Raw genomic sequence first — 72,089 nt, forward strand, 5'->3', positions numbered from 1 at the left:
AGCAGAAAGTGTGAACTTAACCACTGAGCCACCAGACTGGCCCTGACTATCCCTTTTAATAACCAAAATAGCCTTTGGAAGTTTCTATTTCTTTTCCAGCTTTATTGAGATATAATTGAAATACACATATAACAATGTGTATATTTAAGAAGTACGAAGTGATGATTTAATATATGCATATATTGTGAAATGATTTCCACATAAGGTTAGGTAACATATCCATCTCCTCATGTAGTTACAATTTTTTTTGAAGTGAGAATGTTTAAGATTTACTCTTTTGGAACTTTCAAATATACAATACAGTATTGTTAACTATAATCACCATGCTGTACGTTATACACATAGATCTCACGCATCTTATAACTCAAAATTTCCACCTTTTGACCACCTTCACCCATTCTAACCATCTACCTCCCCTGGACAACACCAATCTACTCCGTGTTTCTATGAGTTATTATTATTATTATTATTATTCCAAATATAAGTGAGATCATACAGCATTTGTCTTTCTCTGTCTGACTTAAGTTCCTTAGCGTAACGCCATCAAGTTTCATTCATGTTGTTGCATATGGCAGAATTTCCTTTTGTTATGGCTCAATACTATTACATTGCATATGTATACCACATCGCCTTTATCCATCCGTTCATCCGTGGATACTTAGGTTGTTTCCACGTCTTGGCTATTGTAAATAATGCTTCAGTGAACCTGGGTGTGCAGATATCTCTGTGAGATAGCAGTTTCATTTCCTTGAGATATATGCCCAGAAGTGGCATGCTGGATCACATGGTAGTTCTATTTTAAATTTCTTGAGGAACTTTCATACTGTTCTCCATAGTGGCTGTGCCAGTTTACATTCCCACCAGCTGTGCACAAGGGCTCCTTTGTCTCCACATCCTCCCCAACACTTATTTCTTGTCTTTTTGATTATAGCCATTCTAACAGGTGTGAGGTAATATCTCATTGTGGTTTTGATTTTCATTTCCCTGATGATTAGTGATGTTGAGCACCTTTTCCTGTCCCTGTTGGCCATCTGTATGTCTTCTTTGGAAAAATGTCTCTTCAGATCCTCTGACTATTCTTTAATCAGATTTTTGTTCTTGTTGTTGTTGTTGTTGTTGAGTTGTATGGGCTTGTTGTTGAGTTGTATGAGTTGTATATATGTATATAAGATATTAGGGGCTTATATGTGTGTGTGTGTATATATATATATATACAGGATGTTGACCCCAAATTGGACAAGTGGCCTGCAAATATTTTCTCCCATTCTGTAGGTTGTCTATTTATTTTGTTGATGTTTTCTTTTGCTGCGCAGAAACTTTTCAGTTTGATATTGTCCCACTTGTTTACTTTCACTTTTATTGCCTGTGATTTTGGTGTCATATTAAAAAAAATTACTATCAAGACCGTATCAAGGAGAATTTACCCTGCTTTCACTTAGGAGTTTTATGATTTCAGGTCTTACATTTAAGTTGTTAATCCACTTTGAGTTAATTTTCTGAGTGGTATAAGATAGAGATCTAGTTTCCTTCTTGTGCATGTGACTACCCAGTCTTCCTAGCAACGTTTATTGAAGAGTATATACTTTTCCCATTAAGTATTCTTGGCTCCTTGTCAAATATCAGTTGACAGTATATACTAGGGTTTATTTCTGAATTCTCAATTCTCTTCCATTGGTCTATGTGTCCATTTTTATGCCAGTGCCATACTGTTTTGATTACTACAGCGTTGCAGTATAGTTTGCAATAAGGAAGCGTCATGCCCCCTGTATTATCCTTTCTCAAGATTGCTTTGGCTATTCACAGTCTTTTGAAGTTCCATACATATTTTAGTATTGTTTTTTCTATTTATGTGAAAAATGGCATTGCAATTTTGATAGGGATTGCATTGTATCTGCAGATTGCTTTAAGTAGTATGGATATTTTAGCAATATTAATTCTCACAATTCATAGACATGGAATATCTTTCCATTTATTTGTGTCTGCTTCAATTTCTTTCATCAGTGTCTAATAGTTTCATTGTACAGATATTTACCTTCATGGTTAAATTTATTCCTAAGTATTTTATTGGTTTTGATGCTATTGTGAATGGGACTAATTTTCTTATTTCTTTTTCAGATAGTTCTTTGTAAGCGTATAGAAATCCAACTGACTTTTGTATGTTGATTTTGTATCCTGCAACTTTATAGAATTCTTTGGTTAGTTCTTAGTTTTTTGGTGAAATCTTTAGGATTTTCTAAATATGAGGTCATGTTATCTGCAAAACAGAGACAATTTTACTTCTTTCTTTCTGATTTGCATGCCTTTAAAGAACATTTTTCTTGCCTCATTGCTCTCGCTAGGACTTTCAGTACTATGTTGAATAGGAGTGGTGAGAGTAATTACCCTTGTCTTATTCCTGATCTTAGAGGAAAAGCTTTCAATTTTTCACCACTGAATACGATGTTAACTATGGGCTTATCATATATGGCCTTCATTATGTTGAAGTATGTTCATTTTATACCTAATTTGTTGAGAGTTTGATCATGTTAGATCTTAAAAGATGTTAAATTTTGTCAAATGATTTTTCTGCATCTTTTGAGATGATCATATGACTTTTGCCCTTCATTCTATTAATGTGATTTATTTCATTTATTGATTCGTGGATGTTGAACTATCCTAGCATCCCAGGAATGAATCCCACTTGATCATGGCTCCTGATCTTTTTAGTGTGCTGTTGAATTCAGTTTGCTAGTGTTTAGTTCAGAATTTTTGAGTCTATATTCATCAGAGATATTGGTGTGTGATTTAATGTGAAAAAACTTACAAAGCAATCTGGGTGCAATGTTTCCAGGTTTTACGATTAATTTTTCCTATCTTTTTGAAATTTTACACAATTTTTCACACACACTTTATTTGAACACAATCTTTAAAGCAATTCTCTATTACAGAGCCCTCTCAAAGCTGTAAACTTAATTTTAATGGAAACAAATCACCATCTTTCCTTTTGCATTAATATCTAATAGGTTTACATAATAATTATATAATTGCAATAATATATAAAACTGGATCTATAGTTTTCATAAGAAATGCCACCATATATAAAGCATAGACATTAACTTGTAAGTGCAAAAAATGCTTACAAACAAGCAAGTAGACAACTAGAAGTGAGCCATAAAGATCCTTTTACAGAGGGAATTGGAAGTATTGGTTAATCTGGTGACTTCATTAAGGGGACGTGGGATAAAGAGGTTTTATTGTAATTTGTCACTTGACTTCTTTTCCTAATAGTTATTATGAAGCACAAATCTACTTGCATATATGATGCCTTTTGGGATTTCACATCATAAAACAAATCACTTAAATTATCTAAATCACATATTCTTATTTATTTCAAAACACAATACTTTGTAATATTTATGAACATTAAAAGCATAATGTAAAATAAAAGCAAAAGTATAAATAAAATCTCTTAATAGATATTTTATACATACCGCATTTAAATTTAGAAGTTTAATTTCTAAATTTCTCTCTCTGCTAATTTATATAAATGTAATGATCATTTGATTCAATATTGCATCCAATTTGTATTCGTTTGCTAAAGCTGCATTTAAAACTACCACAGACTGCTAAACAACAAAAATTTATTTTCTCACAGTTCTGGAGGCTGAGAGTCAAAGATCAGGGCTCTGCCAGGGTTGGTTTACTCTGAGGCCTCTGTCCTTGGCTTGCAGATGACAGTCCTCTTGCTGTCTATTCCCAGGGTCATCCCTCTGTGCACATGGGTCCCTAGTGTCTCTCAATGTGTCATAATCCCCCCTGCTTATAAAGACACCAGCCAGATTCTATTAGGGCTCACCCTAATGACCTCATTTTGACTTAATTATCTCTTTAAAGGCCCTATCTCCCAACACAGTCACATTCTGAGAGACTAGAGTGTTAGGGCTTCAAGATACGGGTTTGGGAGGACGCAGTCTAACCTGTAACACTATTTAGCAGAGAAAGAATGAATTGTAGTTACATCTGTGTTCTTGTTTCCAATAAATTTGTATCACAATGGTTTCAAATTTTCAGTAGACTTAAAAACAGTTTAACACGGAAAGGATCAGCTTAAACTCTAAAAACAGCTCTGTTAGAAGGGGATTGACTTTCATCATATAAATGCAAGCTTTATTTTATTGATCTTATCTCTGAAAGCTCTTTCAGTCATATTCCGGTGCATTGTTCTATGTTCCTGACAGAAAGATAAGACTTAGGTAATGGTTTCTCTAAGAGGTGACATAGCTATATTCTAACCCCATCTACTGACATTTGCCTGACTGTCTCTCATTTAGAGGACAAAGTAGAAAAAGACAATGGCAGTAGCTCTAGGGGTACACTTATTGGGGACAAAAATACAAATATTTTGACCTGAGTAATGCTAAATGTTCTTATGATGCTGCCTTTGACACAGAAACTCACAGAAACAAGAACCTGAGCCACAAATCATTTTTCATTTAAGCATGTCTAAAATGAAAATAAAAGAAGTATAATATTGGATACCATAATTTACATTTCAAGTTCTTCTTTCTTATCTGCTTTTCTCTGTTAGCCTCCTCAGGCAAGAAGAGGGGGTAAACATTGCTTTATATAGCAACAAGAAGATTAAGGAAAACAAACTTTTTTCACACATTCATAGCTTAAAACGTAACCATAATGATTTCTACCCTCATATACTTTTCTTTTCACATCTTACGCTGACCTTCCATCTGAAGATGGATCAATACTGCTTTACAGAAGCTTATAAGACTATATGAAATACTAAGTCAATATTCCATTTTCATCATGTTGGTAATTTAGTGTAATGCATTGTTGTATCGCATCAAATAGCCCTGAAAAGTCAGGTGTCCAGACCTATTGCATAGAAACCTTAGCAGAAGTAGATCTAAATGTACAGTCTAATCCCAGCTGAAGACAAAGCAGTGATACCAAAAGCCAACACTTACATAGGGCTCATTAAGTTCCAGGCACACTTTAAATGATTTACGTCCAATAACTCATTTAATCCTCACAATGCTATGAATAAGGCACTAATATCACACACATTTCATAGGGGAGAAAATCAGCCCAAAATACCACAGCTTGAATTCCAGGATTCAAACTCTTTTAATCTGACTTGAGAGTTGCCACTCAATCGTAACACAGTAATGCCTGATACTAAGGAATCAGTCTCTAGAATTAGACTGAATTCAGCTTCACCACCTAATTCTGCCACTTCCTCAGGCAGCTTTTCTATCATTTGTTGTGCTTCAGTTTCCTCACCTATAAACTCAGTAAATACTGGCATATCTAGAAAGAGATCTGTTGGGAAAGAGAGAGAGAATAAAAGAGAGAGAAGCAAAGCAAAGCGCTCTTTAAGAAACCATACAAAGCAAGGAGTTTGGCTTGGTGATTTTGGTTTTTACATTCTACCTCTGGATACAACTGAATTTTGTCAAGGATTGAAGAAATACGGAAGTGTGTGATGTGGTTTTCTAGACTAGAGCGGTAGCTCTGGCAAGTGACTCAAGTTCTCTAGTCCAGTTCTTCAACTACAGATCCCTAATTGACTCTGAGACTAATCACATCTTTCAAGAGGTTATTTCAGCTATGATTGACTCAGTCCTGAGTTAGCATCTTCATACTATTTGTGACCTATAGCTTCCTGAAACAGGATTCACATTAAGGGTAAGTTCACATAGTATACATTTGGAAATTTAGTAAGATAGAAACTTCATATTTTTCGATGTAGCAATTCTTCCACACGTGTATAAAGTCTATGATTTGAGCGACCATCACTGAATATATTGAATGATGATATGCACATGGCAATTTCAATATTACTTTCAAAAATTTAAATCAACTAAAATTTTAAATACTATGCAGTTGCCAAGATATTTTCGCTTTCATTTGTCCACCAAGAAAAATGCGGGTAGGAATGCATGATAAAAGCTATCACAGGGCCAGCTTGGTGGCATAGTGGTTAAGTTCACATGCTGGGCTTCAGGGGCCCAGGGTTTGCAGGTTCAGATCCCAGGCACAAATCTACACAGTGCTCATCAAGTCATGCTGTGGCAGCATCCCACATACAAAAACAGAGGAAGACTAGTGCAGATGTTAGCTCAGGGCCAATCTTCCTCATCAAAAATAGATAAATAAATAAATAAAACAAAAAATAAAAGCTATCACAAAATCTAATTCTTATTTTTATTTATGCCTATGTTTGTGTTTACTCTTTATCTTTTCTTAATAAAATAAAAACAACCAGCTTTAACTTTTAAAAATTATTCGTTGTGATATTAAAAACTTCAATGACCTAAATGCATGCAATGCCGTGAACAGGAAGACAGAGAGAAAGAAAGAAACAGCAAGAGAGAGAGGGAGGAAGAGAAAACGAAAGAAGAGAAAAGAAAAGAAAAAAACTAACGCTAAGTATTTATTTTAACCATGTTGAGTATTCTTAGAGTAAGATTCTCTCGTAATGGATCAGCAGGCTTTATATCCAGAATACTTTTTTAAGGTTTATGTCTTTCCTCTTTGTGCTAATAGTTTTCTTTGTGAACTAGCACCACTCACTAACAGCATCTCATTTTGATAGGATAAAACCAGCTTATTTCATAAGTATCACAGATGACACATATCTCTTCTGAGATAAATTTCCTTTCATTTATGGATTTGCCTAGTGGGTGCTGAAAAGCTTCTATACAGAATTGAACATTTTTATAATCAGGATTTTCTCAATTTTGTTATTCTTGGCATCTGGCCTCCTGATTTGGAATTTATTCACATACTCTGCTTGGGGAAGAGATTCAGATTTGAATTATTTAACTTAGTCTTAATTTAAATGTATTTTTCTTATATTCAAAGAATTTATTTCATCATATCATCCATTAACCATCTTGTTTTATTATATAAGCATGGACATGTATACACACTGGGGATTTCAGATGTCCTGTATATTTCAAGGGCAGAGTGCCTTTATTGCCCTCAGCATGAGGAATCTGTATACATGAGATGAATGTGGCCCATGTAAACAAAACCTTCACACACACTCTCTAAAGACAGAAGTATTTCTTGCATTCAAATAAAGCTGCAAGGCAATCTCCAAACAGGCATTCTGTTGGATCAATAGCTGGAAATTGAATAGAACAATGTCTCATGCTGTTTTATAGAATTTTCAAAAGGTTTGCACCATACAAACCCAATTTTTCAAGCTCCACACTGGGATTTATTGTTTTGTTTTATTCGTCTAAAAAATCATTATTCACAAAGTAATAATAATAATAATACATTAAATTCAAGGAGATTTTCCTTAAAAGAAGAGAAGCAGAATTGTGCTTATTTAGGGTTTATATTGCCATTTTCTGAGAGAAGCCAACATGCTATCCCAAGTCTATTCAAGGATTGAGAGGATTATATATGATACTTCTCTTTTTATTTTGGCTTCTCTGAAGTTAAAAATACGTGTAACAGTGTTCAATTCTGTTCCTTCAATATTGTATCCTTATGTTAAAATGATTACCTATGTTCAACATAAACAACCTGATATTAGAAAAAGATATAGATAATGCATAAAAAGATAAATACAAATATTCATAATAATTATTCAATATAAAAATCCTGATATTTTTTAAGTTCTCTAAGGTACTAATTATATTTTTAGCCTTTGTTAACTTGTTTCTCATATTTATATTGAAAGCAGTATATATTTTTCTATGTGATTTAAAAATATTCTGAAGAAAAATTTCTCATTAAAAAAGCCCTGCTTCTTCTAATATTGCTCTATTTTAAAGTCTTGCTTTTAAAAAACATTCTCACTTTAGCATAGGGTTACATCATGCTATCTTTTCTTCAGTAAGGATTTGGCAAAATGAGCTAAATGTTATTCAAGATTCCAGATATAAGTATAAACATTTTATGAATTGGAATTCTGTGAAAATCTGCAAGAGGAATCAAAGTAATTTTCACTGGAGCTGTTTAGATCTTCCTTTAACACAGTCCAAAATTAAGCATTATTAGGAAACATCCAGATTTGACAGATAGAAGTAAGAGTTAAAACAGTTTGAATCTGTGACCAACCCTTTCTACATTTAACGTTGATACCTCTAATTATAGTGTCAGTATCCTGAAATGAATAGACTCATTTCCTCTAGGATCAGATCAATCTCCTTCATCTTTTAATCACACATTATTATGAATGCTTAACCACAGGGATATCATAGCCCCCTCCTGTGAAATGGATAAGCTATATTAGTATGCACCACCACCAATAAGTGAAGCCAAAAGGGAAAAAATGAAATAACACTAAAATAGCAGGTTATGTAGATTTCCATCTTGGATACAAACCTGAGGCTACATACATTATATATATAACCTGTTGGGAGGAGGTCCCAGAGCAAATTACTCAATTTAGTTCCATACACCCAGAATAAAAGGAATCATTTTCAATATGAAAGATAATGATATATAATTTTTTATATTTGTTTAGCCTTGCTATCAATATTCTTAACTTAAAATGCTTTACTTGTAATCATTACATGCAATTTTAGATACACAAACATATTAGTTTCTTGGCATCTTTTTTATGTCTTTAATATCTCATGTGTAATTATGCATTTTATGGAAGTTGTGTACAAATAAGTCAAAAGGAAACATACCAAACTTGCAAGTTTCATGACTTATACAGCTTAATAGGAAATTTGATTGCTCCGTAATATAACTGGAAAGCAAGAACAAAGGTAAATGTATGAAATAATAAAAATATGTAGGAATGAATAATAGTAAAGGGCAATACTTGGTGGAGTTAAATATCCAGTATCCTTCTGGCAGGGTTCACTTCTCAGGCAAGGTTGTGAAGTGGACACATTTTTTATCTACAAATTTCCAAGTCTCAACGTATATCTTTCCCCAAATTCATATAAGGACTCTCACTCTGAGTGCCACATCAAAATCTGCTTCCAAGAAAATACCTGCTGTCTTTTACCTAATAATTCTTACACTCTAATTTTCATTGTAAATTTCGAAAGAAAAAGTCTTACCCACAGTTAATGAAATTTCCAACATTAGTGAATAAGTCTGGATGCTCTGCAAACGTAATTATACCAATACTAATGACATGATAATAATAGGATTCCTTTAGCTTATTGGACAGTAAGTAAACAATTGCCTCATCTAGTTTTAATAAATGTTAAAATCTATTACCATTTTTAAGAGGTAGTTTGTGATTTTCTTTACATAAATTTGATCTTTTACTCTATTAGATTATCCTCTCCTTACAGGTCAGGGTTATGTCTTTATACTCACCACCATATCCCCATTAAGTAGTCTAACATTGAAAAAATAATCGTTGTACAAATATTGAATCAAAACTGGTTATGTAAGGGAGGAAGACAAATCCTCCTCCCTCTGGGTCCTTCTGTCTGGGCTATGAATTAAATTGACATGAGCCAGAACAACAGGAGAAAGTCAAACAAAGCTTTGTAACATGTGCACATGGGAGGCACTGGGGAAAACTGAGCAACTCACTAAAATAGGGGAGACTCTCATCTTAAATACCATCTTCAGTTAAAGACAAAGGAGGATGTTGGGGTATGGGTAGTCAGTTGTGGGAGATTACCAGAAAAGCACAGTAAACAAGAGGATGGTTATTATACAGAACTAAGTCTTTACCTTCCTCACTGATAAGAGTTTCTAGAGACAAGGTCATCCCCCTCTTCTGCCTGGTACAGAGAGGGAGATACCTTTACAGATGGAGATTTTCCTTATAAATGTAAATTCTCTGACAAAAGGTAAATTCTACTTTTCAAAGCTTCTCTTACATCTGCGTCTGCAGTTTTTAAAAGTAACCAGCCCAAAATAATCCTCATGCCATTTCTGATCCCCCGTGGTTAATTACTTGTTACTTTCTGAGATCAGCTAAGAACTGATTAGAATTGTGTCTATTTTGCAATTGACTAATAATTCAATTTTATGAAGATAGTGTTAAGAAACTCCTATAAAATTTTCCTCATTTCAATTTATACTAGGGAGACAAAAAAGAAGTATGCATTCTCTCCAATTCAATGCATTTGGTCACCCTAAGCATGTCTCCCTGATCATATTCTAACTCCAATTATCTTTTTCTAAAGCTTCTTGTCTCTATTTTGGTACTAGATATACATGAGGACATGGTAAGCTTCATCCTTCTGAGGACAGCTAGATTTTATTAACCTTTATTGAAAGATATTTATTTTAAAAATGACATCAGAAAATATGACTGATCTTTTGATTATTTTCTAACAATTTACTGAAGTTCGAGTGATGAGTCATGTTTTTTGTATGCTAGCTTGCTATAATTAAACTTAAAATGTAGATGACATTTTGATATTAAAAATAAAGCCACAGTGGCATTAAAATATTAATTAACATATATTCTTATGAGAAAATGCTAGTGCTTCACCAAACTATTTCAATTGCGCCCAACTTCTATGAGCTATTTTATTTTAAAATAAAACAGACATCTACTGACTGATACAAATCTGCAATAAATATCAAACACTTGAAATAATGATGCTGAAATTTTATCATTGTTTTGATTTATTGTATTATAATTACTATTACTGCAGTTATTGATATTTTCTGCACAGGATTCAAAAGAATAGACTAAATGAAACAATAAGATTCTACTCTCTATCAATCTATCATAATTATTTGTGGGCAAGAGGCTACTTACTGTTGGAGTCTACCAAATTAATTAAATATGATTAAAATCAGAGAATGCTCAGGTAATGCATTTTTTCATGGCATTCTTTTTCATAGAAAAGGAAATAGTGACATGTAGCAATCATGATGCTATGGTTATCTCCGAGATTAATAAAGAATAAAGTGTTTGATAATAAAATGCTCACTTTGATAACATACACCATTGGTGGGAGTACATATATCCGGGGAGGGACATTTGGCCACGGTGATACAGGCTCAACACAAGGTTGACATAAGGGAAGCCATATTGTAGAAAAGAAACCATCTTGTAACTTTGAGTGACCTCTCATTAACTAACCCAGACATTCTCTGTAGATCTTTCGGCCCCTCCAAGCTGCTGTAAGTTGATAACTTTGTTCTTTTGAGTTCCTTGGGAATGTGATGACCCCGGGCCAGAGAGTCTATGCTGATAGCCATCATCAATGACAACTGAAAGATCAGGGTATAGGGCATTGCTCCCATCCAGTAAAACAAAAGACTATCAGGAACAAGACCAGATGCCTCCCCCACCCGGAGACCAGCCCCCTATACAACTGGCCTGTAGTCTTTGTTCTGTAAGATGGTTCTTTCGGACATTAGTAGGCCATCTTCCCCCTTGTTAGCAAGCTGTAATAAAAAACACTTTCTTTCCTACCACATTGCCTCTTGACTATTGGCATGTCTTGCAGTAGGCAGATGATCCCCCTTGGGTGGTAACAATGGCAATAATCATTACTAATACACATACTTTAACCCTAACAATTCCATTAGAGATTCATCATACCAATATTCTCATGTAAGAGAGCCAAGGAGATAGATACACACACATAAAAAATGCACACATACACAAGGTGTGTGAATTTTGTGTGTGTGTGTGTGCTCATTTTTATGTGTATGCTTGCTCACACACAGAAAATATCTGGATGTATAAACAAAGATAAGAAATGGAATGTGGAGGAGACTTTATCTCCCTTTCTGTATAGTTAAGCATAAAGTTTTAAACCATGACTCTATATTAATTCTTCAATTAAATTTAGTGAAAATAAAAAACAACTTTCAACAAGTATTTTTGCTTTTTAAATTTTGTTTTTATTTTTTTGTGTGTTCCAATAACTTTATTTACAAAAACAGCAGGCAGGCCAGATTTGGCCCAGACCGTGGTTTGCCAATCCCTGCTCTAGAGAATCATACTAGTCTTTCCATCTTTGGAGAACTACTCAATTTCTCTTCAGAAATGACGGCTATAAAATGCTTTATACATAAAGAAGACAATTAAGCAAGTAAAAATGGGAAGAGGAGTCTTGAAAAAGGAATACTGGACATTTAAAAAGAGTCATATATAATTTTATCCACTATTAGCAGCAGATGAGTCTCAAGGACAGCACTTCTGATAACTTGCAAACACTGTTTCATCTGATGAACTCACATCTGTTTCCCCTCAAAGCCGTGATTTTGGCTTGCAGTCCATGAAGCTGTTTCTTTAAATCAGCAGTCTGTGGATCCTGCTTCATTTGAGCAACCAGTTTCTGGTGAACCTGAGTTTCTACTTTAAGAGGCTCCTGTACTGTCTGCAACTCTATCTTCTACCTTCTCCACTTTCTCTTAAGTCTGCTAATTCTATAGTTTCTACAGCCTCCTTTTAAAACAACAAACTCCTCGCTGTAGCTCATGAGGTAGTGAGCTCGCTGTCATTAGAAGTGTTCAAGAATGCTGCAAAGCATATGCCCCTCTTGGAGATTCACAATTCACATTAGCATATTAAAGGTTCTGCTAAGACAGGTGTGGGGAAACTAGCTCTCCATGGGCACTCTTGCTCCCCTCCTGCTGCTGGCTGGCTGTCTTCCATGGCAGATGGAGGCGGGAGGAGGAGGAGGGAACTCTTTTTCATGGGGAAGGAGGGAAGAAGCTGGAGCTAGTGGTGCTGCTGCTGCTGCTGTGGCTGCTCTGGGCCTCTCGCTGTCTCTTTCTCTCTCTCTGGGCTCAACAAGTATTTTTAGAAAAAATATTTAATGTGGGTAAATGAAACATTTTAAGTCCAATAAATCCTCAGGAAAATGATAAAAAAAAAAAGACCCCAATGTAAACAGCATGTCATATTTCTCTTTAAGAATATTTTTATTTACCAACTTATATGTGTGCCTACTTTAGCAAAACTGAAAATATGCTTTCAGCACTGAAATTTGTTTATAATGAATATGTATCTTTAGAAGTATGATTAAATAATTTTTAATTTGTAATATCTCTAATGAATCACCTGCCTGCTTTTTATGTTAATTCAACGTTAGTTCAAGAGATATCTATTTTAGAAACTTGAAATTCTTTATTTGTTATCTTTTTCATTGTGGCCACTGAAACATTGTTTTCACATACTTGCTAACATTTTTGTGAGCTATATCCTTATTTCATTCTGACTTGTGGCTATTTACTTTCACAAATCTTCAAGCAATTGATGTTCATCATTTTACCAAATGACAATGATTTTTCATGAAAACTGTCAAGCAGTATGTACTACATCTACGACTGTCAAAAATAAACCCCACGGTCTAAAATTCTCAAGTCACATTTCTCATCACCATAGTTATGGCAGTAAATTAAAACTTCAGAAATGAGGGAGCAGGTAAGAAATTGCCAATGCTATCTGAGTAAAGGACAATGTCTTCTTCATAAAGGGATCAGGCTGATTCTTTAATTCACCAATTCTATAGCCTAAGATTTATTTATTTGGTTCGGGAGGAGTCAGCTGTTAAACCTGAACATATTTTACAGAAAGAAAATTTGTGTGTGTACTTCCCTAGTCTGAAGAAACATTATTATCCTTTCGTAATGAAAAATAATATAAAATAACTTAAAAACTGAGAGAGTAAACAGCAGGATGGATTAGCAATGCCAGTACTATAAATTTTGAATATTCATGTGCCATCTCAGATTGAGAATGTAAAGGTCCTTACAGGGTTAAAGCCCCATCATTCAATCCATAGCTAAGGAAAGAGGGGGAAGGGAATTGCCTCTCACACTCAAGTAAGGTCAGCCAGAGCAGCGAAATAAAAAAGTAGAGTCAGTTAAAAGAGAGAATCGTTCTAATCACTCCTTCAACAAATATTAGAATGCGTGGATTCTCTCTCTCAGTCTCTTAGCTGAGTTTTTCCCAGAGAGAGAGAAAAGAGCTGTGACCAAGGCCAGCCAGTTGCTAGGATTTGGTGACAAAGGGAAGCTTGTTGGGGTGGGGTGAAGCAACATTCTCCAACCCAGTCCTTCCCTTTGCAGCAAGCATACTCTAGTCTGGGCAGGTACCAAAATGCAGAAGGCTGTCATCATTCTCTTGATTATTCAGTAGTCTCCTCCATTTTTCCTTTCATCTTACTTTTTCAAATGTTTTCTTGGGATGATAAGAACTGTCCCTTTGTAATCACTTTCCCTATCCAGAAAACTGCTGTTTAAAAACCCAGCTCTTAGAAACCAACGTGTGCACAGCCCCTGAAAAAGTCAGCAATGGGCACGCATGGGCGTGTGTGCGTGCATGCATACATACACACACAGGAAAAGAGGGATAAAGAGAAAGACGGAAATGGATCCTATGGTACAGAGAATATTCAGCTATAGCACGGAAATAAATGCTGTGAGGAAAGTACGAAAATATCAACTTTTAAGGTGGCAAAATGTCTCTAGAGAATTCTCAGAGCTTCTCTCCCTCTTTTGTTTTCTTTTTGCTGTTGTTGTTGTTAGGAAGATTGGCCCTGAGCTAACATCTGTTGCCAATCTTCCTCTTTTTGCTTGAGGAAGATTGTCACTGAGCTAACACCTGTGCAATCTTCCTCTATTTTATATGTGGGACGCCGCCACAGCATGGCTCGATGAGGGGTGTGTAGGTCTGCATCCAGGATCCACTATGCCACCGGACTGGCCCCTCTCCTGCTTTTTAATTCTGCAACAAAAGAGTGAAATGCTTTCCTCCTGGTGCATTCCAATTCAGATGGCAATGAGACATAATCTCCCTGCCATCCTGTGCAGTTATTCTGCATGATTGAGTTCTAAAATTTTATCAGAGGCAAGGGTACAGGTAGTGAACCAAACATTGCAGATTATAGGGAGACTTTTTCTCACAAGACACTGACAAGCATGCCAGGGGAGGCGTAAAGTCATTTTGTAAAATCATTTACACAATGCCAATATGACTGAGACAGTCTCCACATCCTCTGACTGCGCAGCATCACTCAGAAGAAAAAGGAAGCAAAGAGTTAACAGTGTTGGGAGCTGCTTTCTGACTCTTCTATGAAACTTGAGCCAGGTTCTTTGGCAGTGCTGAGGTTTATGTCCTTTTTCTCCTTTTACGATGATTGCTCTTAACCTTTTTTAGCGTTTTCCCCTGAGTCTCACCTCTCCCTTTGTCATTATCGCTGTTTTGCAGCCTTCCCCCACCACCTGCCCAGCAAAGGTCAGTCTAACAGATTTCGTAGTTAGATTAGGAGCTCGCTGGTTTAGTATTTAGAGTTTTGAGGCTATTTGGGAACTAAAATCATTGGTCTTAGGAATCCTCCAACACTGTAATTGTCACTTTCAAGACCCACTTTGTTGAGACATTTTATTTTCTTCCTAGAAAACATTTTTCACTGTCTTCAAATGTTTCATAATGCAAACATTCGGAATGCTTTCTTTCAAAGGCATTCTATCTATGTGTCAAACATTAGTCATTGCCTGCATTTCATTTTAAGGCTCAACCTTAATAATGAGAATTTTTCCTATAAAATGTAAGCTACAATACTCAGAAGGCATGGACTCCATTTACAAAAAAATCATCGTGCATGACTTATTTAAAATTACATGCACATCAAATATTTCTGACTCCAATTCAATCTATCTTTCATTTAAGCCGTTTGAAAAAAGCAGATATAAACTGATTCAAGGTGAATTCAGGGCCCTGAAAGCTGTCGGCAGATGGAGCTATTCTGCAACATATGCTTAAAATTTTTTCAATGAGGAAAGCAACTAAAATTGTTTAATATTTTAACTACATACTTGTTTCATGAGAAGATGATTAAAATTCATCTAGGAAAAAAAATCTGCTTTTCCATAATTTAGCATACTGATTCCTACATGTTTTCTTCCAAACTGTTTTCCATAAATATGTTAAAATGAAAACTTAACTGACTTTTATAATAATAGAGATCTGAGAGAAATAATTGGAAAGTCTAAATTTGGAAAAAATTAGTATATAGCATACATGCAATGACAAAGAACTATTCTGATCTTTTAACACACATGAAACACTGGAAAAGCAAAGAAATCCTTTTATTGTAATAATCCACCAGTTTCTCTGGGATCCTATTGACCAGAGTTCATAAAATACCCACAATAAACACAAAGATGTCCTCCTTTGATTTTGGACTATGTAAACTTTCCATTTTGATTTTTAAGAAATAAAATCTCTTTAAAATTAAAGTTGCTGAATTACAGGAGTAAGAAGAGAAATTGGAGATATTCTCAGCGACTAACATTGGCTTTGTCACCTAAAAGGCAATAAACATACTTGTCAATAGACTGATAGCAAGATGCTGATCTAAGACTATTCTCCAGGTAACACCGGTTTTCATTTCTAACTTCTTCAACCCTTTATATTCCTTCAGCCTCGACTGTGATCTAACCTTCATCTCTCTATCCTCGGTCATCTCCACAGTGTAATTTGGAGGAACAATCAGAAATCTGTCCATGGCCTTTGTTTTACACTGATTGATTCTATTTCATCATTTATTGACTCCGAAGCACACGTTAGAAAGCAGTCGTTTTGCATTTTTACCTCTCTCCTTAAGTCCTTTATTCTATGTTTAGTTCAGGGAGAAACCTTATCTCTTGTTTTATAGAAAAGTATAGTGTTAATACTGATTACTACCACAAGCATAGCTCTCTGCTCAACACGTGAGTTCATTCATTCATTCAAAATTAATTTAGTGAATTCCTACTATGTGGCAGATGCTAAGCTTTGCATTTGTTATTTCAATTAAATTCCACAAAAATGTGTTGAATATGTACTATTATATTTTCCATTGTGCAAGTGAGGAAAGTAAATCTTAAAGAGGTAATTTGCCGAAGGTCAAATGGCTTGTGTAGAAAGGAGAAGGAGTGTGGAGATAGGGGAGGCAAGGACTCTATTCCACATAGACATTCAGAGATCCAGAGGCCTTGCCATCATCAATGCTTAGCTGCTAGAAACTGAATAATTGTTCTCCAAACCCTTTGAGCCTGGGGAGTCCATACAGAGAGGGCTTGCTCTTTATGTATCATTAGAAATAATAATAACTCAGTAAAGTTTCTGGTACCAATTCCACACACCACCAAGCAATTCTCCAACTGCAGCTAGGTGTCTTACAATTCAACTCAATTTTGACTCTATCTACCTGGAAAGCATTAGATTCCACAGATGAAGGGCTCAGTCTCAAAAGATCGTCCTCTACTTCAAATGATCATTGCACGTCTAGGTTGTTACCTGTACTTCTGACCACTGATTGGCTGTAAATCAGAGGTTCCCATGACCCTCTTCTTGGATTCAATTAATATACTGGAGTGGCTCACAGAATGCAGGAAACCTGTTTACTTGCTAGATTATCAGTCTGTTACAAATGACATTAAAGGATATAAATCAACAACCAGGTGAAGAAATACTCAGGGCCAGCTCCTGAACAAAGGAGCTTCTGTCCTCCTGGAGTCTGGAGTCCCAACAAGGTGGCATGTGGAAGCATTCTGGTTCCCCAACCTGGAAGCTCTTTGAACCCCTTCTTTTTGGGTTTTTATGGAGGCTTCATTACAGTCATACGTCCCCTAGAGATGGGGATACTTTCTAAGAAATGTGTCATTAGGTGATTTTGTGTTTGTGCAAATATCATAGTGTACTTACACATGCCTAGATTGTATAACTTACTATATGCCTAGGTTATGCAGTACTAATCTTATTGGACCACCATCATATATGTGGTCCCTCGTTGACCAAAATGTCGTTATGCAGCACATGACTGTATATAGGCATGGCTGATTACATCATAGGCCATTGGTGATTGACGAAACCTCTAGCCCCTTTCCTCTCCCCAGAAATCAGGGGTAGGACTAAAAGTTTCACCCTTCTATTGGTGGTTGGTTCCCTTAGCAACCAGACTATCCTCAGGTGCTTTCCAATAGTCACCTCATTTACATAAACCCAGTTGTGGTGGAAAGGGGCTTGTTATGAATAACAAGACACTCATTTTTCCTTTATGGCTCTGAAACATTTTCAGGAACTGAGGACAAGAGATCAATTATTATAACAAAAGATGCTCTTATAGCTCAGGAAATTCCAAGGGTTTTAGGAGCTGTGATTCAAAAACCTTGGACCGGACAAAGACCAAATATATATTAGAAATATATCTTGATCATCTGAATGACCAAATATATATTTTTTATGAATTACAGTCAATTTAAGTGTTTATTGTATGCCAAGTACTATGGGGAGTAAATCCATGCATTTTCTCATTTCATTTTCATAACAACCTCTGAGGTTGCTACTATTATTTTTCAAAATTTACAGGAAAGTTGTATCTTATTTTGGTTTTAAATTAAATGTTCAAAAATACACAGTGGGAAAACCAAGGCTCAGACCCAAGCCAGAGCTCTAAGCCACTTTTACAACACAATCTTTCATTTTCTGAATAAATCCTGTTTGTAATAGAGAATTTAACCTATGTGTATTTGTTCTCAGCACCTCTCCTGTCTATCTTTCTGCTTTTAAAAACCAGTCTCAGGCTGGCCCGGTGGCACAGCGGCTAAGTGCGCATGTTCCGCTTCTGGTGGCCTGGGGTTCACTGGTCCGGATCCCGGGTGCGAACATGGCACGGCTTGGCAAAAGCCATGCTGTCCTATGTATAAAGTAGAGGAAGATGGGCACAGATGTTAGCTCAGGGTCGGTCTTCCTCAGCAAAAAGAGGAGGATTGGCAGTAGTTAGCTCAGGGCTAGTCTTCCTCAAAAAAAAAAAAATCTCATTAAGTATGAGAAATACTAGTAATTTTAAAAACTTACAAACTAAAAATATCTCACAAAATAATTATTTTACATATGTACATTTCCTTACAAGTATATTTTGCTGTAGGTATACTCTAAGAGTTGATTAATTTTTATTTTGAGTTACTCTAAAAAAATATATATCTTGGTGTTTTATGTAGTATTTATTATTGTTACAGTATTGGTAGTGGTTTAGATGTTTAAGTTTTTATATATGACATTTTTCCTGATATTACCTTTGTCATGTGGTTTCCTTTGATATAAGTGGCTTATTTGCTTTCTCAATTTTTTTAATGAGGAATATTGGCCCTGAGCTAACATCTGTGGCCAATCTTCCTCTTTCTGCTTGACAAAGACTGTCCCTGAACTAACATCTGTGCCAGTCTTCCTCTATTTTGTATGTGGGACACCACCACAGTGTGGCTTGATGTTCCTGCCTGGGATCCAAACCTAGGAAGCCTGGGCCACTGGAACAGAGCGTGCAAACTTAAGCACTACTTCACTAGGCTGGCCCCTGCTTTCTTAATTTTTATGTGAAAATATTATTTAAATCTGATAAGTTTTTAGTACAAATATTTTAACCCTTTTTCCACTCCCATATTCTTCTGACTTGGAAGAAGGGGAACGCTGGTTCACTCACAAAACTCATTATCTATACAATTCTGAATTTAGGAATAAAGGGCCCAAGCACTCAATTCCAATGTGTGTTGGGGGGGCAGGGGGGTGGGGTTTCCTACACCCACAAGCAATGCTCTGACACTAGCTGGATGTCTTACAAGTCAACTCAGTTCTGACATTATCCATCTGGAGATAGTGTCAGATGCCAGAGGTTAAGCGTTCAGTCCTATAAGACTGTCCCCTCACCACAGTTTCAGGAACAATTGCAAGCCCAGGTTATTACCTGTGCTTCTGACTGACCAGCTATAGATTGGAGGTTCCTATGACCCCCTCCTTGGGTTTGATTAATTTGCTAGAGTGGCTCACAGAACTCAGAACTGAGGACAAGAGACCAAATATTGTCTCCCATTGATCTTACTGCTCAGGAAACTCCAAGGGTTTGGGGGGTTGTAAGCCAGGATCCATGGATGAAGACCATATTGATGAGAAATGATGACCAAATATATATATTTCTTATAAATCACAATATCACAAAGGACGTGAATAAAACACCCTTTATCAATTTTTCAATTTAGATCTTATATGTTGGTATTAAAAAATACCCAAAATTTACTTCAAGTGAAAAGGCAGGTTGCATACAATCATGGAAAAAAGGCAACACAACAAAACTGGGCACCAGACTCGAACAGACTCTTCATAAAATACCCAGATGGCCAATGAACATATGAAAAGTTGCTCAACCTCATTAGTAATTAGGGAAATAAAAATTCAAACCACAGTGAAATGTCACTGCAAATCTACCAAAATGGCTAATAGTAAAAAAGACTTACAAGACCAAGTGCTGGCAAGGTCGTGGAGCAGGGAGAACTCTTATGTACTGCTTCTGAAAGTGTAAATTGATAAAATCACTTTGGAAAACTGTTCAGCATTTTCTACTTTTAGTGAACATATTCGTAATTCAACACCCAGCAGGTCTACGCCTAGATATCTGCTAAGAGAAATGTGTGTGTGTGCAAGAAAAAACACGTACAAGGCTGTTCAAAGCAGCACTACATTGAACAGCCAACATCTGGAAATAAGCCAAACCTTCATCAATCGTAAGACAGATAACCGAACTGTGGTGTATTCATATAATGGAAGACAACATACAGATGAAAATGAAGTGAGCATCTGCTAAACACAAGAACATGGATAAAACTCACAAAAAATATATTTAAGCAAAAGAAGCCAAAATAAAAAGAGCACGTACTGTATGGTTTCATTTATATGAATTTCTAGAACAGACAAAACTAACCTACATTGTTAGAAGTCAGGATACTTTTAAACTTTGATAAAGAAGAAGAATGCATCATTGAAACAGAGTACAAATAGGGTCTCCAGGGTTCTAGTATTGTTCCATTTCTTGACCTTCAGGATGGTTATCTATTCATGTACACTGTGTGATCATTCAGTAAACTATACACAGTTCTTATTTGTGTACTTCCTTATAGTGCTTATCATATTTATTTAAAAAATTTAAACGGTAGATCCAAGTAAAAAACATCCAGCATATTAATATCTGACTTAGGTCAAATAAATATGATTATATAAGCTTGCTAATTGAAAAAGATACATTTCAAACTGTTAAAATGTTCAATTCAGGTACGCAAAATTGCATGACTTTAACATTTTCCTTTATATACTTATATCATCAGACTTCTTTCCATAGCGTATGTTACTGTTATAATCTATAAAAAACATTTTTTAAAAAATCTCTTTACAGGCTTTTAATATTAGATGAGTGATGCTTTACCTCAATATAGTAACAGGATATACATTAACCTGCAAAGCAGCACACATTATTGCATAGTTTGGCAACTGTTGGTAATGTAGTAGTAAACTCATTTTTTTTCATTGACTCAAAGTGGGAAAAAAATGCTCACACATCACTAAATTCTGGTCTTCAAATGGAAATCTCCTAAAAGAAAACAAAAAACCCCATAAAACATTAGATTTTGCAATAAGCATACACATATATTTGCTTCTTGTTTGATAAGAGATCAGAAATGCAATTATTAGCTAAATAAATATTTATATAATCTCTCAAAAGTAAGTAATTAGCATTATCTAAAGTTAATCAGATGAAATAGAAGATTTAGAAACAGTAACTGAGGAATCAGACATTTTACTTGTTATGTAATTTAGATGTACAATAAAATATTGAATCATGTAACTTTTCAAAATTTTCTTACAGATATCTTTAAATTCTTTTGATTTACAAAAATAATTAGCAGATAACAAAGCTCATTTTAAAACTCATATTAAAGTTTTTAATAGAAGCATTTTAGAAGCCTAACTCTGTGATTTCTCATCATGGGCCCACGTGCTACCTATATACCAGTTGAACACTTTCAGCTCCTTCCTTGAACTTCAGATCATTATACACAGCCGGTTACCACACACGTCTACCTAAATTTTCCACAGTAACTTCAAACTCAAACCTGTCCAAAACGGAACTCATGATTCCACTATCCAGTTGCAAAACTACATCATCCTTTAAGAAAACGGTAGAATGACCCTGAAGGCAGTTCAGAGGTTTGGAGGACTGCCAATGCTACAGCAGATCTAGAGAGCATAGACTTTGGGAATGAGACTGTCTCCTTTTCAGTTCCAGAGGGTAGGGCCACCTCTTCAGATTTAGTGAGCCAAGCCACCATCCCCCAGGACTGAGAGGGCAGTATCATTAGCCAGGGCCAAGAGGCGGGGCTACCATCCCTTGAACCTATGGAACAGAGCATGGAGTCCAAGAGGATTATTCTCAAGCCTTAAAATTTAATTGTACAACATTGTGCTTATAACTAATAATCTGTACTCAACACATAAAAATTTGTTAAGAGATTTGATCTCATGTTATATGTTTTCACCACAGTAGAAAAAAAATAATGGAATTTGTCCTGCTAGATTTCAAGCTTGCTTGGGACCTGTGACTCCTTTATTTTTCTTATTTCTCCTTTTTAGAAAGGGAATGCCTATCCTATGCCTGTCTATTATTGTATTCTGGAATCAGATAAGTTGTCTGATTTCACAAGTTCACAACTGGAGAAGAATTTGCCTCAGGCTGAATCATACTTCAAGTTATACCCGTATTTGATTTAGGTGATATTTTGGACTTAGCATTGATGCTGGAATGGGTTAAGACTCGGGTCTTTTGGGAAAGGATGAATGCATTTTTCATGTAAGAAGGTCATAAATTTTGCTGGGCCTGAAGGTGGAGTATTACTGGCTGAACTGTGTCCTCACAATTTCGGATTTTGACGTGCTATTCCTCAGTACCTCAGAATATGACTGTACCTGCAGATAAGGTCTTTAAAGAGGTAATTATGTTAAAATTAGGTCACTAGAGTGGCTCCTAATCCACACGACTAGTATCCTTATAAGAAAATGAAATTTGAACACAGCCACGTACAGAGGAAAGACACTGTGGAGACACAGGGAGAAGATGGCCATCTACAAGCCGAGAACAGATCCCCCACTGCTCTCAGAAGGAAGCAACCCTAACTACACCTTGATCTCAGACTTCCCAGCCTCCACAAATGTGAGAAAATAACTTCCATTGTTCAAGCCACCCAGTCTGTGGTATTTTGTTATAACAGACCTAGCAAAATAATACACTCATCTTCACTGACACTTCTCTGTTGTAGTCTTTCATCCTTTCTCAACTGAACTCTGTAGCAAAATTCTCTTAAAAGCTGTCCAAGGTGTCAAGCTAACATAATGATCGTATGTTCTTCCTCACTTCTAGATCTCTGCATGCTTTGTTTTCTGCCTGAAGTGACTTCCTGCAAGTCTACCAAGCACCCTTTATGATCCTCCCTCACAACCAAGCTCAGAATACTTGTGAAGGCTTCCCTGATGATGCCCTCTTTTTACTACCATTGTAGTTGATAACACATCTATTACTGAACTTACTACTTTAAAATGATATACTTACATACCTGTTTCCCCTATAAGTCAATGCATTCTTAGAGATCAAGGACCATGTTTTATATCTCTGTATTCCCAGTGACAAAGAGTTGAATTAAAGAAGTGAGATTATGTTGTATACAGGTCTTTCTGATATTTCTATAGATAAAATCACATAAAATAGGTCCATCAATGGCTCAATTTATACCAATTCATTCATTCAATCAATAAAACATATATTTAAATGCCTACTAAGTGTCAAGCATTTTATAAGCTGCTAGAGTTTCAAAATGGAATAAGAAAATAGTCCCTCTTATCAATAAGCCCACAGTACCTTGAAAGAAGTAAGAAAATCAGTGGCTTAAATGTTATATAATAAGAGCTGTGATAGAAATATGTACAGAATACTATAGAAACAGAGAAAGATTTCTCATTTAGAATGGAATAAATAAGCTGGAGGCTGGAGAGAGGGTTCAGATTTGGCATATCAGAGTTTGTGCTTGTGGACAAATTGGTTCCAGTAAAGACAAGATACTGAACCATAGATTTTACCTATATTATCTCTTTTTTGTCTCTACAACAACCCCTATGAGACAGGCAATATTGCATTCCTAATTTTAGGACAATCCTCAAGTAAGGACAATGAGGCTTAGAGACGTTAAAAAATTTGGTCAGCATCCACAGCAAGTAAGTGACAATGCTGTAATATAAGCTAAATTTGCCTAAAAGAAGTGTCCAAGATATTAGTCATTACGCTTTCCTCCCAAGGGTATCAAGGAAAAAAATGTATACCATTGTCATCTAATATATTGAAATTCTAGCTATATGAAGACTTTAATATCATTCTAAAAGAACAGGACTTATGTTCACACCGAAAAAGTCAAAGCATGTGTTCAAGGAGATATAAATGTTTTATTTCTTTCTTAACGAATGTTATTGTGGCTGGAAAAACAATGAGGTTACTATTCACTAATTACATCAATATTCTCTTTGATGCTGAGGCTTCTATAAAACTCAGGATAATGACTATGTCTTCCTTTTTTTACTCCACCCAATTGTTTCTCTTTATATGGGGTCTCGGGTATTGACGCCCAAGGCTTAAAACTGATAAGACATCTAAACATTGTTCTGTGGGAGGAAAACAAGCCTTCTATGCATAGTTTACATGTCATCATATGCAACAAAAATGTTCCCTTTTCTTACTAATCTGTAAAAACCCTACTATAACATGACATGCATGATAAAGTACAGACACAATCACTGTACTCATAAAAATGGTCTCAGAATTTTTCATCAAATATTAAAATCTAAGTATTCTATTACAAATGCCTAAATAAAGGCACAGAAAACTTAAGGGCAACATACAGGGAAAGAAATAAAAGAGAAATATTGTGAATTTTCTAATTGGAAGAAATAGCACACTCACACTTTGAATTTTCCAAAAGAAAAAAATACTTTTACGATACGAAAGTTATGAAAAAGTTAAGTTATGAAAAAGATGTTATTCAAGGTGCCTAAATCTCGTATCTTTTACTATCCCATAAATCAATAACATAAAGGCTAAGCACCTCATAGGAGTTAAAAAATGTGTTTAAGGATGGATTGGCTACAAAACCAACAGCAGGCAGAGGCAGTGGGTGCTTCTGTGATCTAAGTGTTACAAAGCAGCATTTCTCGTCTTGTAGTGCGTAGGCCACTTGTATAACTCCAGGTGGTCCTTGGGCTGATGCACAAAGTAAGTCTTACAAAAATACATGCTGTTTTATTAACATGTATTTTCTGTTGCTGATTTGAATCTGCATTAAAAAGCAAAAAAAAACCCCAAAACCTTTATTCTATACAAAGTAATCATTAGCTTGCTTGGAAATAGCAAAATGATTTTTTGATGTTTTGTTTTTGTGTTTTATTTTGTTCTTGCTTTGTTATTATTTTGGGTTTTTTTTTTTTGATGAAAATCATCAGAAAAAGAAGTGCTCTTACAGACGTTTGTTGTTGTTTTGTTTTATAGCTTTCTAAGAGTACCTGTTGTCCAAAATATATAAGGAGTGTTCTATATATTCTCACAGCATATGGTCTGCCTGATCTAGATTGTTTTCTTAGTATTTTTAATATTTTTCAAAGTCAAATTTTGTCTATAAATGTGGTTTTGTGCTTCAGCTGCAGAAGTGTCAATGGCCCTTGTCAAAACAGCCAGTGTCGATGCCACCCTCCTACTACTCTTCAGGTCACCAGTGGAAGAAAACAAAAGCTTACATCAGAAGCAAAAAGAAATATGGAGGCTTACTGCTTAATTTCCTAACCTATTTAAATTTCCCATAGCTTGAAGCTTAAGGACACACTGATCTGAAAACTGCAGTTAGCTATATTGGTTACAGCTGCATTTCCTAAACTTGCCTGATGGTAACAACCTGGAAACCACCACAGACCTATAAATCAGAATCTCTATGGGAGTGGCCTGGAATCCGTATGTTTAATAAGCTTAGCAAGTGGTTCTTATGAGCAAACAAATTTGGAAAACAGCAGGTGAGTGTATAATACTAACAATGTGAAAACTGTGATTTCTTTTGCTCTATACTCACAGATATTATTACTAACACAAACCATTTGTCCAACACGTGTGATATTCTTTCGGAGGTAGACGATCAAGACTAGAACCACTGTACGACATGGTTGGGGAGGGATATTCTGTTTTTTGTGTATGACTATATTACTAATCCATTGACAATAAGCCATATTATCTTACCTGTATCATTAATTGTTCTCAGTAGAGGTGAGCAAATTTGGCAGATATATTCACATTTTGTGACAATTTATTGCAGACGTTCAAACATCTGAAACAGGCAGCTTACCAGTTTGGCAATGGGTAAGTATGGCAGACCCTTGTCCTCCCACTCTCAAACCAGCAGGCCATGAGACGTGTTCACAGAACTGTGGGACTCTGAGCATCACAGATTCAGAAACTTGCCTTAAATAAATGTCATGCTTTATTCAAATTATGATACACCATCAAAAAAGTAGGTATTCCCGTCTTCCACATTCCCCATCTGAAATATGAAGGGATATATTAGATGATTTATTTAAGCTAGGGAATTAGCATTTATTATGATGTTATGATCATATATCAATTTATATCTCAATTTGCTTCAGTAAAATAGCATGTATATATGTTTTGTCATGTTCCACACGTTGAAATGTTATAATATATACATTATTGATTTACTATTTGAATTATGTAATGTAAAGGTTAATTTTTATTCTACTCATGGAAGAGTTGATATTTAAAATTTGTAGTAGATCTTCCATTTAAAAAATGCATATATAATGAAACATTTTTGTTGATACTCTGTTTACAATCAAACTCCCACCAATGCCCAACTTCCACTACTTGCCTGGTCTTGGGGGGTCATGTAGACGATAAGTTGTTGTTTGTGTGGTGATTGCTATTTGCCGCTCAATATCTATTGCCCCTTGTTACTTAGAGACAAAAACTCAGTACTATACAGGGAGGTAACGTGCCCAAATAGAACATATTTCTGGTCTGCTTTACACTCAGTGTGGCCATGCAATTCGTTTTGTAGGAATTCTGGGAAGGCTGTTTAAACGAAACTGACTCAGCCAGATGAAGGACGCTTTAGCCCTTTCCAGTTTTTTGTTATTATTATTATTATTGTCTGTAAGACTAAAGTTTGAGAAGCCATCTTGGACCATAATGTGATTCAGGGATGGAAGCCATACCCTAAGAATGTTGGAGAAGAAAGACTAAAGGAGTCTGGCTCCCTGAAGACTTTGTAAACTCAATTATTTTCCTCCAGACTTATTTTATGTAAACTATCTGCATCCATACTTATTTCATGTGGGATAATAAGCACTTGAATTTTTATTCTAGATTTTCTGCTATATGCACCTGCATTTAATACAACTGACATATCAATTTACTCTAGCTCCATCATACATTACACCAGTTAGGGTTCCTCTATGCTAAAAAGCTTTTTTATTACAAAGCAAAAGGCCTGAACAAGGGTTAAGCTTTACTTTCAATTTAGTATGAATGAATAAAGTCAGGTAAAAATCTCTTTAACTTCTCTATATTGTGTTCTAGATTTTCTCCATCTCTATGCCTATCATTCTTTTCATTTCCCGTTTCAGAGGAAAAAAAATCTTAACAGTTTTTCAAGTATAACATTGTGATTTGTGCTCCTAATCTTGTCTTCTAGCCTCTAAATTATTCTTTCTCTCTTTTTTAAAATTTTCATTCTCTCAATCATCATTGGCTCCTTTCCTTTGGTTTAAAAATATACCCCCATATCACTTAGTTTTCCAAAACTTACCTCCCCCTACCCTGCCTCCTTCTCACGCTGCTTCATCTGTATTCCTCTCCTAATGCCAAACTTTGTGAAAGAGCATTCTATTCTCACTACTTGCCCTTCCTTACTATCAACTCACTCCTCAATTTCTTGCACTTTACCTTTATTCCATACTTTTAAAAAACAGTCTTTCAAGATAACGATTGACTTTTTAATTATTTCCATAGTATTTTCTCATGTCTTACCTTAGTCGATTTCTCTCCAGCACTTTATACGTTAACTATTACCTCTTGTATTGGAACTCCACTTTTTGTTTAGGACACTACAATATCTTGGTTCATTTACTTCTTAGATTGCTAAGACTTCCTCAGTGTCTCTTCCCTAACCCTTTTCACTATCTCTTGTGCCCCCTCCCATCCTCTCAGCTTATGTTTAACTACAGCTGTTGCTTTGTCACTTGGCTTAATGCAGGTGTAAACTGACAGTATTTTGCTTCAACGGAACAAAGTGTCTCTTGCTTTCTGTCCACACACTTTACTGCTGCCTCTAGAATGCAGACCCGTGGAAACCTAACCATCAACACATGTGGACCTACAGGTAACTTGGAAGTGCAAAGGAGTTAATACCCTCATACGGCATCCTATGACCACCAGAAGTTGGTAGATATATGTTCTCATCCTCTGTCCTTTGAGAGGACAATTGTGCACGAATCCACAGAAGATTCTGAGGGACATGAGCCTCAGTCTCTCACAGGATGGGCCATTTTGAAATGGTCCTTGAATTTGCTTCGTCCCCTTCTCTGTTATTCTCTAACTGATCTCACTCTCCATTCCTGGGATTTACTTCTCAGAATAAATGCCTGCATGCCAAACTTTTGTTAGTCTTCTTTGTGGGGGCAACTCAGGCAAAGCCATATTTTAACCTCCACTTTTTAAAATATAATTATTTTTTCAGCTTTATTGATATATAATTGACATATAACAATGTCTATGTTTAAGGTGTAAAAGGTGATGACTTGTTGCACTTATATATGGCAAAAATTTTACCACAGTAAGGTTAGTTAACACCTCCATGAACTCACATAATTCCCATTTCTTTTTCGTGGTGAGAACATTTAAGATCTATTATTTTAACAACTTTCAAGTATTTAATGCAGTATTGTTAACTATAGTCACCAAGCTGTACAATACATCCCCAAGCTTATTCATCTCATAATTGGAAACTTGTACACGTTGACACCTCCCCATTTTCCCCAACCCTCTAGCACCTGCTACAGCACTCTACTTTCTGTTTCTGTGAGTTCAGCTTTTTTAGATTCCACCTCTGTGATATTATGCAGTATTTGTCTTCCTCTGTCTGACTTATTTCACTTAGCATAATATCCTCAAGTTTAATCCAAGTTGTCACAAATGATAGGATCTCATGCCTTCTCATGGCTGAATAATATTCCATCGACTATATATATATATACACCACATCACCTCTATCCATTCATCTATATAGACAGACACTGAGGTCGTTTCCATATCTTGGCTATTGTGAATAATACTGCAATGGACGTGGGAATATAGATGTCTCTTCAAGACCCTGGTTTCTTTTCCTTTGAATATATACACAAAAGTGGGATTGCTGGATCATATGGTAGTTTATATGGTAGTTCTATTTTTAATTTTTTGAGGTAACTCCATAGTGTTTTCCATAGCAGCTGTACCAATTTACATTCCCACCAACAGTGCACAAGGTTCCCTTTTCTGTACTTCTTCACCAACACTTGTTATTTGTCACTTGTCTTTTTGATAATAGCCATTCTAACAGGTATGAAGTGATATCTTACTGTGGTTTTGATTTGCGTTGCTCTGATGATTAGTGACGTTGAGCATCTTTTCATGTACCTGTTGGCTATTTCTATGTCTTTTTTTGAAAAATATCTATCAGTTCCTCTGCTCATTTTTTGATCAGATTGGTTTTTCTGCTATTGAATCGTATGAGATCATTATATTTTTTGGATATTAACCTCATATCAAATATATGATTTGCAACTATTTTCTTCCACTCCCTAGGTTGCCTTCTCAGTTTGCTGATTGTTTCTTTTGCTGTGCAGAAGCTTTTTAATTTGATGTAGTCCCACTTGTTTATTTTTGGATTTGTTGTTTGTGGTTTGGATGTCATAAACGAAAAATTATTGCAAGACCAATGTTGAGAATTTTTTTCTATTATGTTTTCTTCTAGGAGTTTTACACTTTCAGGTCTTACACTTATGTCTTTAATCTATTTCAAGTTAATCTTTGTGAGTTATTTAACACAGGGGTCCAATTTCATTCTTCTGTATGTAGTTGTCCAGTTTTTCCAAGACCATTTATTGAAGGAATATCTTTTCCCCATTGAATATTCTTGGCTCCCTTGTTAAATATTAGTTGACCCTATAAACTCAGATTTTTTTCTGAAATGTTGATTCTGTTCTGTTTGTCTATGTGTTTACATTAATACCAGTACCATACTGTTTTAGTTACTACACTTTTTAATACAGTTTGAAAACAGGAAGTGTGATGCTTGTGGTTTTGTTCTTCTTTCTCATGAATGCTTTGACTCTTTTTGCTCTTTTGTTCTCCATATAAATTTTAGGCTTGCTTTTACTACTCTTTTGAAAAATTACATTGGAATTTTTATAGGAATTGCATTGAATCTATAGATCGTTTTGGGTAGTACGGCCATTTTAACATTATTAACTCTTCTGATCCATAAACATGGGATATCTTTCCATTTGTTTCTGTCTTCAATTTGTGTCATCAAAGTATTATAGTTTTCAGTGTACAGATCATTCACCTCCTTGATTAAAATTATTCTGAAGTATTTTATTGTTTTTGGTCATAATGAGAATGAGTTTTTTTTTATTTCTTTTTCAGATAGTTTATTGTTAGTGTATTGAAACATAAGAGATTTCTCTACGTTGATTTTGTATCTTGCAAATTTACTGTATTAGTTGATTAATTCTTACAGGTTTTGTTGTTGTTGTTGAGGAAGATTCACCCTAAGGTAATATCCATTGCCAATCTTCCTCTTTTTGTATGTGAGCTACCACCACAGCAGGGCCACTGACAGGCAAGTAGTGTAGGTCTGCACCCAGGAACTGAGGCCTGGGCCACCAAAGTGGAGTGCACTATCTTAACCACTCAGCCACTGTGGCTGGCCCTCTTACAGGTTTTTGGTGGAGTATTTAGGATTTCCTATATGTGAGATCATATCATCTGCCAACAGACAATTTTATATCTTCTTTTCCTATTTGGATGCCTTTTATTTATTTACCTTGTCTCATTGCTCTGGCTAGGACTTCCAGTACTGTATTCAATAAGATTGGTGAGAGTGGGCAACTTTTTCTTGTTCCTGATTTTAAAGGAAAAGCTTTCAGCCTTTCATCATTGAGTAGGATGTCAGCTGTGAGCTTATCATATATGAAATTTGTTATGTTGAATTACATTCCTTCTATACACAATTTGTTGAACGTTTTATCATGAAATGACATTGAATCTTATCAAATTTTTTTCTGCATCCGTTGAGATAATCATGTGATTTTTATCTCTCATTCTTTTAAAGTGGTGCATCATATTTTTGATTTGTGTATGTTGAACCACCCTTGCATCCCAGGGATAAATCCCACTTGATTATGGTGTATGATCCTCTTAAAGTGCTATTGAGTTCAATTTGCTAATATTTGGCAGTGAACTGTCGCATCTGTATTTTTCAGAGTTATTGAGATGTAGTTTTCTTTTCCTGTTGTGTCCTTATCTGGCTTTGTTATCAGGGTATTGCTGACCACATAAAATGAGTTTGGAAATCTTCTTTCCTCTTCAGATTTTTGAAAAAGTTTGAGAAGGGTAGGGATTAATTTTCTTTAAAAGTTTGGTAGAATTCAGCAGTAAAACTATCTGGCCCTGGGCTTTTCTCTGTTGGAAGGTTTTTGATTACTGATTCAATCTCCTTACTCATAATTGATGTGTTCAGATTTTCATTGTTTTTTAAATTTTAAAAAATTTTTATTATTCTTACTTTTTTTGAGGAAGATTAGCCATGAGCTAACATCTGCCACCAAACCTCTTCTTTTCGCTGAGGAAGACTGGCCCTGAGCTAACATCATGCCCTTCTTCCTCTGCTTTATATGTAGGACGCCTGTCACAGCATGGCTTGACAAGCGATGCGCAGGTCCATACCCGGGACCTAAACCAGGGAACCCCAGGCCGCTGAAGCAGAATGGGGCAAACTTAACCCCTGTGCCACTGGGCCAGCCCCAAAATCTGTTCAGATTTTCTGTTGTTTCATGATTCACTCTTGGTAGGTTGTATGTTTCTGGGAATTTACACATTTCTTCTAGGTTGTCTAATTTGTTGGCATACAATTGTTGTTCTCTAATGATCCTTTGTATTTTTGTGGTATCAGTTGTAGTATCTCCTCTTTAATTTCTTATTTTATTTATTTGTGTCTTCTCTTTTTTATTCTTAGTCTAGATAAAAGGTTTGTCAATTTTGTTTATCTTTTCAAAAATTCAGCTTATAGTTTCATTGATCTGTTCTATTGTTTTTCTGGTCTCTATTTTATTTATTTCTGCACTGATTTTTCTTACTTCTTTCTTTCTGCTATCTTTAGGCTTTGTTTGTTCTTCTTTTTCTAGTTCCTTGGGGAATAAAGTTAGGTTGTTTATTTGAGATTTCACTTTTTTCTTATTGTAGAAGTTTATCACTATAAACTTTGCTCTCAAACTGCTTTTGCTCCATCCCATAATTTTGATATATTTTGTTTTTATTTTTCTTTGTCTCAACATACTTTTTTTCACTCCTTTTTGATTACTTCTTTGATCAATTGGTACTCAGGAGCATGTTGTTTACTGCATATTTGCGAAGTTTCCAGTTTTCCTTCTATTATTGATTTCTAGTTTCACACTATTGTGGTCTGAAAGATACTTGGTATGATTTCAAATTTCTTAAATTTACTAAGACTTGTTTTGTGATCTATCATATGACCTATCCTGGAGAATGTTCCCTGTTCACTTGAGAAGAATGTGTGTTCTAGCACTGTTGCATGGAATGTTCTGTATGTGTTTGTTAGGCCCATTTGGTCTAAAGTATAGTCAAGTCTAACATTTTCTCATAGATTTTCTGACTTGATGACCTATGTCTTGTGGAAAATGGGATATTGAAGTCCCCTACTATTATTGTATTGTTCTCTAATTCTCCCTTTAGATTTGTTAATATTGATTAATATATTTACTTACTCTGATGTTGGCTGCATATATATTTCTGATTGTTATATCCCCTTGATGAATTTACCTCTTATCATTATATAATGAATTTCTTTTTCTCTTGTGACAGATTTTGGCTTAAAGTCTGTTTTGTCAGATATAAGTTTAGCTACCCCTGTTCTCTGTTGGTTTTCACTTGCATGGAATATATTTTTCCACACTTTTACTTTGAGCCTGTGTGCATCCTTAAAGCTAAGGTAAATCTCTTGTAGGCTGCATATAGCTGGATCTTACTTTTTTTATCTATCCAGCCACTCTATGCATTTTGATTAAAGAATTTGCATTTAGAGTAATAATTGACAGATACTTACTAATACCATCTTTTCAACTATTTTCTGGCTGTTTTGTAGTTCCGCTGTTCATTTCCTACTCTCTTATTGACTTCCTTTGTGAATTGATGATTTTTTGGAGTGGTATGCATTGATTCCCTTATCTTTATCTTTTGTGCATGTACTGTAGGCTTTTTTTTTTGTGGTTATCATGAGGCTTATATAAAACATTTTATGTATATACAACAGTGTATTTTACACTGATAACAACTTAACTTCAATCACATACAAAAACTCTACCCTTTTACTTCCTCCCTTTTATGTTTTTCATGTCATGATATACCTTCCCTGACATTGTGTATCTATCAACATGTTATTTTAGCTATAGTGATTTTTAATACTTTTCTCCTTTAACTTTCATTAGAGTTAAATGATTAATACACTACTATATTACACTATTAGAGTATTCTGAATTTGTCTATATAATTACTTTTACCAATGTGTGTATATTTTTATATGTTTTCGTGTTAATAGCATCTTTTTATGTCAGTTTGAAGAACTCTTTCTATCATTTTCTTGTAAAATAGGCCTAGTGGTGATGAACTCCTTCAGCTTTTGTTTGACTGGGAAAGTCTTTATCTGTCCTTCATTTCTGGAGGACAACTTTGCTGGATAGAGTATTCCTGGTTGTCAGTTTTTTGTCTTTCAGAAATTTGAATATGGCATCCTTGTGGTCTGTAAGGGTTCTGCTGAGAAATCTACAGATAGCCTTATGGGATTCCCTTGTAAGTTATTAGCTTCTTTTCTCTTGCTGTTTTGAAGATTTCCCTTTGTTTTGATTTTTGACAGTTTTAATATAATTCATCTTTAAGAAGAGCTCTTTAAGTTGATTTTGTCTGGTGATCTGTGAGCTTCATGAACTTGGATATCTAAATCTCTCTGTAGATTTGGGAAGTTCTCAGTCATGATTTCTTTAAATAAGCTTTCTTCATCGCCCCCCCCCCCTTCTTTTTCTCGGATTTCAGTAGTTCACAGATTGTTTCTTTTGAAGATATCCCATAGTTCATGTAGCCTTTCTTCCCTCTTTTTCATTCTTTTATTTTTTGCTTCTGTGACTCTACAGTTTCAAAAGTTCTTGTCTTCTAATTCAAAGATTCCTTCTTCTTCTTGATCCATTCTTTTGTTGATGCTCTCTATTGCATATTTTGTTTAATTCATTGTATTCTTCACCTCTAGAATTTCTTTTTTTTATTATTTCTTTCTCTTTGTTAAACTTCTCATTTTGTTCATGTATTGTTTTCCTGATTTCATGGAATTATCTTTCTGTGTTTTCTTGTAACTCATTGAACTTTCTTAAAACAGCTGTTTTGAATTCTTTATTGGGTAAATCATAGATCTTCATGTATTTGAGGTTGGTTACTATAAGATTGTCATGATCCTTTGGTGGTGTCAGGTTTTCTTGATTTTTCATGTTCCTTGAAATTTTTTATTGCTGCCTTCACCTTTGAAGTAGCAGTCACTTTATTTGGTCCTTACTGACTTTAGGAGAGAAATAGCTTCTGTTAGCTCTGCTAGGTACTCTGAGGCTTTCTCAGACTTCTATGGATATGCCTGCTGCACACTTTTTTCTCTCTCTTGTGGCAAAATTCTTAAGATTCTGTGCCTTCTCTTGATCCTCCAACACACTAGGCCAGGTGCTGATGGCCTCCCTTTTGCTTTCTCAAGGAGGGAGCTAAAGATCAACTTTATGGTCTCCTCCCAGCCCACAGATCCTGGTCAGCTTTCTGTGCCTGCTACCTAGCTGTCTGTCAAAGCTCTCTTGCTGCCATTGGGACTGCACACAGGGAGCCAACCATAAGGTGGGAGTGGTGTGTGAGTGAGGCATGTAGCGCACTGGGAGTGCCTGTGGGCTAGTTGGGGGATCTGCAAGTGAGATGTCCCAAGAGACTTGTGGAGTGGTTTCTTGGTGGAGCCCACCACACAGTTAGTAGGATCTGTGTCCCTTTGATATATTCCATTCCAAGTCCTGGCTGCCGTTCTCCCAGCTGCTTACTGCTCCCCAGTTGCACGGGTCATGCCTCAGTACTGTGGATGGAGTGAGAGAGAAATGGGTCTCTTTGGCGGTGTCCTGTGCAGCTCTGGAAGCCAGGTGCTCACTCATATGCTCTCACTTTCACCTGTGGAAGAAATCGCAGACCAAGAAAGTCTCTCTTGGCACTGAACTCTCTGGGATTGGGAGAAGGATGACATGGGTAAAGTTAAAATGTTCCTCTTACTCTCTCCAAGGCATCCAAACTCATATTTTTTTGATTCTATGATGTGTTAGAACTTCAACCTGGACTTCCACAAGGTGATTGTCCATGTTCTCCATGGGCTCCTAACCATGTCCAAGAAGTGATACAACTGGTTCACAAGCCACTGCAGAGTCCACAGGCAAGTCCAATGTCTGTATGCTTATTACCTGATGCAAAGGTTGACGAAACTTCTCTTGGGTCCCTTGGTATATGGTGCTATATCCAACAGCTCCCACAAAGAAACTTTTGTCTGTGGATGGATGGCAAATTATTGTTGTTGAGCGGGATATGAGTGAGGGCCATCTTATTTGGCCATGTTGCTGTCGTCACCCCATCTTATTATCCACTGTGTTATTGTTTGCTTTGTTATCTGCTCTGGGCCCCGTCTACACTCCAATAGTTACAACTTCCATCTCTATCTCTGCTTCCTCTGATGCACACAGGGTATTTTCTGCCTGTGCTATTTTTACTCATGCTGTTATCTCCCTCACTTTTCAAGGCTCAGTTCAAATATCATTTCTTCTTTGAAGTCTTCCTCACTTGTCTGGGTTATAATTCCTATTCTTCTTTGTTCTCTAAATGACTTACTTGAAACTACATCAAGTTCAGTTAAAAATTTCTTGAGTTCAGGGGCTGGCCCAGTGGCGCAACAGTTAAGTTTGCACGTTCTGCTTCTCAGAAGCCCAGGGTTCTCCAGTTCAGATCCCGGGTGTGGACATGGCACCACTTGGCAAAAGCCGTGCTGTGGTAGGCATCCCACGTATAAAGTAGAGGAAGATGGGCAGGGATGTTAGCTCAGGGCCAGTCGTCCTCAGTGAAAAAAGGAGGATTGTCAGTAGTTAGCTCAGGGCTAATCTTCCTCAAAAGAAAATTTCTTGAGTTCAGGATTGATCATTTCTGCTTTTCTCCAACCCCTATCACAATGCTCTGCACCTAAGAAGTGATTGAATATACAAATTAACAATGGACAGATCATATATAAAACAGAGCTCTGACACAGAATCTACAACTCAGTCCATGAATCCAATCCTCTATTTTTATCAACCAGTCCAGGAAGTCAAACCACTATTTGCAGCAACCACTCCTGGAAACCAAACAACAACTCCTGTAGCAATCAGCCCAAAATGGTCAGTACTTGATCAATAACTGACAGCTTCCCTAATATTTGCTCCCATGTCCAACTTAGGGCCAACCAAAGAAAGCCAAATATGCTCCTCTGAGTAGTCACATGGGATGGCCCTGCTTTTAGTTAGCCCACTTACAATGTTCCCATGCAAACAGCCTCCAATTATGACACACCCGGGGCTTTCCTTTTTTCCCACTATACAGCTTTTGTATTCCTCTGCCAACCTTTGAGTCTATGCCAAATGCAAGTGATGGTAGCTGACTCCCTTGCTATAGTAAGCTTTGGATATAAAGCCTTTGCTTGTTCTCATTTGAGTGGTCTTCACTCATTTCCACAGAAGCAACCAATAATTATTTGGTGAAATTATAAAATTTACTCAAGGTATCATTAAGAATGGTAAAGGGAAATTTATCAGTGCTTGGTTAAAAGTAGTCATTTGAGAATTTTAGAAAGGTCTTCCTTTTCCATATGGTGTTGAGTTGAGACTCCTCAGTTAAACAAGCTATATTAGCTAGTAATATTATCTACCAGAAGAGTTTTGCTGAGAGAATATCATAAAAAACAGCATGTTTTAATATTTGGCAAAGGTATAGAGTATTAAATACTGTCCTATCAGTCTCTGTGGGTGACCAGCAAATAGTCATAGGATGCCATGATGTAGAAATTTTGAGAAATGACACGAGCCCTCTGAAAGGAAGTAAAGGACAGGATAGCATGCCCCAAATCTTTTACTATGCAACCTCTGCCAAAGGTTGGCCTTTTATAGACTGAAATATAGGAAAAAAGACCTATCTTCCCCCACCCTAAATGAGAATCACATTTTCTTTTGCTGGTTGTAAATATTTTGTTGTTTTGAAAGAGGATATTTTTGTTTTACTTTGCTTAATTGAAACATTTTATCTTTTCTATTCCCTGGGACCATATAGCTACATTTTATATTTCTTCTAAATTCTTTATGATATCCAAGCTCCAGTTAAATTTTCTCATAGAATTGCTGCTTTACTTGAATGCAAGTTTTTAGTAAAACATTTTATTGAGATGGATTATAGATGAGAAAATACCTCTATATTAGTACAGTCATCAAAATGGTGACTTCATTCAGAACACTGGGACTTTGTTTCTAAATTAAAACTGCTTCTTTAAAATCGCATGTCCCTGTTTGGAGACATCTTGGACAGGCTCCTACATTCACACTACTGTGTTTGAAATAAAAGGGTAGTATATTTGAAAGTAACAGATCTTAAGAATCACAATGTCTCAAATAATATGACTTTTAACGATTGCATTTAAGGTTAACACACCTGCAATTAGATATTTTTCAATAATCTTCTTTCAATTAATTTTCTTTGCCTATATTTAAGAAAAGATAAAAAATTCACTTAAGAAACTCTCCAGTTTAAACCTGACTTTGACATATAACTGGAGATGTTAAGAGAGAATGCATATTTGTTTTAAAGAATATTTATAACCATCAGATCTGGACAGAAAATTAAGCCATGAACTCACTGCCAGGAAGAACAAATACACAGGAGCATTTTCCTGTAATTTTTATCATTGTGGTTCTGTAACCAGTGTTTGAATATAGTATAAGCCTCTTTGCAGTCTTCAGCCATTTCCATGTCCAAACCTCAGAGAAACAAAATGTAAAGCTGACATGTAGTCATCTCTTGATTCAACGTATAAATGAGGGGTCATATTGATTTAAGAATTAAAAACAAATGAAAATTTACCCAACTGGATCCAAGCTGTGTTCCCACTTACCATGGTGGTGTTCTAACCCTTGCAATGAGGAAAACCCAAGCGTGAATAATCAGGAGTAGATTTTGAAGTGAAATCTCATTTGTAAATTATTTCCCTAAAGTGTTAGTCCAATGTTTATCAAAGTACTTATTTACTTTCATGTAGAGAAAAAAAGGAAATAGAAAAGTTTATGGGTTTATTGTTGCTATAAATTCAGAAACAAAAATGCTCACACACCTTCCTTTTTCTACTTTAATTTCTTTGTGTCCTCATGTTTTTTCCTCCTGCTTATTCCTACTTTATTATTATGTCTACATATTTCCTAATAAAATATAGTAATAGCTAACATTTATTGACTGCATAACATTTTCTTACATTTTTTAATTACTCTGATCTAAGAGAAAAATAATTGGAAAGAAATATTAATTAGTAGATTGAAAAAAAACAGGAAGCCTTGAAAACACTTTCTTTTGCAATATGACGATATTGTTGAGTTGACTGTCATTACACGATGGATTGCGCAAAAGTTAGAACAGCATAGTGGTTTAAGAGCTCAAACTGATATGAGCTTATCTGGATTTAAAACCTGACCGTACCATTTACCAGATGGATCAACTTATGTTAGTTACTCTCTTTTTCTTTATTCCTTGTTTTTTTAAAATTTATAAAATGAGGATGATGAAAATAATAGCAATATAAGATTTTTTCAAATATTAAATGAGTTGTCTCATGCTACTTAGAACTTTTCTCAGCATATATTATGCACTTAATTAGAATTGGCCCTTATAATGCTTTCATTCAGTTTAATTTCTGTATGATCCAGTTAGGTGTGCCTCATTCCCTAGCTACATAAAGCACTCCAAGCTTCAATAAGCTGTGTTGCAGATGGATACTGCTAATTACGTGACACTATAGATACCAGCCATAAGGATCATGGAATAATCAGTGAAAAGCCAATTCTGCTAATAGAAACAAACCACTTTGCTAATGTGTCTTCATTGTCTTTATATGCAAAGGATAGTACTTCAGTAAAATCTTTATTAGAATTCTATGATAATTCTAAAACCCTGGAAAACATTTGATTCATTTTTTGCATCTTATTTCTAGCACTAAAGTTGATTTTTTCTACAATGTCAAAAATATATTTTTAATAAAGAAAAGATTATATATTGTGTCAAAGAATCATTTGATGATGTTTCCAGCTAAAAGTTGTACTGATTCTATGATTAACTCTTCATGTTGCCCTCAATTTCTCTTGGAATTTCTATTTTTGTCCCAGAAGTCAGAGATTTAAAAAATAACACACAGTTTCCATTAATGGTAGTTAAATGTTAATTAGATTATCATATCATTTATACTATCCAACAGCGTGAGGTTTAGCAAGAGTAGAAGCAACAAATTTAGAGGAAAATGTAAAAGAACAGTTATAAATTTAATAAGTTTTATTTCTTGGCAAATAAGTGAGAATTATACACAGATCTACGAATGATTATTCTAACTGAAGACTGAGAAAATTCAAGAAAATATATAATTATATTTAAAAAATGATAGCCACTAGTTATATAATGGTGTTCTTCACTCTCTCCACTCTGGTCCCTCCTCACATTCCTAGAGTCTCACTCTTTTTCACCTTGGTCACCGACTGCTGTTCTACTGGCCATACAGAAGTCCTCATCCTTGTATACCACCCAGACCTTCCCTTTTATATTTGGAAATTTGATATTTGGATGTCATCAAATCCCTACTGCGAAGCCCATGAAAGGATGTTGACATCATTAGCGGTTGGGAAAATGCAAAACTCTAATGAAATAGCACTCTATACCTATTAGAATGGCAAAAAAAAAAAAAAGATAAAACTATAAGCTGGCAAGGGTGCTAAACAACAGGAATTCTCATTCACTGCTGGTGGAAAAATCAAATGGTCCAGCCACACTGGAGACAGTTTGGCAGTTTCTTATTTAATTAAACATATACCATGTGACCCAGTAATCTTATCCTTGGTATATACTCTAGTGAGATGAAAGTTATGTTCATACAAAAACTCATATATGAATGCTTATAGCAGTTTTATTCATTAACGCCAAAATCTGTAAACAATCCAAATATCATTCAGTGGATGAGTGGGTGAATTGGCGCATCTATACAATAAAATGCTATACAGCAATATAAAAGAATGAACAATTTATACATGAAACAACTTGGATGAATCTCAAAGGCATTATGCTGAGTGAAAGAAGCCAGTCCCCAAAGGTTGCATTCCATATGATTCTATTTATATGCAATTCTCAAAAAACCAAAATTATAGTGATGGAGAGCAGATCAGTGGTTACCAGGGATTAGGGTGTCACTATAAAGAGGATAGCATGAGATAGTTTTGGGGGTAATAAAACTGTCTATCCTGATTGTGGTCGTGATCCACAATCTATATATTTGTTAAAATTCATAGGACTGTACATCATCAGAAAAAAAAGAATAAATTTTACTATATGATAATTAAAAAAATAAAATAATAAAAAAAATGTCCCACGCTATAGTGACTTTTATTCTCATTGCACCAGGAAAAAAATTCTTCTAAGAGCTTTTGATTGTTATAAATAAATCTATATTCAGGTATGGATAATTATTTTGTACAATTTTTTGATCTTTCAAATTTTAGTTTTTAAAATAACTTTCTAACACAAAAGAATATATTCACAAACACAACATCTAAGTGAAACAGTACTTCTTCCATAGAAAAAAACAGCTGACCTAGAAGACTTCACAAATAACTCACACTCCTGGAGTGGCCAGAAACCCAAAAAGTTTTCACACTTTCTACTTGCTTTTAGATAATCCCTTTCCCAGATTGCCATTGCTTCTAAAGATCCCGATCACTCGAGGAGGCATTCTTCCATATCCCAGGCTCCTATGGCACCTGGAACTATGGAATGAATAGCTTCCCAGTGACCTCACTTTTCCAGTGAAAGAAATGTGGGCCATAACTTGAACTGTTTGCTTATCTTCCATAAGATTATCCAGAACTAATGTTATCATGCCACGTATCCTTTTTATCTCAGTCACAATCAGAAGCACTGGCTTTTCATACTGCACCCAAACTATCCCCATACTGCTCTCTCTGTATATTCCCTAAACTGACCCAAACTCTCACTCTTCTGAACCTTTCTATTATGTCTTCTGGAACACTTTTGATCAATATCTACCATATTAACTCACAGTCTCCTCTTTAAATGTTCTACTCCCTTTTATGATCTGCTTGAAACCTGCTACTTGAAGAAACTCCTTTCTCCCTTCACCAATTTCTCAAATGGAAGCTGTTTGTCCTTTCTCTCTCCACTTTGCTCGGTGCCTGGAGGTAGAGTCAGTTTACTCCTTGTTGCATAATTCATGTATACTCTTGAGCAGTTGATTTTTTGCTGTTGAAAAATCATGCCTTCATGCTGTCTAGTTTCACTTTACATTCATGAATAAAGATCTCAATGGATCCATTGCTAAAACTCACTCTGCAAGGTGATGACTTCACATTTTCTCTTTTCTACTCAAAGCTTCAGTTTATAATTTCAGTTCATTATTCACTGAGAAAATTGAAGCAATCAGATGAGGATTGCCGTGTCTTACCATCGTATCCACCAATGTACTGCATCTCTTTACAATTACTAAGCCTTCTCTCTTGCTACAATGAGATATATAGTCCTGCTCCTATCTATGGACACTCCACTTCCCTATCCTTTGACTAGAATGACTATACATACTGGTTTTCCTAGGAAAAATTTATACCTTTTATAACTGTCTAATTATTAATAGCTCATATTGCCTTCATATTTCACTTATAAAGTCCTGTGATTATTTTGGGCTCACTCAAATAATCTAGGACAATCTCCTCATCTTTAGATCCTTACCTTAATCACAACTGCAAAGAACCTTTGCCACTTAAGGTTCTATAATCACAGGTTTTGGGATTGGAATGTAGAAATCTTTGGGGGGCATTATTCTGTTTACCCCAGCCCATAAGTGTTTTTCAAGATTTAGTGGTTAAAGAAGGACAGAAGGAGTACAGAATTAAGTCTCAGAGGAGATTTACATAGATAGCTTGGGAAGAACCACTTTAGAAAGAGCACCTCTTTCTCTAAATATAGAGGAATAAGATGACAGAAATGGAGGTAGGTATATTCTGAAGAGAAGAGCTCTTGCTGAATAATTCGGATCTTCATAAAGTTTCGATATTACATATTGTGAGTGAATATATTTATGTATATAATGTGTGTGAGAAGAGTTCTTTTTAGTGGAGAAGTAGTTGCTTACAGGGTAGGAAATGGTTTGAGAAAGCTAAGAAGTTAAGTCAATGAAGAAAATATAGTAGAGATTCTAAGTTAAAAATATCAATTTTAGTGGTTCTAACCTGCTCACATGTAAGGTATTCTCCAGCCAAGTTATTCATCATTGAGTAAAAACAGATGACGAAAGTTTGTCAGGAATGGAGTTTGATGGCAAAGCTTAGTATCTATAGCAGAGGTAGATGGTGGAGGTTGTTGACGGAGTGTAGAGAAGTAGAGAAAGCATTGTTTAAGCATCTGACAATCCTTTGACAAATGCGACAAAGGAGAAGAGAGTGAGGTCACACTCTGAAGATATTATTCAATGCTTACTATTAACAAATATAAATCACAAATTTAGGGGATGTTAGCCAAGTGTATAGATAATAGGTTGAAATATAAACGTATAAATAACTAGGTATTTGCAACATATATTTACAGAATAATCATGTATTTTTAAAATTACATTATTTAAAATATTTAACTGATTCAAAGGTTATATTGAAAAAATATTCAAATATAATTAATTTATTTTGACTGATTTTCCACCAAGCTAGTTGAACTAGATATTTCTGTACATAGCCTTAAAAGACGGGGATTTTTATATAATTTTATGTTAAATGGGCCACAAAGTCTTTTCCTTCTATAAATTGCTTACAATTTTTTAAAATTTTAATTAAATTGAAAACCATGTAAATATAAAAGATCAGATTACTCAATTAAAAATAATGTGTAACTTTGTGCGATAATATAGCAATCTTCCTGCATGAATGAAATTGTTGTACTGTTAAATACCTTAAACAGAGATAAGAAAATAGAATTAGTCTCTTAAATGAATATTCTCCTAAAACAGAACCTAAATTTCTACAGTAAGATAATTATCATTTGTACATAATGAATGATGGTTGACGTCATCAGCTTGCACACAATGAATATATAAAATGCATAGATTGGTTAATAAGTAAAAAACTTTACAGTATATTTAGTCTATGTTGACATGATATCAAATGAAGCACTTAATTTAGTTAATCTATAATTGGAGAAAAAGTTTGTCAAATATATTAGTTGGTAGTGTAAAGTTAAACAAGAACTAGATGCACATGATAAATATTTTACTTTTCAATCCACTGCATTGGTATTGTGAAGATATTCCTTAGAGTAACAATTAGAATCATTTTTATTTCTAAACAACCATTGTTCATTCTTAATGGGTAAAGCAGTCATTCATTCAACAGAGACCTTGGGGTCAGACAGACTCACATTCTAGTCTCAGTTTTGCCAGTTATTGGAGCAGTGACACTTAGGCAGAAAATTAGAGTGCTCTGAACCTCAGTTTCCCCTCAAGACATCAGGAGCAAAGAGAAGAAAAATCCCTCCCTCACAGAATTGAAGTAAGAATTTGATGAATTCCAAATGAAGAGAATTCAGAGTACTTGTCATCGGGCAGCCTAGGAGTCCAGTCACAGCTCCACCACCTAGTACCAGGTTTTCCCACCAATGTGAGACCCAATCTTTTCAACTGTAAAATGAAGATAATGATGGTCCCATTGTAGCATTGTCACAAGATTAAGTGAAATTATATATTAAATTTTTAAAAAGTCAAAAGTCTATACAAATTTGGTGACGTACAGTTAACTGGTTGTTATGATTATGAATGCCTATAAGTTATGAAATATGTCGGTAATTTTTTTTTTAGTATTTTAAACAATTGGTTGGATTTTCTTACTTGAGTTTTCCTCGTTCATGTCGATCCACTGGAAACTGTAAATTAACAAAAGAACTCTACCTGGGCTTTGACTTTATGAGGGACTTGAAATTACTCTGCCTCTGAGAAACAGTACTACAAAAGAAGTTGGATGCATGTTGTATATAGGAAACATTTTCTTTCCAGCAATTCACATACCATTAACCCTAGAATATAAACATAAATGTTATAATATATTTAGCTACTATTTTGACTTACAGAAAATATGAGATCTAGGATTTGAGATTTGAAGTTTTCAATATAAAAATAAAATATATTTTAAATATTAAACTTGATGGAAGGTTTTACTTTACTAAATAAATTAAAAGTACATGATCTAAAGAAAAAATACTAACAAACCCAACATTTTCTTGCTAACAAAACATGAGAAAAAAATAAGTCGTATTTTGATAAGGCAACTTTTACCTATATGCTACCCAGATTGGAGCTTGTTTCAATTGGTATTTCCTTTCGACACAGATGACTGCTAAATAATTACAAAATTATTAATTATTAGCATGGGAGTGGAGTGAGGAAAAATGTCACTAAATAAAATAATTTTGGCTCTCAAGAATGCATAGTAAGTGGAGGTGTATGCTTTGCAAGGTTTCATTTTACATGAAATAAGACATTTGAAAAAGAAATTGATCATCCTAAATTTATTGGCTGGGCCACTGGATAACTTTGACAACTTTTGATTAAAACTAATTAAAACCAAAACCAGTGATGCATATATTGTGAAACAACTTTCCTGAGATGAGTAGCGAGCTATTTAAAGGCACAGCTCATTAACTTTATTGCTGATTCCTTTGAGTACTGAAAGGAAAAAGGTATGATGTGTCCATTACTATCTCTCTTTGCTACAAAGCTCATAAGCTGTCCACCCATTAAATGGAAGAATACAATTAACACAGAAGGAGGTGATTCATTTGAGATGCAAAGGAAGCATGTCATGTTTGAAAGATAACTTCCTTTAATGTATAGATGAAGGAATATAACTCTCCCTCCAAAATAGGTCAGATATAGAAAAAATAAGGAAAATTAACGATTCTATGAGAAAAACATATAGTCTTTACAATGTATTTGGGTTACTGGTAACCTCATTAACTGCATATTTTATGAGAACTTTATGGAGTGTATAGTTTAAAAATTTAGTGTCTAATCATAAGAACCATTTTAGAGTCTTTCATTTTAGAAGCAGGGTGCTTTATAGTGCCTGCTTGTGATTCATTCAAACATTTTGGGTATTATCAGCAGGAAAACAAATACAAAATTGTTCCAGCATTTGGCATTTATATGCCATAACAAAATTTTTATGAATTTGTAATATAAAGATGCTTTATGTAAGCCTTGTATACGAGGAGTAAGTTCTTTTTTTTAAAATCTAAACATTCAAATTGAAAAAAAAAACTCATTAGAGATCTATGGTTGCAGAATAGACAACTGGCCTTATGTCTAATGACAGAGAATATCTACTGGGAAAGACAGAGGCAAACACATGCACCTCAGGTAGATACAATAGGACACTTGTAAGAAGACTTTGTATAGAATAGCTGGCATGAAGTATGGCCCCTCAAAATATATCTCTACTACACACTAGCCCCCAGAACCTACAAATGTGACCTTATTTGGGAAAAGGGTCTTTGCAAATGTAATTGAATTAAGGATCATGAGATGCGATTAACGTGGATTATCAGGGTAGGCCCTAAAATCAATGTCAAGCATCATTATAAGAGACACTAAAGGGACACAGGTAAAAGAAGGAGAAAACCATGTGAAAAATGAAGCAGAGATTAAAACTATACAGCCACAAGTCAAGAAACGCCTGAAGCCAGGAGAAGCTGGAAGAGGCTTGCAGGGGGAGAATGAAAGATTCTCTGCTAAACCCTCCAGAGGGAACATAGCCTGCCAACACCTTAATTTAAGATTTAAGTCTTCCAGAATTGTGAGAGAATAAATATCTATTGTTTAAAGCCCCCAGTTTGTGGTTTTAACACAGTAGACGTAGAGAACTAATAGAGATTTTGATACTAGGAAGTGGGGTGATACTGTAATAAATACCTAAAAATACTGAAGTGTCTTGGGAATTGGATAATAGGTAGAGGCTGAAAGCATTTTGAGAAGTATAACAGAAGCATCCTAGATTACCTTGAGGAGACTGTGGGTAGATATATGGACATTAAAGGCACTGCTGGTGAGGGCTGATAAGAAAGTAAAGAGCATGGGAGAGAAAGCCATATCATCTTACAGAATGCATATATCATCATAAACAAAATGTTAATAGAAATCTAAACATTAAAGATGTTTCTGATGAGAGGTAAGAAGGAAGGGAGTAAAATGTTATTAGAATATTTATCCTCATTATAAAGTGGTAGAAAACTTGTCTGAATTGTGTTCTGCTATTGAGAGGAAGATAGTACTTGTAAGCAATGAATATGGATATTTAGCTGAAGAGATTTTCAAACTTAGTGTTAAAGGTGCTGCCTGGTTTCTTCTTGGTGCTTCTAGTAAAACGTGAAAGAAAAGAGATAAATTGAGGAAAGAACTGTTAAGCCACAAGAAACAAGTATTTGATGATTTGGAAGATTCTTAGCCTATCTATATTGCAAGAGATGCTAAAATTAGGAAATTCACGACTGGGAAATTACGCTCAGAAGAGAAGCCCAAAAGTATCACCAGAAACATTTTGTTCAATAGATTAGGTGTGTTAATCATAGATCCAATCACCCATCTTGACAGAAGTCAGGAATAGAGATGGAGTTATCCTGGAAAGTTCTGCGGAGGACCCTCTTGTCTAATGGAACTCCATGATATACACAGGAGAACCACAAGGTATTCTGGAATATCATATTAGCAGAAACACTACCAACTTGAGCTGAAAGGTACAAGGCCAGGACAAAATAACATTATTCATCTCTATACAATGCCATTTATTTGAAACGTCCAGATAAACAAATCCATGGAGATATTAAGTAAATTAGTAATTCTCTGGGGTTGGAAAGGAGAGAGAGAAGATGGAGAGTGACTGCAAATGGGTATAAGTTTCTTTGGGAGTGATGAAAGTGTTCTAAAATTAATTGTAGTAATGGTTGGACAGCTCTGTAAATATGCTAAATGTCACTTAATTTGACATTTTAAATGAGTGAATGGCTATATGGTATGTGAATTAAATCCTGACAAAGCTGTTAAAGTTTTTAAAAATTGACCTAAAAAAAGCTAAAACTACTACTGTAAAATTAACCTAGTATATACCTATTACCATTATCAGTAGAATTTTCACTGTACTTGTGAACCACTTGTATTTAATTCAAGGTAATATACAACTTCTAATTCATTCAATGAAAGACACTAAGCAGTTTCAGCCTGGTCATAAGCATGATCATTCTGAGAAAGAAGTGTCAGGGCACTATGTAATAAAGTTTAAAAGACTTTGTTCCTTTGTATCAGACCTAAAACATTTCTGAAGCACTTATTTGGCAATTTGATCTTATTATTGAGTACCTTCGTGACTTTTTAGCAAAAGTCTGCTTCTCTGTCTTGCAACTAACATTTCCTTCTGGTTTCTGACAGACAGTTCTAGTCTTCTGTAAGGATTTAGTAAGCATGTCAAGAAAGGGATATTTTGCTACAGGAAGAGGAATATATTGAAAAAATCATGCAATCTGTGCTGCCTTTTCCCTTCTCAGTCACCTTACTAATGAGTCATCTTACGTGCAAACCATTTTGTTTGACTTGAAAGTGCATGATCTAAAGCCTGTTTCTATTAGATATATTAGGACTTGGTGATCAGAATCAAATGCCTGTTTTCTGACACATTACAAATGCACAGGTGATAGATTCAATGAAAAAATAATATGTTTCATGGGGCCGGCCCAGTGGCGCAGCAGTTAAGTGCACACATTCCACTTTAGTGGACCAGGGTTTGCCGGTTTGGATCCTGGGTGCAGACATGGCATCGCTTGGCAAGCCATGCTGTCATAGGTGTCCCACATATAAAGTAGGGGAAGATGGGCACAGATGTTAGCTCAGGGCCAGTCTTCCTCAGCAAAAAGAGGAGGATTGGCAGCATATGTTAGCTCAGATCTAATCTTCCTCAAAAAAAAAAAATGGTAAGTTTCAGAATATATTGAAGGGCAATGTATTCTGGCAGCTATCATCAAGGTTCCCACAAATTTTACTGCCATTCAATACTGGTAATTGAGCTGTAAAATGACCAGCATAAGTAGGAGTTAGTTAGCTCCACCAGTAGATGTTCAGAATGACCAGAAGCTCATAAGCATATCATTAATCTACTTAATTACTCACTGCCAAAGCATGGCTGTATTTCTGCACCACTCTACAAGTTTCATTTGACACTTTTGGAAATTTCTTTCAACCAAATATCATCTACATCAAAATATTGAGAAAGCTTGGAGGGCCCAGTGTTTTTTTTTTTTTTTTTTTTCTCTAGGTCCCACAACTCTTAGGAATATGAAATTTAGATGCCTTCACTTCCTGTAGAAACCATCACTAGTTTGCTGAACACCATCCTCTAGGTTCTACACTAGGTGCTTGTTGATCCAAAGGTAAATATGACATGATCTCTGATTTGAAGGGATATTCATAGTCTTATGGAGGAAGAGAAAAATATATTTATATCTATCTATTTAGGTCAATAAAATGGTATGTTATAGATACTATAATAGAGGCATACGCATGGTTCTCTGGGCATTAGAAGGCCAAAGATGAAAGACAACTCTTCAGAGGAAGCTATATCTGAGCTGAGTTTGGAATAATAACTGAGCTGAGTCTGGAATGACAGGTAGAATAAATAAGTGGTATTTAGACAAGAGGAAAAGGCAGGGATGAAAAATGGAAAGACTATAATCTAAGCAGAAGGAGGAGCTTGTGTGAAGGGCCAGAAATGGCAAACAACATAACTATTTCCAAGAATTAAAATCAGTTAGGTATGTTGAAATATGGGTGATTTAAAGAATGTCTAAACTAGAAGGTCCAAGATGGCAGCATACAAAGACCCTGAACTAACCTCCTCCTAAGGACACACCAAATCTATACCTAAATATAGAGCAATTCCTCCTGAATAAAAACTGAGGGATGATTGAACAGCTTCTACACAGCAAGTAATAGAGGTACCACATACAGGTGGATAGGAAAGATGGAGACAAAGTATCAACAGGAACCCCACCTCTAATGCAGTGAGCTGCAGCATGTAGGAATATCACGGAGGGGCCTACATCACAAGCTTGCTTGCCCTGGGACACAACGAAAAAACCAACAGTGTACAGGGCGCTTGGAATACAAGGGAAGAAAATCTATTCACTAACCCTACACCATCTGCCAAATAAGCAGAGAACTACTTGAACTCTTTCTGGGGTCATCATGCCAGGGTGGCCCAAAAAAGATGTGCCCCAGGGCTCCCCCATCCGACACCTATTCTAGCTCCAGCTGGCCTGCTAAAGCTGTTCAGCACATACAGTCTACACAGGGCATGCTCCTACACAAAGCCACACTTCAAGACTGGGAAAAATAGCTGTTTTACCTAATTCATAGAAACAAACACAGAAAGTCAGATAAAGAGGTAGAGGAATATGTTACAAACAAAAGAACAACATAAAGCCCCAGATAAAAACCCTAGTGAAACAGAGATAAGTAATTTATACCTGATAAAGAGTTGAAAACAATGGTCATAAAGATGCTCACCAAACGTGGTAGAAGAATGAAGGAACACAGTAAGAACTTCTACAAAGAGAAAATATGAGAAAGAATCAATCAGAACTGAAGAATACAATAGCTAAAATGATAAATCACTAGAAGAATCTACAGCAGATTAGATGATACAGAAGAACAGATTAGCAATTGGGAAGACAAAATAGCAGAAGTCATCCAATCAGAATAGCAAAAAGAAAATAGAATTTAAAAAAATGAGAATAATTTAAAGAACCTTTGAGACGACATCAAGCATGCTAACATTCACATTATAGAAATCCCAGAAGGATAAGCAGGACAGAAAAGGGCAGAAAACCTATTTGATGAAATAATAGCTGAAAACTTTCCTAATCTGGGGAAGGAAACAGACATCCAGGTCTAGGAAGAACAGAGAGTCCCAAAGATGACTGAAAAAGACCCACACTAAGACATATTATAGGGGCCAGCCCCATGGCTTAGTGGTTAAGTTTGTGTGCCCCACATCTGTGACCCAGGGTTTCACCAGTTCAGATCCTAGGTGTGGACATGGAACTGCTCATCAAGCCATGCTAAGGTGGCATCCCATATAGCACAACTAGAAGTACCTACAGCTAGAATATACAGCTATGTACTGGGGGTGCCTTGGGGAGAAGAAAAAAAAAGAAGATTGGCAACAGATGTTAACTCAGGTGGCAATCAAAAAAAAAGACATATTATAATTAAAATGGAAAAATTTAAAGGTAAAGAGAAAATATTAAAGTCAACAAAGAAAAAAATAACAAGTCAGATACAAGAGAACCCCCCCATGAGACTATTAGCTGATTTTTCAGCAAGTCTTTGCAGCCCAGAAGGGAGTGCCATGGTATATTTAAAGTGCTGAAAGGAAAAAATTACAACCCAAACTACTCTACTCAGTACGTTTATTGTTCAGAATAGAAGAAGACATAAAGAGTTTCCTAGATAAACTAAATCTAAAGGAGTTCATCACCACTAAAATGGCCTTACACAAAATGTTAAAGGGTCTTCTTTAAGTCAAAAATAAAAGGTCATAACTAGAAGTAAGAAAATATATGAAAGAAAAAATTTCACTCATAAAGGCAAATGTTTGGTAAAGGCAATGGATTAGCCACTTAAAAAGCTAGTGTGAAGGTTAAAAACAAAAGTAGTAAAATCAACTATAACTATAATAAGTTGTTGAGGGATAAACAAAATAAAGAGATGTGAAATCTGACATCAAACACATAAAACATGGGTGGAGGGACTAAAAATGTAGTGCTTTTAGAATGCATTTGAACTTAAGTGACCATCATCTTAAAATAGACTGCTATATATATCTATAGGTCAATATATATGAACCACATGGTAACCGCAAACCGAAACCTACAACAGACACACAAAAAATAAAGAGAAAGGAACCCAAATATAACACTAAAGAAAACCATCAAGCCACAAGTAAAGTGACAAAGAGAAGAAGAAAGAAACTGAGAAGAACTAAAAGAACAACCAGAAAACAAGTAACAAAGTGGCAATAAGTACATACCTATCAATAATTACTTTAAATGTAAATGGAATAAATGCTCCAATCAAAAGAAATAGTGTTACTGAATGGAGTAAAAAAACTGGACCCATCTAAATGCTGCCTATAAGAGACTCACTTCAGATCTAAAGACACAGATACACTGGAAGTGAAGGGATAGAAAAAGATATTCCATTTAAATGGAAGAAAAAAGGAACCTGGGAAAGCAATACTCACATCAGGCAAATAGACTTTAAAACAAAGACTGTTCAAAAGACAAAGAAGGGTGTTACATAATGATAAAGAAGTCAATCCAAGAAGAGAATTTAACATTTGCAAATATTTATACACCCAACATAGGAGCACTTAAATATATAAAGCAAATATTAACAGACATAAAGGAAGAAACCAATAGTAATACAATAATAACAGGGGACTTTAATGGCCCCTTAGATCACTGGATAGATCGTACAGAGAATCAATAAGGAAACATTAACCTTAAATGACACGTTAGACCAGAAAGGCTTAATAAATATGTAAGGACATCCCATTTAAAAAGTACACATCCAAAAACTGCACATTCTTTTCAAACACACATGGAACAGTCTCTAGGATAGATTACATGTTAGGTCACAAAACACGTCTCAATAAATTTAAGAAGATTGAAATCTCATTGACCATCTATTCCAACCACAATGGAATGAAACTAAAAATCTTCTTTATCCATTCATCTTCTAGTTTGTTTCTAAGTCTTGGGTATTGTGACTAATGCTGCAATGAAAATACGACTGCATATAACTTTTTTATCTAATGTTTTCCTGTTCATTGGATAAATACCCAGAAGTGGAATAGCTGGATCATACGGTAGTTTATTTTTAACATTTAAGACATCTCCACACTCTTTTCCACAGTGGCTGCACAAATTCCCACCAGCAATGTTTGAGGGTTCCCGTTTGTTGAAAAATCAATTCTAAGAGGGAACTTCATAGCAATACAGGCCTATCTCAAGAAACAAGAAAAGTCTCAAATAAACAATCTAAAATTACATCTAAAGGAACTAGAAAAAGAAGAACAAAGCCCAAAGTTAGTAGAAATAAGGAAATAACAAAGGTCAGAATGAAAATAAATGGAGACTGAAAAAACAATAAAAAAGATCAATGAAACTAAAAACTGGTTCTTTGAAAATATAAACAAAATGGATAATTCATTTGGCAGACTCACTAAAAAAAAGGATAGGGGACTCAAATAAATAAAACCAGAAATGAAGGAAAAGTTACAACTGACACCTCAAAGAAATTCAAAGGATCATAAGAAACTACTATGAAAAATTATAGGCCAATCAACTGGAAAACCTAGAAGAAATCAATGTTACTAGAAACATGCAAGCTATATTTTCTTCTAGGAGTTTTATCGTTTCAAGTCTTACTTTTTACTCTTTAATCCATCTTGACTTAATTTTTGTGTATGGTGTAAGATAAAGTCCTACTTTCATTATTTTGCATGTGGCTGTCCAGTTTTCCCAACAGCATTTATTGAAAAGACTTTCTCTATTGTATGTTCTTGGCTCCTTTGTCAAAAATTAGCTGTCCATAAGTATGTGGGTTTATTTCTGGACTCTCAATTCTGTTCCACTGATCTGGATGTCTGTTTCTCTGAGAGTGTCATAATCTTTTGAGTACTAGAGTTTTGCAGTATACTTTGAAATCAGGGAGTATGATGCCTCCAGCTCTGCTCGTTTCTCAGGATTGTTTTGGCTACTTGGGGTCTTTTGCTGTTTCATATAAATTTTAGGATTTTTTGTTTTACTTCCATGAAAAACTTTGTTAGGACTTTGATAGGGAGTACATTGAATCTTTAGATTGCTTTAGGTTGTATGGATAGTTTAGCTATGTTAGTTCTTCCCATCCTTGAGCACAGAATATCTTTCCATTTCTTTATGTTTTCTTAAATTTCTTTCAACAAAATAAATAAATGGAATTACATCAAACTAAAAAGCTTTTGCACAACAAAGGAAACCATCAACAAAACAAAAAGGCAACCTACTAAATGGGAAAATATATTTATAAATCATACATCAAATAAGGAGTTATCTAAAATATGTAAAGAATTTACACAACTTAATATAAAATAAAAAATGGGCAGAAGACTTTAATAGATTTTTTTCTAAAGAAGGCATACAGATAACCAACAGGCACTTGAAAAGATGCTCAGCATCATTAATTATTAGGGAAATGAAAATCAAAACCACAGTGAAATACCACCTCACACCAATCAGAGTGGCTATGATCAAAAAGACAAAAAATAACAAGTGTTGATAAGGATGTGGAGAAAAGGGGACACTGGTACACTGTTGTTTGCAATGTAAATCGGTGTAGACACTATGGAAAACAGTATGAAGTTTCCTCAAAAAATTAAAAATAAGGCTACCATATGACCCAGTAATTCCATTCTGGATATTTATTTTTTAAAAATGAAAACACTAATTTGAAGAGATATATGCACCCCTTTGTTCATTGCAGTATTATTTACAATTGCCAGATATGAAAGCAACCTTAGTGTCCATCAATAGATGAATGGATAAAGAAAATGCAGTATATATATATATATAGGAATATTGTTAAGCCACAAAAAAGAATGAAATCTTGCTAGTTATGACAACATGAGTGGACCTAGATGGTATTATGCTAAGTGAAATAAGTCAAAGAAGTACAAATACCATATGGTTTCACTTATATGTGGAATCTAGAAAATAAAACAAAAGAAAAACAGACTCGTAGATACAGGAAATAAACTGGTGGTTACCAGAGAGGGGAGGGATGGGGAAAGGTGAAATAAATAATGGAGATTAAGAGATGCAAACTCTCAGTTATAAAATTAACGTCATGGGGATGTAATATACAGCATAGGGAATATAATCAATAATATTGTAATATCTTTGTATGGTGCCAGATCAAAACTAGACAGTGTGGTGCTCATTTCATAATGTATATAAATATCAAATCCCTATGATGTACCCCTAGTACTAATAAGATATTGTATATCAATTACACTTCATTTAAGAAAAAAAGGTAGTTAAAAAATGCCTAAAGCTGGGGAAGACAATGTTCAAATTATGAATGGACTTTTAAATAAAATGAAAAAGTTATGATTTTATTCTAAATGCTATAAATGAACAATGAAGAATTTAAAGTAGGAGATGATGCAAATAAATTCCCCTTTTAGAAAGAAAATTCTAGCAGCTGTCTGGAAAATTCATTAAGAATAGAGTGAATGGAAGGCAGTAAGGAAAATTAGCAAATTTTACCATTATAGGCGAAAGGTCATGAAGGCAAAAATGAGATAGTCGCATTAGATTAGCAGAGGATGTTTGGAGTCATACTAACAATATAGCATCTCTTAAACTAGTCTACCACATGAATCTAGAAGGTAAAGGAAAGGAAAAGAGTCATAAAATGACTGCAAATTGATTTTTCAAGTACAGATCCACAAAAACAAAGAGAAAAAGAGAGGGGCTATTCTGGAAGCTAGAAAGCAAATGAATGTGTAGCACCTGCTTTAGTATTCCTCACAAAGCTAAATGCTAATGTGGAAATTAGAAAAGCCAGGAAGCAACAACATTTATATTGGAGAACCCATATTTACTTCCAAGACGCCAAATTCTCCTGGTTTTCCTCTTTTTATTACTATTCCTTCTCAGTCTCTCTTGGTATTTTTTCTCATTTTCCTGACTTGCAAGTCATGGTGTATCTTGGAGTTCATTTTTGGACTTCTCTCTGATCTATCTACGCTTACTTTCTTGGAGATCTCATCTAGTTCCATGGCTTTAAATACTACTCCACTGTAATGATTGGAACTAAATTTCCTACTATTTAGGCCAAAACTTTTAAATTTTTCTTGATTTCTATCTTGTCCTCCCATTCTGCAAGCAATCCGTATGCAAATCCTGTTAGCTATTATTTAACAATATTTTTTAGGGACTAGCCCGGTGGCACAGTGGTTAAATGTGCTTGTTCCACTTCTGTGGTCCAGGGTTCGCAGGTTCAGATCTCCGGTGTGGACATGGCACCACTTGGCAAGCCATGCTGTGGTAGGCATCCCACATATAAAGTAGAAGAAGTGGGCATGGATCTTAGCTTGGGGCCAGCCCTCCTCTGCAAAAAAAGAGGAAGATTGGTGGCAGATGTTAGCTCAGGGCTAGTCTTCCTCAAAAAAAGAAATAAAAATAAAAATATTTTTTAGAATCCAAACACTTGGCAGAACCTTCATTATTTCTACTTTCACATAAATGTTTTATCTCTTACTTATCCTAACGGAATAACCTCTTAACTAATTCCCTGTCAGCTATTAACTCCCCAAGAAGACAACCGGAAAACCTGTGTATCAAGCAAAACAAGTTTATTGGACATCACAATAAGAGAACATCACATTAAAAGTGTGATATGTCTGAATGTCTTAACAATATGTCTGAAAATGGGGAAACTAGGATGAAATTAACTCAGTTTAATAGCCTGGGCTTAGTGGTATTAAAGTAGCCTTTCTAGGAGAGCTGGTTGGCGTTGGCCAATTTATGACTAATAAGCCTTGTGTTCATGGGCACAGCAAGGCAGGGACATTGTAGTGAGTACTAATGAGTAAGCTGTTAAATAAGCTGTTTTCTTACTTCTTAGTTTCTTAGTTATCTTGAACATAGATCTATCTTCAAATAATAAGTATCTCCTGGAGTGAGGAGCTAACATACTGTACATAATCTCAGTATTGTTTAACACTAAAAAAGGAATGTATACTTCCTCTCAGAATTTTTAAATGCAAAGACATGAAAGTATGTTGGTTTCAGTTTTCATCCCTTACTCCTACTCTTGCCCCACTTCAATCAATTCTCAATAAAGCAAAAGGAGAAATTCTTTGAAAGTATAACTTATATCAAGTCACTTCTGTATTAAAAACTTCTGATTGAAGGGAAAAGTATCTAATATATATTGAGCATAGTCTATATGCCAGGTACTGTGTTAGAGTTTCATGTTTACTGTTCTATTTAATTCTCATGGCAACACAGGTGATAGATAATACTACTATCCAACTTTTATAATGAATAAATTAAGGTCCCAAGATTCACAACTTGCAGTTAGGAGAACTGAGATTTGAATGTGCCTTTGTTAAACTACAAAGCTCGTGGTATTTTCATTATTCTTTGATGAACAAGACATAATCCCTTCTTTCAATTGCCCTATTGCAATTCCTTGACCAATTCCCTTATTAGAAGGCCATATTTATTATTTACTAAATTCTCATACAATTTTTATCTTAGAGCAATCACACTTCAAATTTTGAGATGGACCAATGCCAACTGAAAAAATAAATTGAGATACTGTTAACAAAGAAGGAAGAATTTAAAGTTGGGTAGGTAATAGTTTCTGCCATATTCTACTCTTTTGATACTCAATATTTAAACTCATAGGTTTTACTATATATGTGCTTCTACAATTGGTTATATGTATATGCAATTGATTATACATATACACACTCACTTACTTGCCTAACCCAAGGTTGGAGTGGATTACTGCATTCAGCTCAATATTTAGGATCTCTGGGTAACATTAATGTCCTTCCAACAGATCCAGGTGTTGATCTTTTTGACCTACTGAACAGTAGCCAAAAGACAAGCTATCTTTCCCTAACCCAATATGTATACAATTGTTGACATGTTAGAGTATACTACTACAAAAGCTCTCATTCTGGAAAGTGGAGAAAGGGGAACACAAAGTAATCACTGATCCATGGCCCATATTTTGTTTGACAGGAATAATGAAGACTACTTGCTTTGAGAGTGGAGCCCTTTTCTGTGTTTTCTGAAAAACTCTTCCTTACCATTGCCTTCTGTAGCCACTGGTTATGCCCTCTTGGAGGATTTTCCTTGTCAATTTTCCTCCATAGCTACATATGAATTTGATAATGAGGAGAGTAATAAGATCTTAGAGATGTCAGTGTGAAACCAAATTATAGGGGACCATAGGAAAGAGTAACCAGGGAAGGTAGGTTCATTAGGAGAATTAATTTGGGGCTGAAGCATTTTAACCCATGCTTTTAATGTGGTTGCACTAAGTCACAAGGAGTATTTTCTCTCCTCATTATCTGACTCTGTTGGCTACTTTAAGAGCCTGCCCTGCTATATTTACTATTATATCTCTATGAAATAAAGTCATGGCACACACTGTATGACATTTCAAGTTTTTCCACCACTACGTGTGCCATTTGAAAATGTTCTAGCATTTGCTATGAAACTCATAGTACCAAGAATTAAATATCACACACTAATTATAGTTTTCCTAGTGCAGAATAAAGTGAAATGACAGTTACCTCAGTCTGCATACTCTGTGATGATATGCAGCTCGACTGCAATTTTTGTTAAGTATATTACCTCTTTTACTCCTATTGATTATATTGTCCAATGAAATCATAGACATATGCATATGTGCTTTAATTAGCAATGTATCACCAAAATCCTTACTTAGGTGATTTTTTAACTTCAAAATTATCTTATATTGTTATTCAATTTCATCTTGTTATATGCCGCCCAGATTTCCTGCAGCACGCATTTAATGTTTATCTTTTCTAATGGTGAAATAATAAGAAAAGTAGGGAAAAGTTCAACTAAAAAAAATCCCTAGATTTCCAAGATAATGATTTTAATGCCCATGTGTACTTTCTATTCATTTTTTCTTAAGTAGCCTTAAATAATTAAAATGCATAAAAATTATGTAGAACATCCAGAAAATACGTAATTCTGTGATATAAGGGTCCACAAATACAAAGACATTTCTTCACAATATAAATACATCTAATATTCATTATTTGAAACCCAACTGACCTCCTCTTGTATTTCCATCTCATGTAATGACAAACCAAGAGAGCAAATTATACTTTACATGAAGTGGATTGTATTCAAATTGAGAACATATATTCTGAGACTTCCAAGGAGAAGGGAAATAAAATCCCAACATAATACAGGATATTAGATTTAAGGTTAAAAGTAGTTTAAGATGCAGACTGAGAAGCCAGAGCTTAATTAATGTCAGCATTTTTAGTATAATACATACAATTTAACTGTATATGAATTATCTTCCTGTCCTTTTAGCCAAATGCAAAGTTCTGTCAGGTATCCATAACCAGATAGTACTGTAACTTTGTCAACAAAGGCCTTAATTATTATAAGAGAATTTTGGCAAAACTAAAGGAGCCCTTGGAATTTATTGTAAGATAAATTACTTTATACAAACCCCATTACTTACTAAATTGTGTCCTGATGTTGGTGGTGAAATGGAAGAATGTATCTCAAGTAAATGTTATTGTCTTTTTTTTTTTGGAGGATGATTAGCCCTGATCCAACATCTGCCATCAATCCTCCTCGTTTTGCTGAGGAAGACTGGCCCTGAGCTAACATCCGTGCCCATCTTCCTCTGCTTTACATGTGGGACGCCTGCCACAGCATGGCTTCATAAGCAGTGCAGGTCCGCACCTGGGATCTGGGCCAGTGAACCCTGGGCCGCTGACACAGACCATGTGAACTTAACTGCTGTACCATTGGGCTGGCCCCAGATGTTATTCTCTTTTTGAGTTATCTCCAACTATCAGTTACTTCCTAGTAGCAACATTCTGATGTTTCCCTTACCTCATCTTTCTATGACATTTGATACTGTTGATATTCCTTTTTGAAATTCTTCCCATCTTTGTTTTCAGGGGCATTATTCTTTCATGATTCTCTTCTACATATCTGAGCAGACCTTGTTTTTCTTCTTCACAGGCTCCTCTTCCTATGCCTTTACATTCAACACTGGTGATCCTTTAAAGTCTGAAATAATATACAGTGTGTTATTCTCATTCTATACACAGTCTGTGAATAGCCCCTTGAGCTACCTGGCTTCAAACACTACCTAAAATCCTGGTTACTCCCAAATCTCTATGTCCAGCTGTGGTCTCTTTCCTAACCCATAATCCATCCGCTTATTAGATAGCTCCATCTGAATATTCCACAGAGACTTCAGATTTAATAAATATTAGGTTGAATTAGTCATCTCTCAACCAAACTTGTGTATCCTCTTACATTCAGTATACTGTATTGATTAGCATTACAATTATCTATCTAGTAACCTAGGTTGGAAATTAGGCTTCTCCGTTTCTCTTATCCAATATTCAACTGAGCATCAAATTCTCTACAGTTTAGCTCTATAGTATTCCCTAAATCTTTCACTGCTTTATACCTTCTTTTATTAATCTCAGTCCATCATTACCTCATGCTTAAAATATTGCAAATTTCTCTCAACTGATATTCCAGTGTCCAGTTTTGCTTTCTTTCAATCTCTTTCCTACATTGATACTTCAGTCATTTTTTCTAAAGCTAAAATATGATCATTTTAATACCTTACATAAAACTAAATAGATTGAGATTGCTCATATCTATTGGCCTCAAATTTACTGTACATAAGAATTACTTGGGGAGTGTTGTTTAAAATGCAGGATGCTCAGTCCTCAACTCCAGAAAGCCTGAATCATTAGGAGTTGAATGGGGCCCAGAGAAATTCATGTTCACAAGCCCCCTTGATAATTCTTACCTCACAGCACCTTGGATCACACACTGATAAATATTAAACTACAGATTTAAATCTAAATGTCTTGAGATGACTTATAGTCAGGTATTAATTCTGCTTGTTTGGTGTTCATGCATTACCAGGGCTTAATATTATAAGATTCAATCTTTATTGTGGTAAAAAAAGCCCCATAAAATTTACCTTTAGCAAATTTTCAATGTACAGTACAGTGTTGTTAACTCTATGTCCATTGTTGTTCAGCAGATCTCCAAAATTTTTTTCATCTTGCATGACTGAAATTCCATACCCATTGAACTGCAACACCTGTTTTCCCCCACCCCTAGCCCCTATCATCCACCATTCTACTTTCTGCTTCTACAAAATTGAGTACTTTAGATACTTCATATAGGAGGAATCACTTCCATGCCTGGTTTAATTCACTTATCATTATGTCCTCAACGTTCATCCATGTTGTAGTATATGACAGGACTGTTTTCTTTTTAAGCTGAAAGTTATTCCATTGTATGCACATACCACATTTTCTTTATTCATTCATCTGTAACTGGGGATTTATGTTGTTTTCACCTCTTGGCTATTGTGAATAATGCTACAATGAACATGGGAATGCAAATGTCTCTTCAAGATCATGTTTTCAATTCTTTGGGATGTATACTCAGAAGTGGGATTGCTGGATTGTAATCACAGTTCTATTTTTACTCTTTTGAGGAACCTCCATACTATTTTTCCATAGTAGCTACATGATTTTATATTCCCTTCAAGAGTACACAAGAGTTTCAATTTCTGAACATCCTCGCAAACACATCTTATTTATTTCTTTATAGTGACCATCCTAACAGATGTGAAGTTAGAGCTCATGGTTTTGATTTCTCTCTACTCCCTCTTCAACATTTTTCGTTTTCTGTCTTGTTAATTATAGCCACTCTGACCGGAGTGAGGTGATACCTCATTGTAGTTTTGATTTGCATTTCCCTGATAGCTAATGATGTTGAGCATATTTTCATATACCTGTTGGCCATCTGTATATCTTCTTTGGAGAAATATCTGTTCAGATCTTTTGCCCATTTTCTAATTGGATTGTTGGTTTTTTTGTTGTTGAGCTGTATGAGTTCTTTGTATATTTTGGATATTAACCCCTTATCTGAGATGTGGTTTGCAAATATCTTCTCCCAATTGTTAGGTTGTCTTTTCATTTTTTTGATGGTTTCCTTTGCTGTGCAGAAGCTTTTTAGTTTGATGTAGTCCCATTTGTTCATTTTTTATTTTGGTTCCCTTGCCTGGTCAGACATGGGACTTGAAAATATGCTGCTCAGACCAATGTCATAGAGCCTACTGCCTATGTTTTCTTCTAGAAGTCTCATAGTTTCGGGTCTTACATTCAAGTCTTTAATCCATTTTGAGTTGATTTTTGTGCATGGTGTAAGGGAATGGTCTACTTTCATTCTTTTGCATGTGGCTGTCCAGTTTTCCCAACACCATTTATCGAAGAGACTCTCCTTTCTCCATTGTATGCTCTTGGCTCCCTTGTCGAATATTAGCTGTCATTAAACGTGTGGGTTTACTTCTGGACTCTCAATTTTGTTCCATTAATCTGTGTGTCTGTTTTTGTGCCAGTACCATGCTGTTTTGGTTACTATGGCTTTGTAGTATAATTTGAAATCAGGGAGTGTGATACCTCCAGCTTTGTTCTTTTTTCTCAGGAGTCCTTTGGCTATTTGGGGACTTTTGTTGTTCCATATAAATTTTAGGATTCTTTGTTCTATTTCTGTAAAAATGTGTTGGAACTTTGATAGGGATTGCGTTGAATCTATAGATTGCTTTAGGAAGTATGGACATTTTAACGATGTTAATTCTTCCAATCCAAGAGCACGGAATATCTTTCCATTTCTTTGTGTCTTCTTCGATTACTTTCAACAATGTTTTATAGTTTTCGGTGTACAGATCTTTCACCTCTTTTGTTAAGTTTATTCCTAGGTATTTTCTTTTCGTTGCAATTGTAAATGGGATTGTATTCTTAATTTCTCTTTCTGCTATTTCATTTTTAGTGTATAAAAATGCAACCGATTTTTGTACATTGATTTTGTATCCCGCAACTTGACTGTATTCCTTTATTATTTCTAAAAGTTTTTTAGTGGACTCTTTAGGGTTTTCTAGATATGAAATCATGTCATCTGCAAGCAGTGATAGTTTCACCTCTTCTTTTCTAATGTGGATCCCTTTTATTTCTTTTTCTTGCCTGATTGCTCTGGCTAGGACTTCCAATACTATGTTAGATAAGAGTGGAGACAGTGGGCATCCTTGTCTGGTTCCTGTTCTTAGAGGGATAGCTTTCAGTTTTTCTCCATTGAGAATGATATTTGCTGTGGGTTTGTCATATATGGCCTTTATTATTTTGAGGTATTTTCCTTCTATACCCATTTTATTTAGAGTTTTTATCATAAATGGATGCTGTATCTTGTCAAATGCTTTCTCTGCATCTATTGAGATGATCATGTGATTTTTATTCTTCATTTTGTTAATGTGGTATATCACATTGATAGATTTGCAGATGTTGAACCATCCCTGCATCCCCGGAATGAAACCCACTTGATCATGATGTATGATCTTTTTAATGTATTGTCGTATTCGATTTGCTAGTATTTTGTTGAAGATTTTTGCATCGCTGTTCATCAGTGATATTGGCCCGTAATTTTCTTTCTTTGTGTTGTCCTTGTCTGGTTTTGGTATCAGGATAATGTTTGCTTCGTAGAAGGAGTTAGGAAGCCTCCTCTCCTCTTCAATTTTTTGGAAGCATTTGAGAAGGAGAGGTAATAAGTCTTATTTGAATGTTTGGTAGAATTCACCAGGGAATCCATCTGGTCCTGGACTTTTATTTTTTGGGAGGTTTTTGATTGCTGTTTTGATCTCCTTACTGGTGATCGGTCTATTCAAATTTTCTACATCTTCTTGGTCCAGTTTTGGAAGGTTGTATGTTTCTAAGAATTTATCCGTTTCTTCTAGATTATCCAATTTGTTGGCATATAGCTTTTCATAGTATTCTCTTATTATCTTTTTTATTTCTGAGGTGTCTGTTGTAATCTCTCCTCTTTCATTTCTGATTTTATTTATTTGAGACTTCTCTCTTTTTTTCTTGGTGAGTCTAGCTAAGGGTTTGTCAATTTTGTTTATCTTTTCAAAGAACCAGCTCTTGGTTTCATTAATTTTTTCTATTTTTCTTTAGTCTCTATTTCGTTTATTTCTGCTCTGATTTTTATTATTTCCTTCCTTCTGCTGATTTTGGGCTTTGTTTGTTGTTCTTTTTTTAGCACCTTTAGGTGTGCTTTTAGATTGTCTATTTGGGGTTGTTCTTTGTTGAGGTAGGCCTGAAATTGCTATAAAATTCCCTCTTAGAACTGCTTTTGCTGTATCCCACAGATTTTGGCATGTCGTGTTTTCATTTTCATTTGTCTCTAGGAATTTTTTTATTTCTTCTTTGATTTCTTCATTGACCCAATCATTGTTCAGTAGCATTTTGTTCAATCTCCGCATTTTTGTGGCTTTTCCGGTTTTCTTTCTGTAGTTGATTTCCAGTTTCATACCTTTGTGGTCAGAAAAGATGCATGGTATTATTTCGATCTTCTTAAATTTATTGAGACTTGTTTTGTGGACTAATATGTGATCAATCCTGGAGAATGTTCCATGGGCATGTGAAAAGAATGTGTATTCTGTGGTTTTGGGATGGAATGTTCTGTATATATCTACTAAGTCCATCTGGTCTAATGTGTCCTTTAAGGTGAATGTTTCCTTATTGATCTTCTGTTTGGATGATCTATCCATTGGTGTAAGTGGAGTGTTAAAGTCCCCTACTATTATTTTGTTACTGTCTATTTCTCCTCTTATGTCTGTTAATAATTGTTTTATATATTTACGTGCTCCTGTGTTGGGTGCATAGAGATTAACAAGTGTTATATTTTCTTGTTGGATTGTTCCCTTTATCATTATGTAGTGCCCGTCTTTGTCTCTTATTACAGTTTTTGATTTAAAGTCTATTTTGTCTGATATTAGTTACCCCTGCTTTCTTTTCCTTGCCATTTGCATGGAATATCTTTTTCCATCCTTTCACTTTCAGTTTGTGAGTGTCTGTAGGTCTGAAGTGTGTCTCTTGTATGCAGCATATACATAGATCTTGTTTTTTTTATCCAGTTGGCCACCCTATGGCATTTGATTGGAGCATTTAGTCCATTGACATTTAAAGTAGCTATTGATAAATATGTATTTATTGCCATTATGCCACTTTTTCTTCTTTTGGGGGGTGTTTTAGTAGTTCTTCTCAGTTCCTTTCTTTTTCTTGCTCTCTTCCCTTGTGGCTTGATGGCTATCTTTAGTAATATGTTTGATTTCTTTTGTCTTACTTTTTTTCCTGCTTGTTATAGGTTTCTCGTTTGTGGTTACCAAGAGGATCTTATTTAATATACTATGCATGTAACAGTCTATATTGAGTAGATAGACTCTTTAGCTTGACCTCTTTCTAAAAGCTCTACTTTTTCACTCCCCTTCTCCCACATTATATGTTTTTCACATCACATATAGTCTTTTGTTTAGTGTGTGTCTATCCATTACACTCTTATCATTGAAATAGGTGATTTTAGTATATTTGTCTTTTGATCTTCATATTATCTTCACAGGTGGTTGAACTGCTGCCTTTACTATACTTTTACCTTACAAGTGATTTTATTGCCTGTTTTTTGTTGTTTTTGTTTTGGGGTTTTTTTTGATAATTTTTTTATCTCTATTTGTGGTCATTGCTTTCCCACTTAAATAAGTCCCTTCAGCATTTCTTGAAGAACTGGTTTCTTGGTGATAAACTCCCCTAATTTTTGCTTGTCTGGGAAGCTCTTTATCTCTCCTTCCATTCTGAATGACAACCTTGATGGATAGAGTATTCTTGGTTGTAGGTTTTTTCCTTTTAGCACTTTAAATATGTTGTGCCATTCTCTTCTCACCTGTAGGGTCTCGGCTGAGAAGTCTGCTGATAGCCTGATGGGCTTCCCTTTATATGTCACTTGTGGCCTTTCTCTTGCTGCTTTTAGGATTCTCTCTTTGTCTTTAATTTTAGACATTTTGATTATATGTCTTGGTGTGGGCCTCTTTGGGCTTCTCTTGTTTGGAGCTCTCTGTGCTTCCTGAACTTGGATGTCTGTTTCCTTCCTCAGCTTAGGAAAATTTTCCTCTATTATTTTGACAAATGAATTTTCTGCCCCTTTGTCTCTCTCTTCGCCTTCTGGGACCCCTATAATCCGAATGTTAGCATGCTTGATATTGTCCCAGATTTCTCTTACACTGTTCTCATTCTGTCTAATTCTTTTTTCTCTTTTCTGTTCTTCTTGGGTGATTTCCTCTAATCTTTCGTCTAGCTCGCCTGTCCGTTCTTCTGGTTCCTCTACTCTGCTATTGATTCCCTCTAGTGAATTTCTCATTTCGAGTATTGTATTCTTCATTTCTGATTTTTTTTATATCTTCCAGTTCTTTCCTGATGTGCTCACTGTGTTCATCCATTCTACTCCTCATATCTGTGAGCATGCTCATTATATTTTGTTTGAATTCTTTGTCCAGTAGATCTCTAGTTTCTGTTTCCCTTAGCACTTTTTCTGTGGTTTTGTACTGTTCCCTTGCTTGGAAAGTATTCCTTTGCCTCCTCATTATGCCTCTTTCTCTGTGCTATTTTCTTTGTACTAGGTGAGTCAGCTATGTCTCCTGATCTTGGAGAAGTGGCCTTATGTATGAGATGCCTTATGAGGCCCAGCAGTGTGCTTCCCTCTAGTCACCAGTCCATCAGAGCCTGGAGTGACACCTTTGTGGGTGACTTGTGTTCTTCTGCTGTGGCTGGGTTGCTCCCACTGCAGGTACCCAGGGAGTCTGATCTTTCCTTCCCTGGCCAACTGTTTGTAAATCCGGTCTGGGGGGGCCTCAGCACTGTTGGCTACAAACTCTATCAGCACACTCTTATTGCAATTGTCCTCTTAATTGGGTTGGTACCCAGTGTAGCTGGTTGCTAGGCTCAGGGGCTACAGCTGTGATAGGCCTGAGGCCAACAAGGCTGTTGTCAGTTCTCTTAGGAGTGCAGCTGAGTGGGGCTAGCCCTTGGCATGGGGGCACTCAATTGTTTCACTCTTTGGAAGGTGGGGCTGATCCTTTTTATGGCTATTTGTAAAGCACAAGTCTTCTGCCTCTGATAAGCCTCACCCCCCCACCGGAGCACATACACTGTCAACACAGTCCTGGTCTGTGCACAATTCTCAACCCCCTGGAGCGTACATCAATGCCACACTGCAGAGGCACCCACTTCTCCCCCAATGCCCCCCACAGTTCACCTGGCCCTCACACAAACCCTGCCCCAAGAGGCAGACACCCTTGCCTGCCTGTAGAGGATCAAGGTACTCAGTCAATGCAGGCTGAAAAGTAGCCTGAGGGCTTGCTGTTAGGTGGGGCCAGTCCCTAGGGCGGGTTGCCTGCCCTGGCTGAACTGGATTAAATCCATGCTATAGTGGGTGTGGCAGACCCCTGGGCTAACAGCCCAAGGAATGCACTTCAATGGCCCCCACCAGGGTGTCAGCATGCCTGGACCAGCTCAGAACAATGGCCTCCACCAATGTCTCAGTCTCAGGAGAGGATCCTCCTCTCACCAAGATGCCCCCAGAGCCCACCAGGTGAGTCTCGTTTCAGCAAAGGACAGTGAGCCTTCTCTCTGGTGATTTTAGGTTGCTGCAATGAGTGAGTTTGTGAGTGGGCCCTTTAAGACCCAGATCTTTTCAGCTTTCGGCTGATACTGGGAGTGTCCTTGCTGCAGTTAATAGCCAGCAAAACCAGACAGTAAGACCCCTGTCTCAGTTGGGCTGAGTCTGAAGGATGGTTATAGCAGTATTGCCCCCGCTACGGACCTCACTCCTCCAGGGAGGGCTCGTACCTTATGGTGGCTCCTGCCTGGCCAGCTGAGAAGCTCTGCTGCTCCCAAAGGTGGCTTTTTTCCTCTCTGGCTGGAGTTACTGCCTCTTCTGCCTTTGTCAGGACTGTCCCTTGTCGTGGGGGTTCTTTTTATCCAGTTTTCAGTTTTCAATCCAAGGTGATTCTTCTCAAAATTATTGTAACCTAGTTGTGTTCGCGGGAGGAGGCGAGTTCAACGTCTGCTCATGGCACCATCTTGATGAGATCTCCCTAAAAATTCTTTTTCTATTTCTGCAGAAAATGTCAATGGGATTTTGATAAAGAGTGCTTTGAGTTTGAAAATCTCTTTGGGTAATATGGACATTTTAACAATATTAAGTCTTCCCTTCATGAACGCAGGATGATGTCATATACAAAAAATCATTGCTAAGACCAATGTGAAGAAGCTTTTTCCCTATGTTTTTTTTCAGGAGTTTACAATTTCATGTCTTACATTTAAAATTTTAATCTATTTTGATTTGATTCTTGTGCATGGTGTAGGATAATGGTCCAATTCATTCTTTTGTACATGGCTATCCAGTTTTCCCAACACAATTTGTCAAAGAGACTATCCTTTTACCATCATGTAATCTTGGAACTTGGTATGTAATCATGGCACCTTAGGGGGTCTTTACATATATTTGTGTCTTCTTTAATTTCTTTTAGCAATATTTCATAGTTTTCAGTGTGTAAGTCTTTACTTACTTGGTTAAGTGTATTTCTAATTATTTTATTCCTTTTCATGCTATTGTATACGTGATTATTTCTTAATTTTCTTTTTGGATTGTTTGTTGATAGTGTACAGAAATGCAACTGAGTCTGTATATTGATTTTCTACATTACAAATTTGCTGAATTCATTCTAATAGTTTTGTTTAATCTTTAGGATCTTATATATATAAGATCATGTCATCCGCAAAGAGAGATAATTTTACTTTTTTCTTTCTGATTTTGATGACTTTTATTTATTTTTCTTGACTATTTGCACTAGCTAGGACTTCCAGTACTGTGTTGAAAAGAAGTGACAAAAGTAGGCATCTTGTTTTGTTCTTAGAGGAAAAGCTCTGTTTTTCACCACTGAATATAATGTTAGCTGTGCGTTTTTAATGCACAGTCTTTATTGTGCTGAAGAAATTTCCTTCCATTTCTACTTTGGTCAACTTTTTAAATTGTGTTTATGATAAAATGGTGTTCAATTCTGTCCAATGATTCTTCTGCATCTATTGAAGTGATCATGTGTTTTTTATCCATTCTGCTAATATGGTGAATCACATTGATTGATTTTTATATCTTGAACCATTTTTGAATTTCAGGGATAAATCCCACTTGGCCTTGTGAAAGATTCTTTTAATATACTGTTAAATTCTGTTTGCTACTATTTTGTTGAGGACTATTGCATCTAGATTCATCAAGAATATTGCCCTCTAGTTTTCTTTTCTTATAGTGTCTTTTTCTGGCTTTTGTGGGAGGGTAATACTGGCTTCATAAAATGATTCTGGATGTATTCTTTCCTACTAAATTTTTTTTGAAAACTTTGAGAAGAATTGGCATTAATTCTTCTTTAAATTTTGGTAGAATTTGCCAGTGAAGCCATCAGGCTTTTTTTCTTGGGTGGTTTTGGATTAAGGATTTGATCGTCTTACTAGTTATTAGACTGTTCAGATTTTGTATTTCCTCATGATTCAGTCTGGAAGTTGTATGTTTCTAAGAATATATCCATTTCTTCTAAGTCACTCATTTTTTTTTTTGGCACATGAGGGTTTATAGTAGTCTCATAATCATTTTTATTTCTGTGACATCAGCTTTCATATCTCCTCTTTTATTTCTGATTTTATTCATTTATTCATTCTATGTTTTTTAGCTGGTTACTATAGCTAAGGGTTTGTAAATATTGCTGATCATTAAAAATATGACTCAGTTTCATTGTTTTTTTATTGTTTTTACTATTCTCAATTTTATTTACTTATACTGTAATCTTTACTGTTGTCTTCCTTCTGCTAACTTTGGGCTTAGTTTGTTCTTCTTTTTCTAATTCATTGAGGGGCAAAGTTAGGTTGCTTATTTGAAATCTTCCTATTTAAAGTAGATGTTGACTGCCTTAACTTCTGTTGCTGCATCCTATAATTTTGGTATGTTGTCTTTTCTTTTTCATTTATCTCAAGTTATTTTCTAATTTTCCTTTTGATTTCTTATTCATCCCATTGCCTCTTCAAGAGTGTGCTGTTTAGTTTCCACATATTTGTGAATTTTATTGTTTCCCTTTTGTTGTTGATTTCTAGTTTCATTCCGCCATGGTGGAAAAGATACTTGATATGGTTCCAATCTTCTTAAATTTGTTAAGACTTGTTTTGTGACCTAACATGTGATATATCCTGGGATATGTGTGTTGCACGTGTGATCAAAAAGAATGTATATTCTGGTGTTGTTGGATGAAATGTCCTGTGTATGCTTTAAGGTCCACTGGGTCGATAGTGTTTAAGTCTTCTATGTCTTCATTAATTTTCTGTCTTATTGTTATATGCATAATTAAAAGTGGGGCATTGAAATCTCCTACTATTATTATGTGACTATTTCTCCCTTCAGTTCCATCACTGTTTGCTTCATATATTTGGGAGCTCTTATCTTGAGCATGTATATATTTATAATTGTTATATAGTCCCAGTGAAATGATCCTTTTATTATTCTATAAATTCCTTCTTTGTCTCTTATGACAGTTTTTGACTTAATTTTTATTGTTTCATATAATTATGGCCACTCCTACTGTCTTATGGTTACCATTTGCATGGAATATCTTTTTCTATCATCTCTTTTTCAACCTATATATGTGTCATTAAATCTAAAGTGAGTGTCTTTTAAAAAGCATATAGTTGGATCATGCATTCATTCATTCTGTCTTTAATTGGGGAGTTTGATCCATTTATAGTTAAAGTTATTACTGATAGTAAAGGACACATTATTGACATTTTGTTAATGGTTTTCTCTCTGTATTGTAGCTTTTTTGTTCTTTTCCTCTCATGCTGTCTTCTTGTGTGTTCTGTTGATTTTTTTGTAGTGACATGCTTTGATTTCTTTCTAATTTTATTTTGCATATCTTCTATAGGTATTTTCTTTATGGTTACCATGGGGCTTACATAAAACATCTTATAGTTATAACAATCTATTTTAAGCTGATAACAACTTAACTTCAACTGTATACAAAAACTCTACTCTTTTACTTCCTACGCACACACTTTACTGATATCACAACTTACATCTTTTTATAGTGGATTTCCATTAACATATTTTTATAGTTGTAGTTATCTTTTATACTTTCATCTTTTAGCTTTTATACCATAATTAAAAGTGATCTGTGCATGGCTGTTACAATATTACATATTCTGTTTTGTCTATGCATTTACTTTTACCAGTGGGATTTATACTTTCATATACTTTTATGTTGCTGTCTACCGTCCTTTTGTTTCAATTTGAAGTTCTCCCCTTAGCATTTCTTGTAAGGCAGATATTGTGGTGATGAACTTTCTCAGCTATTGTTTATCTAGGAAAATCTTTATTCCTCCTTAATTTTTCAAGGACAGTTTTGCCAGATATAGTATTATTGGTTGGCAATTTTTTTCTTTCAGCTCTTTGAATATATCATCTCATTCTTTTGTAGCTTATAAATTTCTGCTGAAGAATCTGCTGATAATCTTGTGGGGGAAATACCTGACAAGTTACTCTTCTCTTGCTTCTTTGAAAATTCTCTTTTGTCTTCAACTTTTGGCAGTTCAGTTACAGCGTGTCTTGATACGGATTTTGAATTCATCTTTGTTGGAATCTATTGGGCTTCTTTAATCTCGATGTCCATCTCCTCAAATTAGGGAAGTTTTAGCCATTGTTTTTTCCAGTAAGCTTTCTGTCATATTTTTCTCTCTTCTCCTTTTGAGACTCCCACAGTGCATATTTGGTTCTCTTGATAGTATCTCATTTGTCAGTCTTTCTTCACTCTTTTTAATTCTTTTTTTTCTTTTTGCTCCACTGACTGTATGATTTCCAATGAACTGTCTTTGAGTTCACTGATTGTTTCTTCTACATGACTATATCTGCTGTTGAATCTTTCTAGTAAATTTGTCAATTCAGTTATTATTTTACAATTCCAATATTTATCTTTGGTTCTTTTTTATATTTTCTATTGGTTGTTATCCTCATTTTGCTCACGGACCATTTACCTGAGCACATTAGGCATCTTTATGATGGTTATTTTGAACTCTTTGTCAGGTAATTCTCCGAGAGAGGCAAGACAGAAAAAGGTCCCTTGGACAGCCCCCTGAAAAGCTGGAATGGTAGGCAAATTCTCCAACTATTTCCCTTCCCAGGGAGAATCCACAAATTGAGAGTTCATTCCTACTCATTCCATGCTAAGTCAAAAAGAGGGACTATGGCAAGTGAGTGCTAATTCAAACTTTTGCCTTTGTTCTCAGTGGTCCCCAACATGGTGCCCTTCCCTTTCAGTACTTAAATTCAGGCAAGACAGAAACCATCTCTCAGGCAGCTTCCTGAAAAGTCCGCACATCAGGCATATGTTTTAGTCTTCTCCTTCCCTCCCCAGTGAGAAGCTTGGAACTGAAAGCTTCCTCTCAATTGTACTTTGCTGAACCAGAGGGAGCAGCTATAGTGAGTGGGTGCCAAAAATTTTACTACTGGCTTTTATGTGACTGGTCTCATGCTGACCTGGGGTGGAGAAGTCTCTCAACTGTTCTCTGGATTTCTCACAAAAGGAATTGATTCATGTATTGTTGGTGAATAGATATTTCTATTAGAGAAAGGAGGGTCTTGGACTTCCTATTCTGCTATCTTGATGAAGTCACCCCCTATAAGTTTTTTAAAGTTATTTTAATAGGTTGGCATTCTGCCTTCCCCTCCAGATAATTGAACACCTCTTCTTTTTGCTTGTTTATTTTGTTGTACTTTTATACTTTATCT

The sequence above is a fragment of the Equus asinus genome, chromosome X (assembly GCF_041296235.1).
Source record: "Equus asinus isolate D_3611 breed Donkey chromosome X, EquAss-T2T_v2, whole genome shotgun sequence".
Taxonomy (NCBI): domain Eukaryota; kingdom Metazoa; phylum Chordata; class Mammalia; order Perissodactyla; family Equidae; genus Equus; species Equus asinus.